Source organism: Benincasa hispida, chromosome 2 (assembly GCF_027475165.1).
Source record: "Benincasa hispida cultivar pf3 chromosome 2, pf3_genome.v1.1, whole genome shotgun sequence".
Lineage (NCBI taxonomy): Eukaryota > Viridiplantae > Streptophyta > Magnoliopsida > Cucurbitales > Cucurbitaceae > Benincasa > Benincasa hispida.
In genome coordinates, this window is record NC_143479.1 from 65,661,163 (window position 1) to 65,733,251 (window position 72,089).

The window sequence follows — 72,089 nt, forward strand, 5'->3', positions numbered from 1 at the left end:
TTAACGATCATTAGTCTTGTAATAGTCAAAAGTGGTTGTCGACGTTAATTATCGAAGATACTTTCATTAGAGTTTGTAGTCGGAGGTGGTTGTCGGAGCCTGAGGTTGGTCACATGAAGGTGGTACTGGAATTGGTTGTCAAAGTTTGTCATCGGAGATGGTTTTCAAATTCCGGAGTTGGTTGGACGAAGGTGTTGTCGAAGTTGATCATCGAAGCTGATTTTTGCTGGAGATTGTAGTCGGAGGTAGCTATCGGAGCCCAAGTGTTATTCCCATAAAGGTGGTTTGGAGTTGGTTTTCGAGGTTTGTCGTCAGAGGTGGTTGTCGAAGCCCCGAGTTGGTCTCCGAAGTTGCTCGCTCAAAGGTGGTCATTGAAGGTGTTTTTCATCGAAGTTTGTAGTCGGAGGTGGTTGTCGGAGCCTACGAAGGTGGTTGTCGAAGTTGGTCATCGAAGTTTGTTGTCGGAACCTAAAATTGGGCATCAGAGTTGGTAGCACAAAGGTGGTCATTAGAGTTGAGTCACCGAAGGTGGTTGCTAGAGCTCGGAATTATTTGTCAGAGTTGGTCGCGCGAAGGTTGTTAAAGCTCGGAGTTGGTCGTTGGAGTTATCATCGGAGGTGGTTGTCGGAGCCCGAATTTCATCGTTGGAGTTTTCATTGGAGGTGGTTGTCGGAGCCTAGATTTGGTCATTGGAGTTGTCATCAAATATGGTTTTCGGAGCCCAGAGTTAATTCCCGGAGTGTGGCAGTGGTCAATGGGTGAAGCCATTAAAAACATTGGAAGAAGTGAGAGTTGTGGTGAGTTAGGGTGAGTTGATAAAATATATCAACTCAACTCCACTAACTTTTAAAGTTGGTAGGCCAAATAATGAGTTGATATATTATATCAACTCAACTTAACTCATATTGGTGAGCTAAACACCCCCTTATATAGAAGAAAGATTGATAAGAAATTGGTTAAAGAAATTGGATTTGAAGTTGTAATTTTCCTCTAAAAAACCATAGCTCTAAACTCTCTCCAACTCCATTTTTCCTTAAATTTAATCACGTTTTTGGACCCCACAATCCATTCTAAGGCCGAATAATAGTGGGCAAGACTCTAGCGGTGGTCCACGAAGTGTTCGTGATCAAAAGCAACCGGTGGATTGCTTCAATTTTGAGCAACATCAAGGTTTCTTCATCAAAACTCTATTTTTTTCAGTTTTGAACAAGCATGTTTAATCCTTAAATTAATGTAATTAGAGTGTTTTAGACCCAAATTGCTTCCATTTGCATATTCTTTACTCTTACAAGTGTTTCTAAACTCAGCTAAATCTGTGTGAATTAGTTCAAGTAAATTAGTGTTACGTGTCGTTGATTTAAAAGGTTTTTTCGTAAGTTTTGCTTCTACACAAATTGGGCATCTATTATTTTTATGTGAATCAGAAACATTAATAAGATTCCAATTTTTAAGCCTTTTAATTGATGCAACATTAACTTGTCCTAATCTACCATGCCACACATCAAATGATTCAACCATATAAGCAAAACGAGAGGCATTTTCATTCATGGAAATAGAAGCTAGAACAACATTCAAAACAAACAGATCATCAGACATATATCTCTTACCAACAAAGTCACCATTTTTTGTGATGACAATCTCGTCAGCTTCAAACATAATCCTAAGCCCCGCTTTGTTCAATAGATTCCTCGACACCAAATTCCTATGCAAAGAAGGAACATACAGTACATCGATAAGGTGTAGACTTTTTTCAGAAGTAAGTTTCAATAAAATCTTTCTTTTTCCAAGAACACCAATAGTTTTTTAATTGCTCATGAAAACACATTCGCCATTGTCAATGTCTTGGAAGTCGTGGAAAATATCCCAGTTTAAGCAAAATTGCCTTGATGCACCAATGTCCAGGATCCATTCAAACTTGTTCTCCACCAAATTTTCCTCCACAACCACTGCAACAATGATATCGTCCTTAACAACATTGGCCTGTGGAACTGGTTTGGCAACAACAGAATTTTGATCTGGCCTGTGGAACTTGTTCTCCACCAAATTTTCAACTGATGGAGTTAGCGTTGATTCCCAAAAGATATAAGTAATAGTTAATTAGGAACGACCCCTGAATGTAACCGAAATACATAATTTTCTGGGTTTAGCAGGTTATTATAGTAGATTCCTTGAGGGTTTTTCTAAGATAGCTCTACCATTGACAAACCTGACTAGAAAAGATGCGAAGTTTGAGTGGTCGCAAGAATGCGAGCATAGTTTTCAAGTATTGAAACAGAGGATAGTGTCAGCACTAGTATTAACTCTACCTACACCAGGTAAGGAGTTTGAGGTTTATTGTGATGCATCCCAACAAGGGTTAGGATGTGTGCTGATGCAAGAGGGAAAAGTAGTAGCTTATGCTCCTCGACAGTTAAAGAAGCATGAATGTAACTACCCTACAAATGATTTGGAGTTAGCGACAGTTTTGTTAGCTCTAAAGTTGTGGAGACATTACCTGTTTGGTAAGCGATGTCATATATTTACAGATCATAAAAGTCTAAAGCATATCTTTGATCAGAAGGAACTGAACTTGAGACAATGAAGATGGCTCGAGTTGATCAAGGATTATGACTGTACCATTGACTATCACCCAGGTAAAGTAAATGTAGTAGTTGATGCTTTAAGTCGAAAAACTAGATCAGCTAGAGCTAGTATCAATTTAGTGAAGGGTGCACTGATTCATGAGTTGTATAATGCTAGGGCAGCATTATCAATCGGTAAAAAAGGAGGGTTATTAGCTTCATTTCAAGTACGTCCTACGCTCGTAAAAGATATTCTTCGTGAACAATTAAAGGATTCTGATCTTCAAAAGTTAGCTGAAGAAGTGGATAAAGGATTAAGGACGGACTACCAATTAAGAGCTGACAAAGTGCTATTGAAAGAAGGTAGGATATGCGTACCTAAGGTCTTATCACTTAAACAAGCTATTCTAGAAGAAGCACATAGTTCGGCCTATGCTATGCATCTGGGCAGTACGAAGATGTATAGAACATTAAAAAGATCGTACTAGCGGCCTGGTATGAAAAGAGAAATAGCAGAGTATGTTGACAGATGCCTAATATGTCAACAAGTTAAACCAAAAAGACAGAGGCCAACAGGATTACTTAATACACTCCCAGTACCAGAGTGGAAATGGGAGCATATTACGATGGATTTCCTGTTTGGATTACCTAAGACACCAGCGAGCTATGATGGTATATGGGTAATTGTGGATAGATTGACAAAAACAGCTAAGTTTTTACCTGTTAAAGTTACTTATACCCTAGGCCAATTAGCTAAGTTGTATGTTGATCGAGTCTGAGTCAATTTGGAGCTCCAGTTTCAATTGTATCAGATCGAGACTCCAGATTTACATCAAAGTTTTGGCTTAGTTTGCAGAAAGCTATGGGGAACCAAGTTATATTTTAGTACCGCTTTTCATCTACAGACGAATGGTCAGTTTGAGCAGACAATCCAGACATTAGAGGACATGCTGAGAGCATGTATATTGCAATTCAAAGGTAGTTGGGATACGCATCTGTCGTTAATCAAATTTGCGTATAGCAACAATTACCATTCGAGTATCGGGATGGCACCGTATGAGGCATTATGCGGAAGACCATGTAGGACTCCAATATGTTGGAATGAAGTCGGTGAGAGGAAATTACTAGGTCCAGAACTCGTACAACAGACATCAGACAACGTTAAGATTATAAGAGATAATCTTAAGACGGCTCGAGATAGGCAAAAGAGTTACGCTGATAAGCAGAGAAGAGAATTAGAGTTTGAAGTTGGTGACAAAGTATTTCTTAAGTTATCTTCATGGAAAGGAATACTCAGGTTTGGTAGGAAATGGAAATTAAGTCCAAGATATATTGGACCTTACGAGATAATAGAAATAGTTGGCTAAATGGCATATCGATTGAATTTACCTTCAGAATTATCTCGTATTCATGATGTGTTTCATGTGGCAATGCTTAGAAAGTATGTGTCCGATCCTACCCATGTATTGCCTGAGCAATCGGTATAGTTGAGAGAAAATTTTTCCTATGAAAAGGTACCAATGGAGATTTTTGACCAAAAGGAACAGATCTTAAGGAATAAGACAATCCCATTGGTAAAGGTACTATGGTGAAACTATAGCATGGAATAAGCAACATGGGAAGCCAAAGAGCAAATCAGAAACAAGTACCCGCAATTGTTTAGTTGACAGACTTGTAGCGAAATTTCGTGGATGAAATTTTTATAAGAGGGCGGTAAATGTGAACCCCGAATCCTAATTTCTCTACTTGAGTATGTTCCCTACTAAGACTAGTGTGATGAGTAGGTTGATGTGGAAACTAGTGTGGAATGGTAGAGGAAAAAGTGGAGATTTGAAGAAAAGTGGAAATTTGGAAGTTTAACTTTTGGGAAAAACTTGGAAATTTGGCCAAGTATAGAATTTTGTGTGTTGATGCGTTGGAAGAGTGGTTAGTGAAGGCATGCGGCTAAAGAAGAAAAATGGAGATGATGCATTGGAAGGCACATAAGTAGGCGAGGCATGCATGGAAAGGCAGCCCATGCGTCGAGCAACCTCGGCCAGCGTCCATGCCATGCGTCGAGCAGCCTTAGCCAAACGCCCTGCCCATGCATCGAGCAGCCTCGGCCAGACGCCCTGCCCATGCATCGAATAGCCTCTGCTGGACGCCCTGTCAATGCATCGAGCGGGCACGCCCATGCGTTGAGCGCCCTGCCGAGCAGCCATGCTGTGCATCGAGGTGCCCTGCCATGCAGCCAAGTACGCAGCCCATGCCCCCGAGCGAGCAAGTGATTGCCAACATACACCGCACGCCCATGCGTCGAAGTAGCATGCCTATGCGCTGAAGCACCCGGCCAAGCATCAAGGCGCCACGCACAGCCCATGTGGCCAAGCGCGCCCATGCGTCGAGCGACCAGCCTATGCAGCGTGCCTATGCGTTGGTGGCCAGCACCATGTACCCATGCCAAGCAAGTCGTTTGATGCTACCTAGTGAGCCATGCGTCGATGATGGACGGTCACCCTATACGTTGGTGATGGTTAGCTTCTTGCGATGGCTAAGTTTAATTCTAATGAGAGTGAATTGGCTTTCTATGCATTGATGATAGGCTATGCATTGAGTATGGATTATATGTTGAACATCCAAGAGTTGGACGCATACAAAGGATGAGATCAGCAAGAGAACATCATCAAAACCATATGTCTTCTTGGAAGGAAAGCCTTACGCCTTAAGAATTTGAGGTGATGGCATCAGATTGGAGGCTCATGCATTGGAAACGTAGGAGGAAGAAACTTAGCTTCCGATGTTCACACCATTGCGTTGATGGAGTGAGAAGGAAACACTTGGCCATGCAGCCAAGTAGGTGGTGTCAACTCTAAGGAAGGTTTGGACACCTATAAATAGGGCCAAAAGACTTAATTTTTAGATCAAAATTCAAAAATACCGTAAAAAGAGTGGGAGAGTTGAGTAAACTTTGCATTAGAGCCAAAATCCATGCGTTGGTCATAGTATTTCAAAGAGGACGCATTGGACAGTGAAGTCTGGAAAGCAGCATCAACTTGGGACGAGGAGTTCTCCCAATTTACTCGTGAATTTGGAGTCATTCTAAAGCCACCTAAAAGCTCCGAAAGTATAGTTTTCAAGGTAGGGCTACCAGAGGAAAAGCTCGAAGGGATCGGGCTGGAAACTGAGAAGAAGACAGAAGGGTCAGGCTGTCAGATAAGCTTGGGCGAGTCTTGAAGATTTTGTGATTCCGGCCAAACTAGGAGAGGTTCTGAGCTCAAATTTTAGGGTTAGCTTCCTGAGACATTTTAGAATATGTTTGTAGAATGAAGTATCTCAAAATAATATTTAAAACTATGAGTAATCTAAGATGTAAGTTCAATCTGGATTCTAGGGGTGAAAAGGGAGCCCGAGGTAGAAAATGGAGCTACTAGAGTGAAAAGCTCCTAAGCAATCAAGGTGAGTAGCTAAAATGTTTTGACTAAAACATTTGCTTAAAATGTTTGATTACAACGTGTTATAGAAAGCATGTTTTAAAGAAGATTATTCTCATGCCAGCTAGTTTTACAAAGTGATTTCCAAGCAAACCATGAGTTATGTTTTAAACGCATGCATGTGTGAGAAATTGTTGAAAAGCGATTTATATGTGTAAAATATACTCAGCATGCGTTAGTACCTTTAAAGCCATGTTTTTATATGTGTTATACTTTACATGCTTTAAAGAGAGAAAGTCCTTTATGACTAGTTTTACTTAAAACGCGATACCGAAGGACATTTGAGCAGGTATCCACCCAACTAGATACCGGAGAACTTTGAGAAGGTATCTATTGGTACTGAAGAACGTTTGAGAAGGCACCAAACCAACTAGATACTGCAGGACGTTTGAGAAGGTATCTAAATAGAAGTACCTAAGGTATGACGGTACTTAGTATGGCCACGTGCACATAGGTAGTTAGAGTCAGAGATTGAGCAAAAGGGTTCTCCCTTGACTAGCAGTTGGTGTTGGGATTGTTTTTACCCACAGTAAGGTTATTCTCAACTAGGAAACAGTTTTACTATTTTATGATTAAAATAGCTTTATATGTTTAATGCTTGGAAAATGTTTATGTTGCAGTACAATTGAGATTTTGCATGAAAATCAATTATCTTTCTTAAGTCATTCACTGGCGTAAGCTCACCCCCTTTTCAAATGTTTTCTCCCCCCCCCCCCCCCTCAGGTAGCGATCAAATCCTCTGAAGATAGCTCTGTATCTGCTCTGCCACTAAAGGACAAAGAGATTTGTAACCCATCTGTTTAGGTGGTTTCTGTTAATATTGTACACATGTTACTGTTGTTCATATAGGGACTAGGGTTTTTTGGGTTTTCGGACTTGTAAATCTAGTGTTGTAATGATTTTTAAATATGTTGTGCTTCTAAACTAATAAATTTTGGCCTAAAGATATTCCGCTGTATATGAGTTATATATTGGTATCAGAGTTATTCCGCAACAGTTAGTAGGTAGTAAGTGTCAGCCACAGGGTTGATAACTGCTGCAGCCACGCCCTTTTCTAGGCATAAGAGAGTGGTCTGGGGTGGGGTGTGATAGCTTGGTATCAGAGCAAAGGTATACGTAAACTTGGGAAAGGTTTGAGCTAGTTTAGTATTAAAGCATAAGGTATTGGGTGAAAGAGAGAGTTCATGCATTAGATTAAGTCCCATAGATAAGTCTCTAACATGTGTACTTAATAATTAGGCAAAAATGCTGAGGAGAAGTGGCAAGCGGAGCAAGCAGACTGAGGAGAGGAATGTTGACCCTACTAGTAGAGGTCCTGAAGTTAGACAGGACCCAGATCCCAAGGGGAAGAGAGTTAAAGACTCGGTAGAGTAGGAAGCAACTTCTGCAAACGAATCCAGTACACCAAGGGTAGATTTAGAACCCTAGATGGAGGATCGAGTATTTGATAGAATCACTCAAAGATTGGCGGCATGTGTAGGATCGATTCAGAACGATCCAGAAAATAAATTCGGTGTCGAGAAGTGAAAGCTTTAGAAGCCACAAAATTCAATGGAGCCACAGATCCAGTAGATGCTAAGATCTGATTGGATTTGATTGAGAAATGTTTTAAGGTTATGAGGTGCCTTGAGGATCGTAAGGTCGAGTTAGCGGCATTCTTGCTGCAGAAAGGGGCTGAGAAATGGTGGAAAGTGATAGAAGCCAGAAGGAATAGTTCGGAAACTATGACTTGGTTTGAATTCAGACAAGTATTTGAGGATAAATACTACCCTAGTTCTTTTAAAGAAGCGAAGAGGGAGGAATTCCTTAGGCTAACTCAGGGAGTGATGACGGTTGCTGAGTATGAACAAAGATTTACTGAGTTATCTCAATATGCCCTTCCGATCATCGCGGAAGAGAAGGTGAGGTGTAGAAGATTTGAGAATGGCTTAAGAAGAAAAATACGTACACCCGTTACCTCTACATCCAATTGGGTGAATTTCACTCAGTTAGTTGAGACCGCTATTCGAGTAGAGCAGAGTGTAGCGAGGGAAGATGTACTCTAGCCAGGTGAAGGACAGTTTAGAATGCCTGGAGAAACGAGAAGTAAGAGATTTAGACCTCCGTTCTCTGAACAATCGGGTATAAGGAGCTTTGGAGGCATGAGTCAACAAAGTTCAAGTCGAAAGAGGTCAAGACCTGCAGCTGGACAGAGTGGTAGATCAGTATCAGGTCGTGTTAGCGATTTAGTAGCTAGTACAAGGAGGAAACCACTTTGTGTAAACTGTGGTAGACCTCATATAGGAATATGTTATGATAATAGGAATGTGTGTTTCCAGTGCAGACAAGCTGGGAATTTCAAGAGAGATTGTCCTCAGCTAGGTCATGGAGCACAGAATGAGCAAAAAAGAGTTGCACAGACTGTAAACTAACCTAGAGCGGCTGGAACTAGAGGTGAGGGATCCGGTGTAGCTAAGCAGAAAGGGGTAGCTGGACGACCCCAACAGCAACAGCAACAACAACAGCAGCAGGGTAGGGTATACGCTATGACACACCAGGAAGCGAAAGAGGCTCCAGATGTCGTAAGTGGTACGATAACTTTATGTAATCAATCCGCTTATGCATTATTTGATCTTGGTGCTACGCACTCATTCATATCTAGCATGTATGCATTACATATAGATAGAGTGCCTGAGCGTATGAATGAGGATTTGTTTATCTCTACGCCTGTAGGAGATACTCTAGTTGTACATGAGTATTACAGGAATTTTAAAGTAATTCTTGGAAATTAGAGCTTTTGGGTTGACTTGATTCCATTAGAATTATTAGAGTTTAATGTTATCTTAGGTATGGATTTCCTAAGTAAACACTATGCCACTATGGATTGTTTTAAGAGAGAAATGGTGTTTAGGAAACCAGATGAAAAAGAAATAACCCTGGTGGGAAGTAAAAGAATACTTCTAGGAAGTTTAATATCAGCAGTGAAGGCTAGGAAATTATTGAGTAAAGGATGCGAAGCCTATTTAGCCTATGTAGCAGTTTCACAGGATAAGAAACTGAAACCTAAGGATGTACCTATGGTACAAGAATTCTTAAAATGTATTCCCTGAAGAGTTACCCGGCTTACCACCTGACAGGGAAATAGAGTTTATTATTGAGTTAGTTCTGAGTACAGCAACTATATCCCAGGCACCATATAGGATGGCACCAATGGAACTAAAGGAGTTAAAGGTTCAGTTACAGGAACTTGTAGATAAGGGGTACATTAGACCCAGTGTGTCGCCTTGGAGAGCGCCAGTCTTGTTTGTTAAGAAGAAAGACAGTACTCTTAGATTATGCATAGACTAAAGTTGGTGGGAAAATCCAAACTTTTGTTGGATAATTTCACTTACAAAATAGTGGGCTAGTGTTGATGAACGCTAGTTAGGATTGATGCTAAAAAGGTATGCTATGTTATGCTCTAAATGATGTGATACTACTTCTAGATATGCGTTAATTATGAATGTTCTTGTAGTATGTTATGCATTGTTACAAGTTTCCTTACGTTGGAACCAAGTGTAATTCCACTGCAAGTTTCTCGGTGTGATCCGAGGTCGAACACAGGGACTGTTTGAGGTTATTGTGGTATGTTTGTGATATATGCGACCAGGTTTTTCAATCTTTAGAGAGTATTTTGTACAAGTATATAAAATTACGGTAAAGTAAAGGAAAGCAGTAAAAAAATGCGATAATAAAATAAGTACAGTAAACCTAAGCTAGACGATACAAGATGCAGGCTTCATGAAACAAGATGCTGAGGTCCAGGCTGGCTGTGAAGGTTATGCGAAGAACAGAGAATGAGGCGGCAAGTCTTATGTACAACACAGAAAGAGAAAGATAACTAATACAAACAGCGCAAGTTTCTTAATTGCGTAGAAGCTATAAGTACGATTCCGTTTTTCTCTTGGTGTACACCTTTCAGTGATCGGCCGCGCTCCCACATGTCTGTGGTGAAACAGAGACGAACGTAATGAACGCAAGGTTGCTTCCATGTCTGGAAGTACTACTCGCTTCAGTTAACTCATTCTTCTAACCTTCTCTAGATAGATCAGAATGGCATCTTCACTTCTGCTCTCACAGATGAAGATGTCGTCTAGCATGCCTTAGCTAAACGCATTTATCCCTTTAACACAAGTTAAGTACTCATTTAACTCATATTAACTACCAGGGGATTAGGAAGACATCATGGAGAAAGTGATTAACGGAGGAACGGAAGTAGACATAAAATGGGATATGAAAGCAATCGAAACATTTAATATTTCTATTAAGCATTTGATATATGGTGTTAATGAAGAGATAAAGAAGGTGAAATACAATGATGAAAAGAGATAGAACATATACAAACCAGCGCCAACATCTTAGCACCGATTTGGGTGGAGATCTACTTGCTAGATTGGATGGATCAAATGGATGGATGAGCTTCCCTCTTAGGCTTGCTCAACCGATAGCAGGGTTCTCAACACAAAGCTTCTCGACGGGTATTTAGTAGAATATAACTGAGACTCACCTTTCAGCCTTGTCTCGTCTTCTTACCAGATTTCTTCAGTTAAGTACTCAGCTCAGCCTCTCCTCTCAACACTTTGGCAACAATTAGCCCCGTATCCAGTAGCATATTTTTTTCTCTGAAATCTATGGGGTATTTATAGGTGAAGATCTTTGACTCCGGCCTTGTAGTCCCCGCTTGTTGTTATGGAAATTTCGAAGATGAAGGGATATTATTCCTTCTGCTATGCAATCAGACCGTCAATTCTGTACAACCATTAGTTGTACACTTGTCTCAATCCTTCGTTTTTGCGTTGCTCAACTGCATCTTTCGATCGTGAGTTCGCATGCGGTGTTGTTTTTATTATCGCATGCGATTGAAAGTCAGTCTGGATCGACTGTCGCATTGCGTCGTCATTGCGTTAATCGTCTCTTCATTGTTGATTGGCTGGCACATTGTGACAGAGATGCGTTGATCAGTTCTTCTTGAGCCTTAAGCGCAAGCGGTGACTCGGTTTCCTGCAAAACAGAGTAAAATCTCCTTTTCTTCCATCTTAAAGATGTTAGTAGGTGTAATTGCGATAATTTATAATTATTGTATTTCGAAGTTAATTTTCATACAATCGGCGCATATTCATTCTCTTTTGGCCGCAATATCTAGATAAGGTAGTATAAATAACTTGTATTTCTACAAGTTATTAGCTAGATGTTGGCTTATAGTGGAGACATTAAGCCCACTTAGATAGTGGATTCTAGGTGTTGGGATTTTATGAAGTTATTTCATGCAATTTTGCATAACCCTTTTCTATAAATATGGGCTTGTGATTTTGGATTAAAAACTTTTGGACTTTTTGCCAAAATAATTTTCTAAAATTGGGCTAAAAGAAAAACTCAAACCCAACCCAAAATCTCTTCTTCTATTTCCATCTCTTTCTCTCTCTCTCTCGGGTTCTTCATCCATCGGGTCCCACAACTCGGTTCTGAGTCCAGAGGATAGTAGGTCAGCTCTAGTAGTTGTCCAGTTCGTGTTCAAGCGGAGATAGATGAGTTTCGGGAGCTTCAAAGGTAATATTTCAAAATAACCCTAATTAGTTTATTTAGGGTTACATGTTTTATTTATGCAATTAGAGTAAAATCGATTCTCTTTTCCGCTGCGCATGCTTATTTTTCCATCAGTGACAAGCTCCATGGGGGCCAGATGAGGTCCCGAGCCGTGATCTTAGAAAATGGGGTTCTGTCATGGGGTTTTATTTATGCAAGCACGTCGAATTTCATGTCAATCGGAGTTCAGATGAGCACTCTACGTTGGTGAGTGAAAATTCGCCACATTTCATATGCATGGGTGGCAAAGAGGAAAACGTTCATAATGCACTATAGGGGGAGGCATGGTGTCAGCTCTCCACCACCCCCAGGCCCTGTGGCCTAAGTGAGCTACTACATGGCACATGCGTGTGTCATGGCGTGGGCGAGCGTTACAAGACAAGTTTCTTGGACGTCTTCCATCGAGAATGGGATTTCATGGACAATGTCGGACGACACGGGTGTGTCGGCATTGCACCCCTTCCCATGGACTAGAGATTCGATGTAGTACTCGATATGCCATTTTGATTCGACAAGGGCTCTGAGGGGCCTAAGTCTCGATTATGTCCAGATGATGGATGTCTGAGAAGTCCCGAGTTGGATAGTTGCCTATGGGTTGGTTGACGAGGATTGAGGATGAAAGAACCTTGCCTAAGGTCCGACGAAGCTCAAATGGCGGAGGCGAAAAGAGAGGGTTGGGACTTGAGTTTCCCTTAAGGATGACCATAATCGCTAGAGAATCATGGTGTCGCACGGTTGGAGAAGTACGACCATGACACAATGCATCTAGCTTTGAAATCATTTTTCTTCTCTAGTAATCTTCATAATGCATAATTTGGCCACCAAAGCAACCTTGTAGTGTTCATTAGAGTTTTGAAATTTATCCATATAGTTTCTAATCCATTCACAACAAATATCCATCAAATTTGATATTTGATCAATATTTTTATAAATTTAGGACCATAACATTTTTATTGATATTGATATTTTAAACCTTAATTTTGAGTTAGATTGTAGCATAGCCTCAATATAGCATATTAGGTAATCACTCTAATTTTTTCTTTCTTTTTATAATTCCTTAATTGAGTTGGAAAAAAAAATAGAATAAATTTCAAAGTAACCTCTTTAATAATTATATATATTGTTTTTTTAAAAAAAAAAATATAGTTTGTTTGATTGTAAACCTCAATACAAGATTTTTTTAAAAAAAATACCAATCCTTCCAATAGACGTTTTCAAGTTTTTTTTTAATAACTCTTCTTGCTACAATGATAAGAAATGTTGTGATTTTTTTTTTATTTGAAAATGAAATTAACATACTTTTAAAGGAAAGTTTGTTATAATTTAAGAAATGTGCAATGTTTTTTTTAATGTATTACAATTTATAAAATACATTAAACTTTAAATATAGCTCGAATTTTAATCTTCTCACATTTCCCCTACTTTCATTTTAGAATACTTTTTTCACACAAATATTTTCCTTCAATAGACTCACTATTAAATAAATTTAATATTTATAATAATATACATTTTTTTTTACCTTTTTAATGGAAATATTAGCTTTCAAATACATAGCTTTTTTATTTTTTTTCACATCCTTTTATCAATAAATACATTATTTATAGAATTAAATGAACATAGTTCAACAATATATAATCGATATATACTTATCTCCATCAACGTTGGAGGTTCAAATTTTCCTAATCTCATTTGTTTTATTAAAAAGAATTATTATTTATATCAATTATGAAAGTTTGAACTTCTAAGAAAAGGATTTTTTTATTTTAAAAATAAATTTTGGTTATCTTGTGAAATTTTATTTTCAAATATTTCAAATTTTCCTCATTTAACAAATTGAAAATGTTACATGCACAGCACATGTTGGAAGACCTAGTATCTGTAAGAAGGCAGTAAGGAAAGAATCTTTATAGGCCTGTTTTACACTTCATTCTTTAATCTATTCTTATTATACCCCCGTTTTAATAATGACTATATTAGGCTCTGTTTGATAACTATTTTTATTTTTCGTTTTTATTTTTAAAAATTAAGTCTATGATTTCATCTCTAAATTTCTTTATTTGTTATCTACTTTTTATCAATTGTTTAAAAAACGAAGTCAAATTTTGAGAACTAAAAAAAGTTAACTTTCCAAAAGTTGTTTTTATTTTTGGAATTTGACTAAGAATTTAACAATTATACTTAAGAAATACAAATCATGGTAAGAAATACGAATGAAAGAGGATTGATTTTCAAAAACAAAAACAAAAAAACCAAATGGTTACTAAACAAGACCTTAGTAATTCATTTTAATTGAAGTGAAATTTTACCCTCTTTTAGGAATAAAAGATCATTTGATTAAATAGAACCAAAGTTGAATGGAAAATAAAAGTTCGCATAACCAAGAAAGCTTATTAGAAGCCCAAAAAGTACAATTCTCATTTGAGACCGAGAGAGAGCTCATCGAGCAAGATTGTAAGTTACTTTATTCAATGATTGGAGATAAAACCAGAACTTTAAGTTTGCACGTGCTAACTTAAATTCTCTATTGTATTCTCTAAGTTGAGAGTTGGATTAAAGAGGGTGAGTATTACAAAAGTTATGAGAGAGTTGGAGATAAGCCCAAAAAGTAAAAAGGGTAAGTATGACATATGCTAACTTACAAAAATCATCGAGCAAGATTGTAAGTTACTTTATTCAACGATTGGAGATAAAAACCAAAACTTTAAGTTTGCATGTGCTAACTTAAATTCTCTATTATATTCTCTAAGTTAAGAGTTGAATTAAAGAGGGTGAGTATTACAAAAGTTATGAGATAGTGTTCTTGTAATCGAGATTGTAATAATTTTCACATACCGAAAATCTTTTAACCCGTAGTCTTTTCTCTGAGTTTTTCAGATTAGATATTGTGTTATTAATTCTATAGCTTTTTTTAACTCCTTTCGCACTGTGGGAGGTTCTTACCAACACGATTAAGTTCTATTTTTGTAGATATGACTTGCTTTGGGGTGATATTAAACCCGACAAAAACTCCTAAATATGCTCTTTTATGCGCCTAGTTTTTGTAGGAATTTGGTTTCTATATCAACATCAGGTTATGGATTTAAATTGATAAGTGAATCAAAGGGTGTTGGTTTTGGTACTGTCCGATGGTCTTTTTACTACATTATATTGCTAAAAGGTACAGTTAATGTGTATAATGAGACTGTAAAAGGGTTTTCGGAGCCGTTTGTTTCGCAAGTATCCTAGATTCTCATATAGTGACAATTGGATTACCTTATTTCCTTTGCAGTATTAACAATTTTCAAGAGTTTTGGATTGGATATCCTTCTAAAATGTAGATTTTTCAAATTCCTAAGTTGAGAACATCTCATTTTACATTTTTGTCATTTCTTTTATTTTACAAATATATAGTAATCTTCATTTGCATTATATAAACAAAATAAATATTGTCAATCATATATACTTTTTTTTTGTTATATCGTAATTCTTATTTCTTTTAGCAAGATGCTCACATTTAAATTTAAATTAATATTTATTTTATAAAAAAAAAAATTAAACCATGATATATTATTTTGTTGAGAAAGATAACATCTAAAAATAAGAAAAAAAAAATTGATATATAGAAAAAATATCAAACTATTGACAGAAATAGCAAAAAAACACGGATAGATACTGATAGACTTCTATCAGCGTCTATGAGTAATAGAAACTGATAGAAGTCTATCGAGAGAGACTGATAAAAATCTATTAGTGTTTATCAATAATAAACACTAATAAAAGTATAAAATAATTAAATTTTACTATTCTGTGTAAACAGTTTCCTTATTTTTCTTATTTTTCTATTTTTGAAAATTTCCTGAAAATAATATAAATTGTATTAATTTAAAAAAAAAACAAAATGATAAAAACAAATATATTATATAAGTTCAATTTAATTATAAATTGATTAAAAAAAGGTCGACATTCTTGGAACATTACGTAAATTTAAGATATTCTAGGTAGAAATCCTACAAAACAAACACAATCATCAAAATATTCTCAAATATCTGTAAAAATATTCTTACAAAACAAACATGATAATCTAGAGATGTTGGACATATATAATTTCGTATATCTATAATCTCGGACATCTAAGATTTCGATTATCTATATTCTAAAAAAACGGATGTGACTCAAGAAGATAGAGCGGGAGAGAGAAAGGAGGGGGACAAGATGAAATGGGCAATTCTTTAACCAGAAAAAACAAACAAAATTTTTGAGTAAAGGTATTGTGTGTTTGATTTCAAGTTTTCTAAGTTTTCTTTTGATTGTGTTTTTTCCCCCATTTATTCCATAAATTTAGGGGGCGAGATTTAGTTTTTTCCATTTTGTCGTTTTGAATTATTTTTAATTATCCTTCAAGAGATTTGTTTATGAGATTTGGCAGGAAGGGTATTTTAGCCCATTTTATGTCTCAATTAATTTCTCAATATATGTTTGACTATTTTTATAGAAAAATTATTTTAAACGACAAAATTGCTAAAAATATTTACAACTAATAGTATGTGATATTTTGTTATTATTTATAAATATTTTTGTTCATTTTCCTATATTTGAAAACATCCCTTTTTATATGAAAATTCTCCCTCTTAAATTGTTTAAATTTCTTCTTCTAAAAAAAGGACTATTTAAATTTAGTCATATACTCCCTCACTCTGAACCGGTTGATGTAATAACGATCAAGAATTTAGAGGAACACCAAGGAAAATGAGTTTGTGAAATTTTGTTGAAGAGAGGGAATTTTAGTTTCTGTTTAAGAAAAGATTTTGTAGTGGTTTGTTTGTTAAGCATAAATTAGTTTATAGAGAAGGAAAGAAGGCCATGGATATGTATTGTAAGTAAAGAAATAAAATGACTGGTAAGATGTAAGGAAATTAGCATCATGGGACCATGGGTAGCTATACCATTTTTTTCAGATTGAATTTTCCTTCACTCTTAAAACAATTTGCTTTAGGTTAAAGGCCTGGAATGTTTGGTGGTTAACATCTACATTGTTAATATTCATTATATAACCACCTTCATTTGCCTCTTCTTTATCACCCATCCCACCAACCAAACAATAATCCATGGCCTCCATGGCTCCCATTTCTCTCCTCACCTTTGCTCTCATTCTCGCAATTTCTACTGCAGACTTTGACTTGCTTCAAGATATTTGTGTTGCGGATCTCGCTTCCGGTATTTCCAACTTTTACTCCCTCTCCATTTCTTCACCTTATGATGTTTAGTCTAAGTGACTGATTTTGGTAGGGATTAAAGTGAACGGATTTGCATGCAAAACAAACATATCTGCCACCGACTTCTTCTTCAATGGACTTGCCAGCCCAGGCCTCACCAACACTACATCAGGTGCAGTGGTCACCGGAGCCAATGTACAAAAAATCCAAGGCCTCAACACTTTAGGAGTGTCCCTCGCACGCATTGACTACGCCCCTGGTGGCCTCAATCCACCCCACACACACCCACGTGCCACCGAGATAGTGTTTGTTCTCGAAGGCAAGCTAGACGTTGGCTTTATAACTACAGCCAATGTGCTGATATCCAAGTCCATCAAGAAGGGAGAAATATTTGTTTTCCCAAAGGGACTGGTGCACTTCCAAAAGAACAATGGGAAGGACGCTGCTGCAGTGATTGCAGCATTCAACAGCCAATTACCAGGAACTCAGTCTATTGCTGCCACTCTATTTGCAGCAACTCCTTCAGTGCCGGATAACGTACTCACCAAAGCTTTCCAAGTTGGAACCAAAGAAGTAGAGAAAATCAAGTCTCGCTTTGCCCCCAAAAAGTAAAACAAATGCTTCTTTTACGCATATAGTTTGACCCAACATCAACATACATACACAAATATCCTACTTCAAATGCATGTTTCTTTCATATTCATCATTGTACTAATCCTAAAAATATCATTGTTTATTTGATATATATTATGTTCTACTCAAAATCCCAAACACCTGAGCTAACTAAGTAAACATTTTCTGAGAAAAAGAGCATGCCGGAATTGCATATCAATCAAGGATATAGGTACACATCTTTCAAAAAAAAATAAAAAGAAAAAGTTATGCATATCAATCAAGTAAGATCGTCCGACAAAAGTACATCCTCATAATTAATTTTAGGCCAGGGGAACTTCAAGATAAACCCTGTTCAATTGCTAAAGAGATTTTACTTCAAACAAGATTGTTGCCTGCCATCTGGGATTGCAATTAGGACTATCGGTTTCGATGGCCTGACATATGGAACATCACATCTGAAATACCCCTTCCTCTCTAACTGCAATATGTCTCCACGCTTTATATTTCGCATGTTTGAATCCCCAACAGCAACAGTCTCCTTTTTTGTGCATGGATTTAACACATCAAGAAAATCCTCTCCTTCTTCGAGCTGTAATAGCAGTTTAAATGAGGCTAAAGTTCATAATTTCTAATAACCACTTTCCTAAGAAGATAAGAATAAGCAACAAAACCGCAACCCACAAGTTACAAGGGACAAACAATACATATGCATATCCATCGTATGAAGAGGTTGTACCAACAACTTTTAACCCATGTAACATAGCTCAAATTAACATCTAATTTCATAAATCTTTAGAACACCCAAACCGCCTTTTGCTTTAGAACTGAACATCATCCAGACATTGACAAACTGGCTTACCCACTTGCATGTAAATATGATTCAACCTACTCACTAAAGAAGCTAAGTGATGCACATTGCAATCTGGCTTTTAAAAATAGAAGACAAAGAGAAACACAAAAATCTCAATGCAAATACACTGATGTTAGTATGCATAGTTTTGAACTTTGATTTTAAGCCACATCTCTCCTTCAGAGCTTCAAAATCAACGGGAAAGAAAATATAATATCACAATCAACCAAAGTAACAGACTAACATCATTTACCATTAAAAAAATCACATATTAAAAGTCCATACCTTCTTTTTTGTGATTAAATAATCATACTCCATAAGTGAGAGGGTGACTAGTTCGTCTATATCAGGCAACCAGGTGGCCTTCAACTTTGTGGTCTTCACAGAACCTTCGGGATGCAAAATTCCTGACAACTGTGTGACAAATCCATCTTGATCCTTCTCGATGCCTTTCACTATCGCATTACCCCAGTCCATTAAGGTGATTTCTTCATCTACCTTGATACATTGTGCATCCACTTGGTCAATCCATATCCTCTTTGTGAAAGTGGAAGATTTTTCACCAGCACCTTCGTATTTTTTATGCTTTGGTATTATTCGAATAAATGGAGTCTCTGGACCATTATCAAGGGTAAATAACACACGTCGTTCTTCTATAACAGCAGTATGTCTAGGACACACAGGATCAATAATCTTTTTATTAATGGTCCATAGTTTATCCCATTCCATAAGGTTGAGATTTTTTGAGGCCCCCTGAAATAAAATAAAATTTAAAAAAAATAATAATAATAATTAAATAAATTTAAATTAAAAAAAAAAAAAAAAAAAAAAAAAAAAAAAAAAACCCATAAAGATGCATGTCATAGTCCTAGTTTCCCAACTAAAAAAGGAAAAGAGCATGAGATATCATTTGAAATATACAAATAACAGATGCAGTACACAAGGATCATCATAAAATACTTTGATATTCTATAGAACTGAAGATCAAATGTTTAATTATAAATTTATAGCATCCACCGCTATGACAAAAGAAAAATCCTTTTGGGAGGACAACTATTGCATGTGCATACCAGCTTTGGTGCTATTAGAGTAAGATTTATCACTGACTTTTGAATAAACACCAACTAAATGATTTTATTTGTAATGTAATCAAAATTGTCGAACCTGTTCAAGGATGAATTGAATTAAAGCTTCAACTTTTAAACCTCTTCGAACAATCCCCTGAACTGTTGGAAAACGAGGATCATCCCACCCATCAACCTTACCATGTTGAACAAACCACAAAAGCTTACGCTTGCTGAGAAGAGTATACACCATGTTCAACCGGCTAAATTCGTATATATGAACCTTTCTTAGACCCATATCTTCCTGGATTCGGTAGTATTGTGCATTGCGGTCATGGTATTCGCTAGACCGAAGTGCATGTGTAATGCCTTCAATAGAATCAACAAATGGACAGGCAAAATCATAAGTTGGGTATATCTTATACTTGGAACCAATCCGATGATGGGGAATTGGATTACAACGATAATACACTGGATCTCGAAGAGATTTATTAGGGTCTTGCATATCAAGTTTTCCGCGAAGACAACAAAGTAAACCCTGCTCAGTTCCCAATATCATCTCCTTCCATAATCTTAGATTCTCTTCAGGACTATTACTTCTACTTTTTGATTCAATCCCTTCCATTCGTTCTTTCTGCATCTGCTCACGTGGAGTATCATCAACATATGCTTTACCCTGATGAATTAAGTTTTCAGCCATTTCCATTAATTGAGGGAAGTAATCTGACGTATATGTGACAGTTTCATACTTTATACCCAACGTCTCAATGTCTTTCAAAAGATTTTCAACAAACTCATTGCTTTCTTTAGCAGGATTTGTATCATCAAACCTGATAATTACTTCACCATTGTACCTTTGGGCAAAATACTGATTCAACAATGCTGCTTTTGAGTGCCCAATGTGAAGATATCCACTAGGCTCAGGTGCAAAACGCAAACGCACTTTCCCAATCTCTACATTTGGAAGATCAACTTCAAAGGTAGATTTGCTTCCCGGTTTTCCCTTATCAGAAGTGTCCTGGTTGACACTATTTGTCTTTTGAATGAGACCCTGTATATCCTTCAATTTAGCTCCTGAAGACTTTCCACCCTTTTTGCCGACATATGTAGTTAAGACATCATCCAAGTCATTAGAATATTCAACTAAGAGTGAATTAAACCATCGTTGAAGATTCAGGTACTTCTTTGACTTTCTCAAGCTTTCCCACCGTTGCCCAGTTCCTGTAAAGAACACAATTTCATAGTATCAATAAGCCAACTCTCTCTAACTCTACATATTAAGCGTTTGTGTGTGGTTGTGTCTGTGTAAGTGGGCATGTGGGCTAAAAACAAGGAACGTTATCATTAACTTAATAAACACAACATGGCATCTCTCTCTCTCAAGATAGGCATGGTGATGCAGACAAAAATTATGAGAGACAATGAACCAATGGTAGCTACCAACGTGGATGGCAAAGCAGAAGAGTTTATTTCCTTTATTAAAAAAATACCTGCCAAACCAGCCCAAACAGCTACATCTGCAAGTGACAAAGAATGGCTAACGAGAAATGTGCGTCTTTCCAAGTACTTATCAACATAACTACATGCATTCTCAAATGCAGAACCAGACGAAAGGATAGGAGCATACTCTAGCCATTCATCAATCTGGGTTAAAATTCATGCATTGACATGAGAGAAGTTCAATGATTAGAAATTAGCCTATGAAAAATCATGAAAATAAATAAATAACAAGCCATACCTCAGAATAAACATTTAGATCGTGTTATTAAATATATTTTTCAGCTTACCTGACTGGACTCATATGCATTCTGTCCATAAAAATTAGGAATGTTGGTGACTCGACCAATATAACGTAGAAGCACAGATGTTCCATGCAACTTCGACCTACAACAGATTGAGTTGACTTAAGCATCGAGAAACAGTCTATTGCATATTCTTTTCGCTGATTCATAACAAAATGGAGAGTAAAATTCCTTTTGAAGTTTAAACAACAAGAGTGTAATGCAAGCCTCCAGAGATAATAGTTTAATGAAAATGATTTACAATTGGATCAAAGGGTTTGCAAGCCAGATTCAAAACAATCACTAATCTTGCCTTAGCAAAAGTCAAATTCCAACTAGAGAGAGAGAGAGAGAGAGTAAACAATGACAACAAATGAAGCATCTCCCCATGGTTTTGATAAGACGTCCAATAAAGCACTGATGGATGTCAAGGCATAACAATGTACTCATCATTAAAGTGATTATCCAAAAATTGTAGTACATTAGTGGCCCATTTATAAATTTAAGTTAGAGAAGATGTAATATTTGTTGGATATCTATAGTGAAAGAAAGTGAAACATTTGAATATTAAAACATATTTTATGTAGATTAAATTCATGGTTAGAAACTTTCAAATTAGATTGAAACTTCAAGTTAGATGGTGTTTCATGTACAAATTTAACATATATGAAAGTTAAATTTGTAGTCTCTTCAATTTGAATGAGTTATGTTTGATTTTGGTCAAGTAACAACTCAATTGAATTAAATTTGACAAATGTTTCAATTTTGAATTTGTTTAATTTGATTTTTTATTTTGGAGAGTTACTAAGTTGCTGGCTTATAAATAGTAATTTGTTTCATCATAAGTAGTATTCAACTTCAAATTGAAGAGTTCTCTCATTTCTTTTTTCTTTTTTTTAATCTTGAGTTGAGTTAAGAGCAAATATCTAAGAGTTCTGTCAGATCCGAGTAGTTCAAGGTTGCAGTCCTACCGGAGTTAGTCATTGTATCCTATTGAGACGATTGTTGTAGTCTGCTTGCAGTCCGTGCAGAGCGAATAATTGTCTTCAGACAACGCTTATCATAAACGTGCATCAACTACCTATTACCTATTAACATCTCCACAATATTTTGAGGTTCTTAGTTATATCAATCCATAAGCCTTGTTATATTATTTGACTTTCTTTTGGGTTTGAACTTTATTATTGTATACAGTGTGTTGTGTATTGTATCTAGTTGATGTGTAATCAGTTTGCTAGTGTATTCAATTTATATATATCATTTCCCCAACAATATTATAAAAGCCCGGAAGATAATTTCATGTTCTAAAAGTTGTTAAATTTGAAAGATGAGAAGATAATAATCAGCAAAGGTAGAGGCTCCCCTCTGATCCCAATGGATTATACGGAGTATATAAAATGAGAATAGTTATAATTGACCTGGATTTGAAGTTAAATGTAGAGAAAGTAATTAATAGAAGACAATGTAAAAATTCACAAATAGGTATAAATATCTGTTAAGAATGTGTCAAAGTCCCACATCAATTAGATAAGAAAAGATCATGGGTATATAAGTGAGAGACAATATCTCCATCAGTATAGGACTTTTTAGATGAATCCAAAAATAAGACCACGAGGGATTATGTCCAGGACATAATCATACTAGTATGGAGATATGTGAGGGTCCGATTGTCCCAAACTTTATCTATATTTTATCCTCTAATAACCAGTATGAAAAACTTTAAGCTTAAACTTGTATGCTGATTCTGACAAAATATAACTAAACCACAGAAGATTAGTTAATGCCGTAGTCAATATCATAAATTTGCTAAATAGACCCTGTACACATATCAATGATTGTAACGTCTTCTTTCCCTTCCTGTTTCTATTTTATGGAACAATCAAGTTCAACTAGCCATTATAAGATTTATGCAGAAATAAACTTTTAATAGCACCATGTCTCTGAAACTAAAAAGTAAAAGGTAACCCATATAGCAGTTAGATCATGATGCAAGGTACCAGATAAATTTTGGATAAAATAAAAGTTCTGCTCTTAACCTATTAGCGCTGAATTTTCATAAAATAGGCGAAGTTAAACAAAATAAAATAAACATAGAGAAGAGAGAGGGGGGGATCTGATTATACCCGTTAGTGAAGAGAAATGTAGGAGCGGATGCAGAAGGAAGAGAAGAATCTACAGGAATTGTGAAGCGAGCAAGTTTGGCGGCCACAATGACGGAGAGTGGAGGGGTATCGGCCGGAAATGACAAAAGCTTAATATCCATGAGTCTCAACACCACAACCAATCAAAACCAGACTGAAACTACAGCAAATATAAGGGGTTTAGTAGAAGAAGCAAAATGGTATACGGGTACAGAGAAAGCTGCTGGCTGAGACGGGAACATAGGAAGTGAAAATAGCAGGTAGTCGCCGAAGATTTTGATCAAAGAAAGTATTTATGCTATGGGCCGAAGTAGACGACCGGACAGCCAAAGTCAATCCCACAGATTATTGTATCCTTGCACAAAACCACGTTTAGGTTAATTCTAGAGATGTCCATCCCGCCTAGGGATGGCTAAATTTTCGGTGGATTAGGTCCTTGACCCGATTGAAATGTAGAATTCTTTATTTGATTAAGTATGGGTTTCCGATCGGAGATGATTTCGCACTCAATCCCCACTTCCGTTCCAAAAATTTTTAATTGTTGATATATACACACGTTAAAAGAGTAGCTTAGCTGCTAACAAGAGCATATCTCAATAGTAGCTAAGTTATTATTTTCTTTTTTCTTTTTTCTTTTTTTAAATTTAACTTTTAATATAATAAATTTAATTTTTTATTAATTTATAATATAAAATAATTAAATATTTTTTTAATTATTGATTTAAACAAATATATATAATAATAATAATACATATTTCTTATATAAAATTTACAATTTTAATATTAAATTTAGTTAAATTTAAATAAATAAAATAAAATAATGGGAATTTTTCTCCGTGGGGACCCAACCCCCCAAAACGAGGAATGGGGCAGGAACAGAGATGGGAGTACAACCCCGCCCCACCCTGACCCCATTGCCATCCTTACCGCCTTCTATTCTTTCGTTTCTGCAAAAAAATTCATTTAATTTTATGGGACCCAAATGGGATTTTTCTTGTTTTGCTTTTCTTTCTATGAAAACAATAACTTAAAATATTTCAAAAGTTTTAATTAAAAAATTAAATTTGTTGTGAATTTGAGGAGCACAACGGCACACAATGAAAACATGAATATGAATAAAAATATAATATAATAATAATATATAATAAAATAAATATTATATTATATAAATATATCAAATAAATAAAATAACAAAAAGTAAATAAAATAACAAAGAATGAATTTCTCCACTTTCTCCAATCTTTTTGGATTGATCACCAATGTGTGTCTTTCAAAACCCACCAAATATCATTACTTATAGACAATTTGACAAATAGAAGGTGGATTACGTAGACACTAATAGTGTAATCTTGAGACATATGGACAATACATGGGGTAATAGATAACTGACACATGGCCAATGGACACTAATATTTGGCACCTATATTATACTTAATTTAACATATTTATAACACTCCCACTTGGATGCCTATTATATATGAAATACGTCTCCTTAAAACCTTACTAGAAAAAAACCCACTGGAAAAAAATCATAATAAAGGAAAAATAATACATATTTCATATAATCTGATCTACCCCCTCTCATGGAACATTACTTGATACCTACGAGTTGCTACATTCCAATGTCGTGCACCAATTTTTCAAAGGTTGCGGTAGATAATGCCTTTGTAAATAAGTCTATCAGGTTATCTTTTGAACAAAATTGTTGTACAGTGACGTCGCCATTTTGTTTAAGATCACGACTCTAGAAAAACTTCGATGAAATATGTTTTGTTCTTTCTTGTTAAATATATCCTCATTTGATTTGGGATATGCATGTTGTGTTGTCTTTGTATAATATCGTTAGAAGATTTTTACTAGAAGACAAACCACGTGTTCCACGAATGTATTGAGTCATTGATCTTAACTATACACATTCTCGACTAGCCTCGTGAATTGCAAGAATTTCAACATGATTTGAGGAAGTGGTTGTTATGGAATATTTCACCGATTGCCATGATATAGCAGTTCCACCACATCTGAACAGTAACTTATTTGAGATATAGTTTTGTGTGGATCAGATAAATATTCATAATATACATAACCAACTATATTAAAAATTGATTTGTTTGAATAAACAAACCCATGTCGATTGTTTTACAGAGATAACAGAGTATATGCTTAATTTCGTTCCAATGTATTTGTGATGGATAAGAATTATATCTTGCTAGTAAATTTACTGAAAATGCAATATCTGGTCATTATTAGCAAGATACATACGTGCACCAATTACACTAAAATATGGTACTTCAGGACCAAGAAGTTCTTCATTATCATCTCGAGTTCAAAATATATATTTCTTCACATCTAGTGAACGAACTTCCATTGGAATGTTCAATTGATGTGTTTTGTCTATATAAAATATTTACAAAACTTTTTCTGTATAAGTTGACAGATGAACAAATATCTCATCTGCTAGATGCTCAATTTGCAAGTCTTGGAAAAAATTTGTTTTTCCGAGATCTTTCATTTCAGATTCTTTCCCAAGATATTCTATTGTCTTTGAAAACTCTTCAGAAGTCTCAGTTATATTTAAGTCATCAATATATACAGCTATAGCAAATTATGACCATGATTTTTTTATAAAAACGCATAGACATAATGGATTGTTTTGATATCATTCTTTCAACAAATATCCACTCAGGATTGTACCACATTTGTCATAATTGTTTCAATTCATATAGTGACCTTTGTAAATTTATTGAATACAATTCCCAGTAATTCGGTTTATATGTTTCAAGTACCTTAAATCATTTTGGGATTCTCATATAAATATCATTATCAAGAGATCCATATAAATATATTGCGACTACATCCATAAGATGTATATCCAGACTTTCATACACAGTCGGATCAATTAAATATCTTGGTGTAATTGCATCCACTACCGGAGAATACGTCTTCTCATAGTCAATACCATATATTTGTGAAAAACCTTGTGCAACTAGTCTTGCTTTATATCTTGTGACCTCGTTCATTTTTTTTCATCATAAATACTTATTTATATCCTACAGGTTTGACACCTTCTGGTGTTTAGACTACTGATAAAAAAACTTGACATTTTGAAAGTAAGTTTAATTCTATCTCGATTGCTTATTTCCACTTAAGCTAATATTTTTTATGTCGATATTTTCAACAAAATTTGGTTCTGAATTATCATTTTCATATACAATATAAGAGCAACATTATATATAAAAATGTTGTCAATAACTACATGAGTTCGATTCCATATTTTTCCTTTTGTGACATAGTTTGTTGAAGTCATTATTATCTTTATGTATTCCACCTTCCTCTAGTCATATCATGAATTTCTTCATGAGTATTTACATCCTCAACCAAGTCTTATTGACTATTAATTGTTTTTCTTTTTCGAGGATTTTTATCCTTGGAACCCACTAGTCTACCACACTTCTACCGTGTTCCAGACTCATTAGCGACAATTTGTTGTAATGGGATATCAATTTTTTATGAAACATTTGCAGCTGGTATATGTGACCTAGTTACTTTATTTGCGTCTATACATTCATTTGGCAACGATTTGCTATATTTTGCAAGTGAATTGTCTTATAAACTTCAAGTTCACATTGATCTTTACGGGAATCTAAACAAGACAATAATGATGCATTCCATACAATTTATTTTTCCAACTTTTTAATTCATTCCCCTGATGTTGAATTTTTTGTCTCATTAAAATGACAGATAGCAAATTGTGCAGTACTATTAGGGGTTCAAGATATTTGATAATTGACGGGGAATCATATCCAATATATATTCCTTACCTTTTTTGCCCATCTTAGACGTTTTAGTGGAGCAATTGGAACATATACTGCACATCCAAAAAATTCCAGGTGGAAAATATTTGGCTAATAAGTTAATTGTAATGGCGAGTACATATGATGAGATACTAGCCTAATGTGTACAAGTGAGACTGCATGCAAAATAGTATGGTCCCATACAAGTGTAAGAAGCTTAGCTCTCATAAGCAATGGTATAACAATTAACTGCAAATGTTTTATGAATGATTCTGTTAAACCATTTTGTGTATGAACATGAGCTACAGGATGTTCAACACTTATCATAATTGACATACAATAAGTATCAAAAGTTTGAGATGTAAATTCATCAGCATTATCAAGATAGATGGTCTTAATTATATAATCATAAAATTGTGCTCTTAACTTAATTATTTGAGCAAGTAATCCTGCAAATGCAATTTTTAACTTGATAATAAGCACACGTGTGACCATCTATTGAAACGTTTAATAATACCATAAAATATCTAAATGGTCCACTTGGTGGGTTAATAGGTCCACATATATCACTATGAATTCATTCTAAAAATGCAGATGATTCAGCCCCCACTTCGACGGATGATGGTCTAATGATTAATTTGCCTTGAGAGCAAGCATCACGTGATAATTCATTAGATTGAAGAATCTCATGGCTCTTTAATAGATGTCCATTTGAATTCTCACTTATCCTAATTGACATACAATAAGTATCAAAAGTTTGATTCATGAACTTCAGGTTCATCGTTACATATGTTTCAATTACTCATATATGAGTATAATACAATCCAGAAGATAAAGCAGACAACTCTTCTAGTATACGTTTTTCATATGAGACAGTAGTTATGATATAAGGATGATCTATAATATTGTTTATATTAGTCTTAATGTGATAACCATTACAACGTATATCTTTAAAACTAAGTAGATTTCTCTTTTATTGACTAGAGAACCATGCATTGTCAATTGTAAATTTTGTTCCTCTAGGTAAAATAATATTTGCTTTCTGAAACCATTCGATTAGGTTTGCATAACCTAATATTGCATTGACTTTTGGTATGCAAAATTTGCTTCCACATTTTTTTTCCTTTAGGGATGCTTGATAGAGATCAACTAAGGGTTTTGACGTACGACAGGTACGTGAACAATGCCCAATCATTCTACATCGAAAGCATTTATTTTCAACACTTTTTAAACTCTTATATTGTAGAGCTTTTTCTTTGTGATCATCACTTTGTGTGGTGGAAATGTGAGTGATTAGAATGACCACCATGAAAATTAATAATTTTTCTTCCTCTGCAACGGTCACGACCTTGAGCATGACCACGATTATTATTAAAATTCACAACATTCACTTATGGGAATTATGTCGTCCTGGTTGGTCGAAATTCACGATTTTTCATTAATAACTTGTTATTTTGTTCGACCACAAGAATACGTAAAATTAATTCAGAAATTCGCAATTTTTCAACAGTCCCCTTCCCCCTCGTCGCTTTAATAAAAAGCTTAACAAGCCCCTTGCTGCTTCGATGGTTCTCCTTTTACCTACAACTTATTCTACATTTGGATTTCGTCATCGGTTCTCTTTTGGGTTGTCAATCATCGAATGCATGATAGGGGGCTGTTTGAAGACATTGAAGCTCAGTGGGGGAGAATATCATCCACCTTAAGTTTGTTTTCTAAATCCCAAGTCGATGATGAGTTATTCCATATGAATATTTCTTCATAAAATCTCAATTTCACGTTGTTATTGAGATTCTATCGTGTTTGAACTCTCTGTTGTTTTTGAACTCTCTGTTGTTTTTGAACCCTTTGTTGAGTATGATCCAACTATCTGTTGTGTTTCATTGTCATTTTTTAAAATTATTTGTTATGTTTTTTTTTCTCTAAAAATTGCAATTTTCTTTTAATTTTAAATTTCATTCATATGAATTTCAATTTGTATCAAATGCTACACTTGCTCGATTACTTGGTCATATTTCGGCCCACTTCAAATGCAAAGTTCAATTCTGTGTGTGCTTTTCACTATTGCAATGACCCACCCACTTTCATTTATTGATTTTGTTTGCCAAACTACACAATGATTTTAGTTATGTTTTCGTCCAATTCCAATGGAATGTTTTAACTTCTGTTTGCAATTGTCATTTGTGCCTCGTAATCTTTTTGTACTTTTCAATATTTTCCACTGCTACTTATTTTGCTTATTTAATGGTCCATCTACTTCTATTTAATACTTTTGTTTGCTTATTGAACTTCACCTACCTTTTTCTTTTTCTTTTTCTTTTTTTCATATACACTAATGACTCAACCACACAATTAATGACTCAATCACTTCATGAAATGGATTGAGTTCATTTATTTGTGATTTATAAAAGTAAAATTTGAGGCCCGTCAAATCTATATTTAATTTATTCAATTTTTTTTTTGGGCTTTCATTAAATGTTGAACTACCCACCTCTTATTCTCTTCCCTATATAACCTCCTCCTCATCTACCTTCAATAATTTGAGAGTCCTCCATGTCCAAGGATTTTTTTCCCAATTTGTGAGTTGTTTCCAAATCAACCATACTTTTCTTGTTTTTTTCTTCTTTTCTATTTTCTAACTTTTGTTTGTTTGATGAGTGGTAGGGTGGCATTATGTTCTTTCACCTATTGAAGATATTAAGGTATGAAAAGTTCTATCCTATTAATTATTATGATTTTTATACTAATGTATCCATCATTTTTTGTTTTAGTTTTAATTTCAAATTTGATTTTGCAACCCTTGGACGCTCTACTCATAGATAACATACAAGTAATAAAGGTATCACAATTATTTCTTAAACAAGTTTCTTTGTTAAGTAATTCATCTTTTTTTACTGACTTGTTTCATTGTCCTCGTTGTGCAACCCAAACTAATCAAATCTTCTGTTAGTTTGAGGTTTGTGTTACATTATATACCAATTTTTACAGTTTATTCCCCCTGTAGTATGTTTTTTTTTTTTTTGGGATCATTTATACATGTTTTTTACATTTGATTTATTGTAACTTTTTTTTGTTGTTTATTTCCTACATTTGTTTGTTTTTTATTTTTATTTTTTTTTGTTGATAAGCATTATATATTGTTGATAATTGTATATTTGGAAATTGATAATTTGTTGGGCATTTTGAATGCATATTGTTTTATTTATGTTGTGTGAATTTCAATAGTTTTATTTTTGTTGTGTGAAGTTTAATAATTTTAATTTCTGTTATATAATGACCATAAAATATCTAAATTGGGCAATGGTTAATTGTAGATAATTGTAGATTTGAAAGCTCATAAAATTAATTGTAGGTTTCCGTTTTTAAAAATAAATAGTTATTTTTGTTTTTAAAAATAAAATAAAATCATAGCATCACACTTAATTGTAAGTTTGAAGACATGTTTTTATATATATTAAAAAAATGGAAATGGAAATTTGGATATTTATAAATTCACCTTCATAAAATCTTATAAGTTTGACAATTTCAAGATTCATAAATTTAATTAATTTTACATTAATTAAACTGTTTTTAGATAAGTTACGATGTTTTCACTCAAATCATAAACAAAAGTAAAATGAACATTTCCATAATAATAAGTACATAATTGACCACTTCAAATCGCAGAACATTTTCAGAATAATAAGTAAAAGAAATTTTTTTTCCTAATATTATTATTTTTTGGGTTAAAGAGTATTTTGATCCATGTACTTCCACAATTGTCCAATTTTAATTTTTGTACTTCAAAAAAATCTTCAATTTTTTTTTGTTCAAATTTAGTTTTGATTAAATTAGTTAAATAATATAATAGGTTAATAAGCTTTTATAAATCGGAATTTCATAAATCAAATTAGCTTTTATAAGCATTTATATAATCAAAATTTCATAAATTTTATAAATTTAATGGGATTTTATTTCATAAATTTAATAAGATTTTATCAATTTAATCACTCGTAATTAGCTTTTATAAATCGAAATTAGCTTTTATTGAAATTCTCAATGTACATGAATCAAAATAGTGTTTTCTTTATTATAAGATTCTACCTATAAATAGTTATAGGGAGATGAGATGGGGGTGACCAATTTGAACATATTTCTTATCTTGGGTCGATATGTATATAGGAATTAGTATTGGCTCTTATGTACCTTCAAAATTTTAATTCATATTAGCTCTCACGGTTCCAGGAACAATTTGAACATATTTCCTATCTTTGATGGAAAATGAATAACTATTTACCATCATACAAATCAATACCACCTCTTAGTGATCCCTTTTCCCAAATGATCATCGTAGAATAGATAACCAAACATTGTTTATTAGAAATCGGTTTAGTCAACTGAACTTCTTCCTCTCATTTATGAGAATGACTTAGGCTGTTACGAGAGCACATGAATGGATAGATGGACGTTTGGCATCCTTTGTAACATGCTTAGGATGACTGGTCGATTGACGCCTACTTAGTGTGTTGATGTCGAAGAGATGTTCCTCTACATATTGGCCCACAACGTCAAGAATTGAGTAGTTCAAAGACAATTTGCGTTGTCTCATGGAATTGTTTTATGACATTTCAAAATTTTCCTTACTGCAGTGCTACAACTTCATGAGATACTGTAAAAAAAAAATCAGAGCCCATCACAAATGACTACAATGATGAGGGATGAAAATGGTTCCAGGTATTATATCAACTTTATCAATTCATGGTCAAATACTAAAGAACTTTCTTCCAAAAAACCACAAACTTTAACTTATTTATGACATATGAACTCAAACAGAATTGTCTAGGTGATTTAGATAGCACATACATCAAGGTCAATGTTAGTGCAATCGATTGACCACGATATTGTACCAAGAAGGGTGAGATAGCCACAAACATGCTTGTTGTATGTTCTCCAAATGGAGAGTTCACATTCGTGTTGCCAGGGTGGGAATGGTCCGTAGCCGATTCTTGGGTGCTTAGCGATGTGATTTCTCAACCTACTGGATTGAAGGTCCCAAAGGGTATATGGAACTTTTCAGGACAACGTTTCTTGTGTGCAAACTCAAATAGCTTGTCAACTAACTATTTATATAACTTGTATAGGTTATTACTACTTATGTGATGTTAGATATCCCAATGATGAGGGTTTCTTGGCATCGTATAAGGGATAATGATATCACATTTTAGAATATCGTGGTGCTGGAAATGGACTGACTAGTCTAAGAAAAAATTTCAATATGAAACACTCGTCTGTTAGGAATTACATAGAGAGAGCCTTTGGCGTACTGAAGGGTCAGTGGGTGATTTTTTGTGGAAAGTCATTTTACCCAGTGAAGGTCCAATGTTGAACAATAATAATGTGTTGCTTGCTTCACAACCTGATCACCAGGGAGATGGAGCTAGCTGCAATGTTGGAAGTACCGAAGGATGAAGACTTTCTACCTAGTGGATTGGGTGAAGATAATATATAATTTATTGAAACGTCTGATGAATAGGCCAACTTTAGGGATGGTTTGGCGAGTATAATGTTTGATGCATGGGAACAAGCATCGTGAAAAAATACTTTATCGTTGAAACTCCCTTGTAATGAATTTAACTTTAATCAACTTTGTTTCATTTTCTTGTAAGCTCGAACAATTTTCTTGTTTTTTTTTATGAAATATGTCTTACGTAATTCGTACTACTAAATGTATTTCTCTATGTATTTTCTTTTTTATTCAACTAGATATACAGATGCATGTGGCTTGATGGTCGATCGTGACAAGATTAAAAAACACACTGGGTTCAAGGTTGAAGATGTAAAGTTAGTTGAATCGTTAATGCATTTGGTTGAGAATGAGTGGTTAGCTAATAATGGAACTTTCAAGTTTAGCTATTTTCAACTACTTGAAACTGTGGCATCGAAGCATCAACTATAGAGTGTAAGGTGAGGTTCTTAAAACGACAATATACAACAATTAATGAGATGTTGAGCAACGCATACAACGACTTTTGTTGGAATGAATATTTCAAGTGCGTGGATGATGTGTTTGACTTATGGGTTCAGGTAAGCTAATACATTACATGGCTTTATCATAGTTAATATGTTTTTCTAACATAATATATAATCATTTGCAGTCACATCCTAACGCGAAGAGTATGAGGCACAAACCATTCCCTCACTTTGACAAACTTTCCCTTATTTTTGGGAATAATAGAGCTACTGGTGAGAACTCTCAAACTCCTATTGACTAGACATAAGAAATGGCAGAAAATATGAATGCTTCCAAATTTGAATCAGAGGATAATGAGTAACCAGAGGACCAACTATTTGAGAACATGTCGACTGTTGACGACATGAACGAGCTTTTCTTAGATACACTTACCAGTAGGCGTGTTAGACCAACCAACAACACCTCGAGAGGAAGCATGAGAAATAGGAGTACATTCAAATCTAAGTTTCTCGACATAGTCCAATTAGCAACGAAGGCCCAAGAAACACAAATGAAAAAGCTTGTATCATGGCAAAAAAAGAAATGTAAGTTGGAGGTTGGGATACGAACGGACGTTGTCAAGTAGATCTACCAGGTTGAGGGTTTGGAGGAAGATGATCGATTGACCCTTATGGATATTGTGGTGACTGATATTCAGAAAGAATACTGTTTTGTAGTCGTTCCCTCCGAGTTGAAACGTAGATATTACATGCATTTGTTGGACAAGACTGATTAATTTGAACGGTATTGTAGATGTCTTGATATATATATATATATATATATATATATATATATATATAAATTGTGTATGTAACTTGGCCATTTGTTAATCCACAGTACATATATATTTTTTGTGCACCTTGTAAACGGGTTGGAAAATATGGCCCCTGTATAAGCTAGTATCTACTTTTTGTGCAATAAGTATAATGACCAGTAAAGACATTGTATTATATATGCAACTAATATAAATCAAACTTGTAAAATAATTGATTTTGTTTAAAAGAATTATTTTTTCTTTATCAAATTATTCCAAATAGTTGTTTAAGCTTCCCAAATCAACTAATAGAAATCAAACTTGTAAAATAATTGTTTTTGTTTAAAGGAATTCTTTTTTCTTTTTCAAGTGATTCCAAATAGTTGTCTAAATTTTCAAAATCAACTAATAGAAATCAAACTTGTAAAATAATTGCTTTTGTTCAAAAAGATTTTTTTTTCCTTTATCAAAATGATTCCAAATAGTTGTCCAAACTTCCCAAATCAATTAATAAAAACTAGACTTATGAGGTAATTGCTTTTGTCTGAAAGGAATTGTTTCTTTATCAAATGACTCCAAATAGTTGTCTAAACTCCCCAAAACAACCAATAGCAATCAAACTTGTAAAATAATTACTTTTGTTTAAAAGGAATTTTGGAAGGAAAGATCCAAAACTAAAACCTAGACCATAATTCATGATTATAAAAAATATGTCTACTTAATAAAAATTCAATCAAAATTTTATTCAAACAAACCATGGATAGAATTATGGTATAAAAAGGTTTCAAAACAAACAATTAGATCGTTTGAATAGATTCTTTTAGAGTTTAGAAAAACTGCACTAGATACCCCGACATTTTATATCAACTATGTATCGACATATGAATATGAAACCCTAGACATCCTATATCAACTTTACACCCCAAACAATCCCTAAATGTACTTCACCCATATTTGTTATCTTCATTAATAATTAAACAATAAAAATATAATATTTATATAAAGACAAAAACATTATCACAGAATTCAATCATTATTTCCCCCCCCCCCCTCTCTACATTAACACATTTACCAAATTCCACGTGGTCAATTCGTAGCTCAAACACAGACTTTTTAACTAAGTACTCACAATGGGAGTTAAACCTCTAGCTCCAAGTTTACGAGATTGAGATTTCACATTTACCCTACACAGTACACACCAACACTACAAAATAGCCTTCACCTGAACCCCTTCCCGCCTTTCTCGTCTCGTCTTGCTAAGCGGTTCCTTCTCCACTACTGCTACTGCAATGGGCATCAAGGTATCTGCCTTCACTCTTTTCATCACTTTCTCCACTCTGATTTTTCCCTTTCCCATTTTCACCTCCCTGCTGTTCTTAGGGTTTAACCAAGCTTTTAGCTGATAATGCCCCCAAGGGCATGAAGGAGCAGAAGTTCGAATCCTATTTCGGCCGAAAAATCGCAATTGATGCCAGCATGAGTATTTATCAATTTCTTGTTAGTACCTCTTTCTCCAATTTCTTTTCTTTTTTTTTTTCCTTCAGATTCAAAATTACTCTGGGTATCTCATATCTCTGCGTGAACTAATGCAGATTGTCGTGGGAAGAACTGGGACTGAGATGCTGACCAACGAAGCTGGTGAAGTCACTAGGTAGGCCGTTACTTCACTAATATTTCTACTTTCTGTTTTGAATTTAAATTTTTTTGAATTATCTATATGTGGGCGATATTTTCGTGTCAATTGTATCACCTTCTTCTTTTTAATGTCAAACTGTAGTCATTTGCAAGGGATGTTTAACCGGACAATAAGGCTTCTCGAAGCTGGAATTAAGCCAGTGTAACTTCCTTCTGTGCCCTGGCATCTCAATTTCAAGTTTTTTCATGAAAATTTTGTCTAATATGGTTTTCTTTTATGGGGACAAATGTACTCAGCTATGTCTTTGATGGAAAGCCTCCTGATTTGAAAAAACAAGAACTTGCAAAACGGTAACTGTGTTATCTCATTGTAACTCGTTTATTATGTTCAAAGGGGCAATCATGATTGTCATGCCTTCCATGCTAATTATGTATGCAGTTATTCAAAAAGAGCAGATGCTACTACGGACCTAGCAGATGCAATCGAGGTATTTTTCGTTCTTGTACTTTTGTGTATTGTACTTTATAAATCATATAAGACAGTGAAGCATCTCCGGCAACTGCTCCTTTTGTTATTCTAGGTTGGCAACAAGGAGGACATTGAGAAATTCAGTAAAAGGACGGTGAAGGTTAGTTATCTGCTTTTAACATTTTTCCTCAAGTAACAGACTTATTACACCGTAAATGGATTCATGTACTCTCACAAATGATGAGTAAAGGGATTGGAGCAGCATGCCGATGTTCCGGAAGTAGTATAATATTAAAAGATAAATCGTATACATATTTTATATTTGTGGTTAAATTTTCAGGTTACAAAGCAGCACAATGATGACTGTAAAAGACTCTTGAGACTCATGGGAGTGCCTGTGATCGAGGTGATAATACACTATACTACAGATGTCAGTTCAAGTAATCCATTGCTTCAGTCGTAACATGTTTGAGTACATTGCCATTATTTTTGGATGTTGCAGGCTCCCTCGGAAGCTGAGGCACAATGTGCTGCGCTTTGCAAGTTAGGAAAGGCAAGTACCCTTCTGCATGATAATGCTTCTTTTGTCTCTTGAATGTGGACCAATGAACTAAGAACCAAGGGGAAAATTTTGACATTCCAGTTTCTGAAACCTAGGGACAGATTCAAGAAATTACACATTTGAAGTTCATTATTAAACTCTACATATTTCAATGCTTTCAAGTTTCAAACACAATGGATTCTACAATGTAAAGATTGAGCTAGCGATACATGTTTGTTCTCTCATTCCAATTTAGATTTAGAATATATTTAAATGTCATAAAGCAAATTGTTCTTTCTCCTCGGATGCAATATCCTCTGACAAAATAAACTGTAGTATCTGACATACTTCTTTTGCCTCGTAGACTATTTTAAATCCCGTTGAAATCCTTTTTGATAGAAACAAGATCTCATACTTTTGCATGGATTGACCTGGATATGATTGAAATTTTGCAATTCAAGATTTGAAATGTTAGGATCTCATACTTTTGTAATCCATTTTCTCTCCCTCTTCACTGAGGAGTTTTATAAGGTTGACTCATTTGAGGAAGCTATGGCCATGGATCTTTAGAGTAGGTAGTGTGGTTGCAATGATGGGGAGGATATTGGCTTGAAAGTGTAGGATTATCAACAATGTTTTCAAAATCGCTTGAGGCGCACCTTGAGGCGAGGTGGCCTTGTAATGCTTCAAGGCTTGCGATTGTGCATGGTAAAAGAAGGCTTACGCCTTTATGGACAGAGGCTTAAGCCTCAGTGCTTCTGCTTGTGAGGCGTGAAAGGCATAAGCCTTAGTGAAAACTGGGTAAAAGAATTAAAACAACAAGTTTGTATAGGGGATGTTGGTGGTGGTGGGATTCCATTTAATGGGATTTTTAATTATGAGGTGAGATGTTGGCGGTGGTGGGATTCCATTCAATTAGGTTTTCAAGGAAAAAAAAAACATTATCTTGTAGGCTTAAACACTTTGACACGTGATTGTCTTCATTTGGGTAAGAAAATAATAGCAGATTGCAAACAAGTTAGCTTTCTGATCCATAAGAAAAAGGCTACCTTTCTTTTTTTCTTTCCTAAAACTTATCCACCGTTTTTCTCCCTCTTTTATTTTTGTAATTTTTCCTAGTTTTTTTTTTGTTCATTATCACAGCGAAGACAAAACTGATTTTCTTCTCCTCCTTAATCTTATCTTTTCTGTGATGCTGCAGCTACTTCAAACTTTGTTTCTACTATTTTATGCTTTACAATTTTTCAACATATATTGTTTTCAATTCTACTTTTAATTACATAAGTGTTTTCTCAAATTTTCCCCCTTATCTTTTTAAAAATATTTTGTTTTGTTTTCTTTCTTTACTTCCTTTGTTCTTGGAAAAAAATAATGATGTAACCTTACGTTATAAGTATACAAAGTTTTACATTTTATGATCATCAATACATTCAAAGTGAGGCTTATGCCTCATAGTGCCTTGAGGCTTATGCCTCGCCTCTCTATGAGAAAACGCCTCAAGGCTACCTTAAGCCTTTTAAGACATTGATTATCAAGTACCTTACATGACCCCGCCCTTCAAAGACACCTTGTCTTCAGGGTGTTCTTACAAACACGATCACAAAATTGGGTCACCTTTTTTTTTTTTTGTTTTTGTTTGTTTTTTTGTGTTTTTTGTGTTTTGTGTTTTGTGTTTTTCCTTTTACATGGAAAACACAAAACCATCATCCTAAATTGCTGATGTAATAGGATAGAGATATTTTGGTAAAATCAAGTTAATCTTGGTTAATCCTCGATTAATTACACTTTAATTACCAATTTAGTTTTAATCTCTTTTAGTTATTCTTTTGGGACTCTTGTAATTCTCTATAAATAGAGAGAGCCTCCTTGTATTAGGTCATATTCTCATTAATAAAAAGACTCTTGATTTGATTCTTGGAGATTACTCTCCTTTTAGCATTTAGGCTACATCAAATTGGTATAAGAGCATCAGCTGAGCTGAAGCAAGGACGTATGGTCTAGAATTCTCAAATTTCTTTCCATGAGTTCTTTATAAAGTTTTTGGACCTTTTCAAAGAAGATTTTTGCCAGATTGTTTAGTGAGTTTAATGACACGTGTCAAATCAACCTACTTAAAAGAGAACTTCATTTGTCGTCGTCTTCTTCTTCTCAAAAAAAAAAAAATAAAATTATCTCAATGGTCAAGGACTATTGCTCTATTAGTCTCACCTCTTTGATATACAAAATTTTAGCCAACGTCCTTGCTGGTTGAATAAAAAGGGTTATGTCTTCAGTTATTTCAAGTTCTCAAAGTGATTTTATTGAAGGAAGATAAATTCTAGATCCCATTTTAATTGCAAATGACATTGTGGAAGATTATAGATCCAAAAGAGGAAGGGTTGGCTTCTCAAGTTAGATATTTCTTTTTTTGAAAAAGGAAACAATCTCTTCATTAAGATAATGAAATGAGACAAAGTTAATATACAAAACGAAACAACGAGCAACAAAAACTAGGGATCAGAAGGTGCACCCGGCATCTCAACTAGGTTGACACCTCCTTAGCACCACCATCATCTCCAAATCATCCTAAATATCAAACCAATACATACAACCAAAAGTCCGACGAAACCAATTACAACTCAGCCAAAAGAAAAACTAATGACAAACAAAACAAGGCCATAACACTTAATCTGCCAGCAGTACACAAAACAACCAAAAATACTACTAAATTCGTGATACAGAGTACTCCTACGAAGCTGTCGAAATGAAAGCCTGCCAATTTAAGCTCAGTTCTCGAATTGAAAAGTTTGCAAAATGTTTGGATAGTGTACACCAGGACAAGGCGTTAAGTTGGGCTGTCTCAAAGCGCTCAAACCAGGTCAACCGCTTGTCATGGAAGACTTGTTGATTCCTTTCAAACCAAAGAACAACCAACAAAGATTTCACCACATTGAACCAGAACAATTTAGCCTCCTTCTTCAAAGGAGGGCCCATCAAGATTTGCAAAATGTTAGAGCGAAAATCATTTCCAAAGACCCATGTCAAATTGAAAATTGAGAACAATTTCAGCCAACATTGTTCCGCGTAGCTGCAACCAAAAAAAAGATGCAGCAGGTCCTCTGTGTCTGCCATACAAAGGAAGACGGTGATTAGGCAACTTCTTCTGCATCAAAGAGGAGCAGTTCAACTCTCCAGAAAACATTATCCACACTAAGATGTTAACTCGCCGAGGGCTTTTAGTTTTCCATAGTGCTTTCTCCTGCTGTTTGTCTAAAGGGGAGGCTAGAGATAGGTACTTCTCAAGGGATTTGACATTGAAGACTCCACTGTTTTCAATGGACGAGATTCTCTTGTCTTGATTATTTGTTAATCTCTTTTCGGTAATGATTTCAAGGAGATTTTGAAAATCTAAAATCTCATCATCCTTCAAATTTCTATGGAAGAAGATGGACTATGATGAGGAGGAATGATCCCAAAATTCTGCTACTGAACCTTCTGGGTTGATAGCAATCTTATATAAGTTAGGAAAACGAACATTCAGCGGGGTATCTTTTCAATCCAAGGATCCAACCAAAAGCCAATTCGGCATCTGTTACCAAGTTGATATTGAATAAACATTTGATTTGGTTGATTGGGACTTTTTTTTAAAATTATTTTTAATTAATTAATTAATTATTATTATTTTAAAATTTTATATGGATAAAATAGATTCTTGGTTTATTCGTGACTCCAAATTTTCTATTTTCATCAATGGCCGGTCTAGAGGTAGAATTATGGCTGCTAGAAGGAGTCAACAAGGGGTTCCTCTTTCTCCTTTCCTGTTTCTTTTAGTAAGTGAAGACCTTTCAGTTTTAGTTGAAAGCGTCCAGTGCTATTGAAGGTTTTTTAGTTGGGGCAGCAAAGATTCATGCTCCTATTTTTCAATTTGCCGATGATACTTGTTTGTAAATATGATGATTCAATGTTGAAAGTTTTCTTGAAGACAGTAAAGGTGTTTGAAAGGTTATCGAGCTTCAAAGTAAATTGGCAGAAATCTTCTCTTTGTGCTATTAATGTAGATGACTCAATCTCCTTGATTTAGTGGCAAAGTTCAAAACGGTGGATTGCAGATTATGCCTTTCATTTACCTTGGCTTACCTTCGGGCGGACACCCGAAGTGTGCTTCTTTTTGACAACCAATCATGGTTAAATTTTATAGAAACTTGAATATTGGAATATGTTCAATTTACCAAGGGGTGGAAGGCTCACTCTTTGCAAATCGATGCTCTCTAATCTTCCTACATATTATTTGTCTACTTTTCTTATACCTTCAAGAATTTGTTTAGAATTGGAATGAATAATACAAGATTTCTTCTGGGAAGGGAACGGTGAAGGAAAAATACCCCAGCTTTTGAGGTGGAAGAAATGTAGATGACTAACCTTCACTGTCCTTGTATTAATGCTCTCTCCAAATCATTTGATGGATATTCTTTTTCAGTGTTTTCAAAGCGCAAGGTGCACCTCAAGGCGACAAGTCCCTTGATCGCCTCAAGGCGAGAGGCGACAAAAAGATGATGCCCGATTGAAGCGGGGCGCAATGATTAAATAAATAAATATATAATATATGTAGAAGAGGAACATAAGTTTATATACAAATGCCAAAAAGATTAATAATAGTAATCTAATAAATGAAGGGGGAAAGAACTGATTTTTATGTGCAGCCAAGATTAAGAAGAATAAATGAAAGGGAAGGAAAAAATGAAAGGGAAGGAAAAAACACTAACCTTTTTCTGGATATTTTCCCCTAGAAGTGCAGCCAATATTAAGAACAGAAAAGTTTTTCCTTAATCTTGGAAGTCCCTCAGAAACTTACGATGAGAAGGAAGATTTAAAATTTCCTCAAAATAGCTAATGTAATTGAGGAGAATTGGAAGAGTCACATGTTTTCCTTCTTTTAATTTTTGCATGATCACAGACGGCTGTATAATAGTAGGTTGCATGGCTACAGTGGGCTTTTTTACGTGAGCTTTAGGTGATAGCTTATAACATTGTATTAGGTTAAAAAAAAAACACACTAAATATCCCCTAGGCACACGCCTTGGCCAAGGCGCTGCAACACGATGCAAGGCGCCACTGGGCGAGCATCTTATTGAAGTTGATCGCCACAGCTACGTATGAGGCACACAGGCCCCTGGGCGCCTCGCCTCTCGCCTCAGGCGCGCGCCCATGGTCGCCTCGAAAACACTCTTCTTTTTCGGATGTAAGTTTAAATTGGTCCGTTTTTATTTCTCCTGCCTAATTGGGTATTTTCTTACTATGTGCAGCCTTCTATCGTTATTTTTATCACTATATTCGTTTCTTTTGTTGTTGTTTCTTTCCTTCGCTCGCTTGTGGGCCTTTGTATCTATTGAGCATTAGTTTCTTTCCATTGCATCACTGAAAATTCTCTTGTTAGAAAAAGAGTGTTTCTCAAAATTCATATATTCCAGGTTTACGCCGTGGCGTCAGAAGACATGGATTCGCTAACATTTGGATCTCCCAGATTTCTTCGTCATTTAATGGATCCGAGCTCAAGGAAGATCCCAGTTATGGAATTTGAAGTGGCAAAGGTGATTTGTCTCCATCTTGATTTGGCTATTTACTTTTGTTATCATTCACTAAATAATTTGTTTCATTTTAGATTTTGGAGGAGCTGAACCTCACCATGGACCAATTTATCGATTTGTGCATTCTTTCTGGATGTGATTATTGTGATAATATCCGAGGTATATGGATCCTATATATGTTTTATTGACCTCTTATTGATATTGATATTCAAATTTTGTTGTGCTGTTCTAGTTTTATATATTCTGAATGTAGAACCCTGCTTTTCCCCACAGGTATAGGGGGGCAGACTGCTTTAAAGCTTATCCGTCAACATGGGTCTATAGAAACTATATTAGAGAACATAAATAAAGAGAGGTGACCTTTTTCTAGATTTAAATACATATCATAAAGTGAAAATTTATCTTGAATATGCTTAAACTTGTTTACTCAATTTGATGTATGCATGGGTATCATATTCTTGCACATATATTCCATAACACTTAGAAGGAAAAATGGCTTCATTCCCAACCCACAACCGAATTGGACCACCAACTACAAAACAAAAATTGATCTACCAAGCTTCAATGGTAATCTTGATGTGGAGGATTTTCATGATTGGATCAAGAATGTAGAAAACTTCTTCGATTACCTGAACGCATGGGATGAAAAGGTTGCAGTGAACTTCAAAGGTGGAGATGTTCATGGGATGAAAACGTCAAATTGGTTGCATTAAAGCTCAAAGGTGGAGCATCTATGTGGTGGGACCCACACAAAATAACCAGCGTGCTTGTGGGAAAAGAACCATCAAGACTTGGCCAAGCATGCTAAACCTCCTCAAAGAAAGCTTTCTGCCTATCAACTAAGAACACATTCTTTTCACTCAACATCACAATTGTTGACAAGGATCACCAATGGTGGGGAAATAAACGGAAGAATTCAACCACCTTGGAGCTAGACTTGATTCAGCCAAAGGAAAGAGGTACAAAATTGCTTGATATGTCTCGAGTTAAAGCAAGGCATTCTAGAAAGAAAAATACTTAGATGCATCTCGGGTAATACCTATATTTGTGCATCCCACCAAATTGTCTAATCATAATTTGACATGTGGTAAATTCTTATTTATTTTTGGTAATATTTTAATTCTTTTTTGATGTGAGTGATGAGAGTGTGATGCATTGAGATGGGTGCATCCCAAGTAATACCCTTCTAGAAAAGCTAGAATTACAACCTTTTGGCCGGTTAACTGAATTAGCTACTTGGGCAAAGCAAAGATGGAATTCAACGCACAATAGAAGTGTATAAGAAATTTCTTGGATTACCCCATCCCGGGCTTGCTATGTACCAAATGTATTTTCAACTGGAATCCGACCTTGCATCTGCAGGGAATAAAAGATGGTCTTGCAAATGCTCGAAAGCTATTTGAATATGCACTTACAATTTATGGTCAAGATGTTAGTTTGTGGCAAGAGTACTACATAATGGAATCTAGGATAGGATCATAAAAACTAAAGTTGCAATTTGTTGGCATGCAAGGAAACATTAAAAGATGCTACACCCCAAATATGCACTTACAATTTATGGCCAAGATGTTAGTTTGTGGCAAGAGTACTACATAATGGAATCTAGGATAGGATCATCAAAAACTAAAGTTGCAATTTGTTGGCATGCAAGGAAACATTAAAAGATGCTACACCCCTTGTTACTTCCTCTGATTTATGATTTTTAATAATTATTTTATTTGTATAATTATCGAATCGCAACTCGTCTGGTTCGTGGATAACATCTCAGATTTGATCAAGAACCCAATCATGAGCTTCTTTGTAAGGAATGGAAGAGATGCCTCCAACGCAACAAAATTATCCAAGATCAGCAACTCATCGGGGTGGTTAATGAGATGTGTAGTTTGGCCATCCTTAGGGGGCAGATTTTTTATTCACATCCCATCGGGTGATTCAATTTAGGGTTGACAATCTTTTGTTGATATGCTTAGAGACTTCTTGAAGCTGAAAACCGATCATCACTTGTTTCTTACTCAAAAAAGGGCGTCATTTTTTTGTAGAAATTTAGTAGAAGCATCCAACTTCATTGATATTGTTAAAAACAAGAGAAACTCGAGTTGCTCTGTCTTACCACTGGAAAAACATAGCATGATAAAGAGTGGTAAAATTAATCGATTACCTTCCCTTGTTTCAGAATTCGATAAATAGAGTAAGAAACATTATTGGGTCTAAAAGAGTTTGAAGTTTTTAAAGAAGATTTTAACAATCTATGGGTTGTTTCAAGACTTTGAATTTAATAATTGTCTTGAGATAACCACCACGTTAAAGTTTTACTTCAATTCCGACATCATTATCAATCTCCTATCTACGAAAAATGCCTTAATAAAATTGGATTAAGGAAATTTGGAAGATATAATAAAGCATATTGGGAAATGGCAAGAATATGGTAAGTTCCATTTGAAGCTAGAAAAGTGGAATAAATTTGAGCATAGCCGTTCGAAAGTGTTGAAAGGTTATGGAGGGTGGTTCTCGATTAAAAATCTTCCTCTAGACTACTGGTGCAGGCATACGTTTGAAGCTATAAGAGCATACTTTGGAGGCCTAGAATCTATTTCAAATGAAACTTTGAATATGCTAAATGTAGCTGAAGCCAAAATCCAAGTCAAGAAGAATCTTTGTGGTTTTATGCCCGCTACAATAGAAATTTCAGATGAGAATCGCGGATACATTTTTCTGAATTATGGAGATATAGAGCTATTGGATCCTCTGACTAAAGTTAAAGGTGATTTGTTTGTCTAATCCAATTGATTTAACTTGTTTTAACCAGGTTATGAAAGATGAAGATGTGGAACTTTTAATACTGAATCCGGACTGGGCATTCCTTGAAGTAGTCGAAAACACAACCAACTTCTCAAGAAATCCTTTTGTGTCTAGTCCAAAGAAGGACCAGGGAAAAGACCCGTAACAGAGCTCGTTGGAGGAAAATATCCCAAAGCTACGGACGACGGAGTAGCACACCGGAGTTCCAAACCAGTTTGATGTGAACACAGGTCTTAATTTAATGAGGAGAGATATTTTGGCCGAAGTGAATTCACAAGAAGATAGTCGAAAAAACCTCCCTTCCAGAAGGCGCGAAAACAAAATTTCAAAAAAAGTCTCTTGGTCTTCCCCCGATGGAATACCAAAAGTCTAAGATGGATGATTTTAAAGTTGTATCTAACGTCACATTCTCCTAATAGAAATGCCAAGATCAAAGCCGCCCTGATTCCAAAGCTTCCCTCCTCAATCCCCAACCACTCACCTAATAAATTAAATGTAGCCGAATTTAACATAAATGATAAAATGGAAGTTGATGATAGCAAGTCTCTCTCTCATGGGAAGATTTTAGAAGAAAAGAGTTAATAATTGTCGGATGTCTCTCTTGTGCTCTAGGATTCAAATAAAAGCAAAGAACACAAAAATCCCTTTAGTTTCCAAAAGACGTGCACATTTGTTCAAGCCATTCCCCAAACATTTTGCTAGAAAGAAGACCTCCTTTCTCAACTCATGGTCTATAATTGCAAATTCAAATCTTCTCGAGGAATGTTGTGTGAAGAACAAATTACCCGACATCATACAAGACAGGTCAGTGAGCTTAAACTCTCATAAAAATTCATTTGTTATTCAGATTATAAAGTACCAGATTCAAATACTTCTTTTGTGCAAGGTACTCCAAGCAAATATCTAATCATTATATATCATCATTCACAAGAAGCTGATGAAGAATCAATTGCTAGTGTAAGTAGTGAAGAGATCGAAAAAGATGAAGCAGATGAAATTGATGAGGATGATGAAGTTATAAAAGACCTTGACAAGGCCTTGGGTCATCTGTTCCAAGCTGAAGAAGTTCAAGAGACAACTAAGTGTTAAGGTTTTTCTTTTACCCCCCTTAAAAAGAATGATATTCCTCCGAATCTATACTCCATCCTTGAAGAATGTGATATCACCCTTGGTTGAGTAGGAGTGTATTTGAGCTCAGCCTTGCATTGATTAGTAGTTTGATATTTTGACTTGGACCAATGAAAGATCATTTCATGGAATACAAGAGGTCTAGGAGATCAGTCAAAGAGATTGGCGATAAAAAGATTCTTAAAAAGGATTAATCTAGATATAGTTTTATTTCAAGAAACAAAGAGAGATAGCTTTGATAGAGCTTTCATCAAAAGTATATGGAGCTCGAAGGACATTGGATGGGCTTTTGTGGAAGCAAACAGTCTATCTGGTGGATTATTAACTAATCATGTTGGATGAAGGAAAAATATCCGTTATAAATGTACTTAAAGCTGAATTTTCCTTGTCAGTCAAATGCTTGATTATTTGCAAGAAAGTATGTTAGATAATGAATGTCTATGGTCCTGCTGACTATAGAGAAAGAAGTAGACTATGAACAGAGTATTGGAGGAGACTTTAATAGTACTCGCTGCAGACATGTGCGTTATCCTGTGGGAAGAGCTACAAGAGATATGAGAAAATTCAATAAGTTCATCGAAGAAACTAAATTGCTAGAAATTTCTCTTTCCAATGGTTGTTTCATGTGGTCTAGAGAAGGAGAAGTGGTTTCAAGATCTCTTATTGATAGATTCTTTGTTTCTAATAATTGGGAAGAGGTTTTTGAAAACTCAAAGAGTGGTAAGGCAAACATGTATCTTATCCTATCACTTCCCTCTTTTGTTTGAAGTCAAGGCCTTTGAATGGGGACCAACCCCTTTTAGATTTTGTAATAGTTGGATGAACATTAAGGAGTGTTGTCGGCTGATTGAAAGGTCATTGGAAAACTGATGGGCAGCAAGGTTGGGTGAGTTTCATAATTTCCTCCAAGTTACGAAGCTTAAAACGAACTTAAAAAGATGGCTTGCAGCATATGAGAACAATAAGAAAAACAAGGAAGAATATTTGTTGAAAGGAATTAAACGAAGAGACCAACTTGTTGAAAATTTAGAAGATTACTCCTTGGAAGAGGACATAAGAATATCATTGAAGGTAGATTTGATGGACCTCTATCGTGTGGATGAAAGGAATCTCATGCAAAGAAGTAAGCTAAATTAGTTAAATTTAGGGGATGAAAAAACAACATTTTTCCATTGTTTCCTAGCCGCTAAGAAGAGGAAAAACTTGATTTCAGAATTGGTCAATGACCAAGGCTTACCAATCAAATCCTTTCGGGAAATCGAAGAGATTATTTTGGGGTTCTATTCAATACTTTACTCCAATTGTGACGGGGCTCGGTATATTCCATTCAATCTAGACTGGCCGATAGTGACAAGAGAGCAAAACAACCAGTTGGTGGTAAGATTCAGCCAAACAGAGATCAGAAGGGCAGTAAAAGAATTGGGAAAGAATAAAACTCCTAGACCGGATGGCTATACCTCAGAATTTATCCTTAAAACCTAGGATTTGTTAAAAGTCAACTTTATGAATTTGCTTGAGGAATTTTATATCAAAGAAAACTTCATTTGCTTGATACAAAAGAAGGAAGATGCAGTGTTGGTAAAGGATTTTCGGCCTATCAACTTAACCACTATTGTATATAAAATAGTAGCCGAAGTGCTTGCTGAAAGACTCAAAGTAATTATGCCAAGCATAATTGCTCCTACATAAAGTGCATTTATTGACGGAAGACAAATCCTTGACCCTATCCTCATTGCCAATGGAGTTGTGGAGGATTACAGATCCAAGGAGAAAAAAGGATGACTTTTAAAGCTTGATCCAGAAAAAACCTTTGATAGAGTGGATTAGAAGTTTATTGAGAAAGTTCTATATGGGAAAAATTTTGACGCTCGTTGGATCTCATGGATTATGGGCTATATATCTAATCCAAAGTTCTCAATTTTTGTCAATGCTAGTCTAAGAGGCATAATCTCGCTACTAGAGGTATTAGGCAAGAGGATCCTCTTTCCTCTTTTCTATTCCTCTTAGTTAGTGAAGTTCAAAGTGCACTAATTGCTAGAATTCATGAAAAAGGGAAATATGAAGGCTTTGTTGTGTTGAAAAAAAGTCGTGCGCCAGACAGTTTTGCGAACGGAGCTCATTTGATGCCCCAAACGGCTCCCAGGCCTGACGGGGCTGCCCCGGGGCCCAATTTTTGTGCGCGAACTTTCCGCGGGCGAAAACGGACCCAAGGGTTAAGAACGATGAAAAAAGCCGTGCGCCTAACGGTTTTGTGAACGGAGCTCATTTGGTGCCCCAAACGGCTCCTGGGCCCGATGGGGTTGCCCTAGGACCCAATCAAGAAGGGAGGATCAACCTAATGACCCCCTTTAATAAACTCGTTGAATTTTCTCATGGATCTATTTCCCCTCCCCTGAGGGGCCTTTTCAGCAAGAGAATGAACCATGTTAAAATCTCCCATTTCAACAAGAGAATGAACCATGTTAAAATCTCCCACGAGACACCATTTCAACCCACCAAGGCCAAAAGGGGCACCCAACTCATTCAAGAATTGAATCCTTCCTCTAGGTCAAGGAGGGTCGTACACACCCGTCATCCAAAACCTCTCACCATTTCTCCAGACAAACTGTAATGAAAGCGAGAAAAAACCTTTAGTCACTTCCAAAGCTAACGGACTTCTACTGTTCCACATAACCAATATCCCTCCGGCCTTCCCTAAGGGGTCAATATTCTCCCATGCCACCCTTCTAAACTTCTAGATACTTCCGATAAACTGAAGCTCAAAATCACCATGCTTAGTCTTTGATAAAATCACAATATCTGGGTTTTCTTGTCTAAGAACCTCTATTAATCTCCTCTTTTCCCTTCCCTTCACCCCTCTAACATTCCAAGAAACAATTTTCAACATTGAGACGGAATACTACCCGTTTCCACAGAGGCCTTCCTCCTTTCGCAATTCACTGAACTTTCAAGTTTCCTTAGCTCACGCTCCATCCTATTAATCCTTTCGCCGACCACCTTCATTCCTCCCTTTTCCTTTTAGAACTCAACTCACTAGGAATCTCTGCTTCCACCCTCTTAATGCCCATTGACCCCAAAACACCCTAGTCGTATGGCCAACCACTTAAAGGCTCCCCACTCGACATTGAACACGGAACCAAGAGAGGATTAGCTTGGAATAAGGATCACCTAACAAAACCCCGTTAGACAAAAGCACAAAACCTCCCACTGTCCCAACACCCACCACATTTGACCAAACAACAATCTCAGAACCCCCGTAACCTAAAGAATAGACCGGAAAAAGGGTAAGGCCCCACCGGTATTGTGGATGGCATTTGTAGAAGAATCTGGAAAAAGACAAGACTCACTACACAAAACGTCTGACACAACAGACTTACCCTTAGCTGAAGGCGTCGAGTCTGACCTTGTTAGGGACTAAAGAAGACACCCCCTTCTCTCTCAACTCCCAAACTTCCTCTGAAGGATTAAGAGACGAAGGAACGAAAGGAATACTAACCTGCCTTGGCGGCCCAACCATCATCATGTGCTAAACTGGCTAGGGAACCTGCACCTGGATGGTATCCTTGCCGGAAGGAGAGGTTGGCAAAATTCCCCCCCCCCCCAAGGTTCTCCCCTTTCTCTGTAGCATTGGAGCCAGCAACACTTTCACCTCCCGACTGCATATCTTTTGACTCGTCTTCCTTAAAAGTAGTGAGAAGGCCCACCGAAAAAGGACTACGATCAGCATCATAGAGGAAGTGAGAAAAGAATCATCGTCTAAATAACTCATAACAGAAGGATCAGATGGGTTGGACTCCTCTCACAAATCCTCCCCGCCACTCCTTCCCAGCCCAAAACTTCATTGGATTCAATCGGTTGCTTGGATTGGGTATTGCTAGAAGAGTGGTTTGGGTCCACCTTTCCCAATCTCTTTTGGCTTCTCATCGTCAGGCTTTTTGTCTGTCTTTGGGTGAAATGGATAAAGGACTCTTAGCGGGAGGCCAAACAGACTCAAAATTCGAAAACTGAGGCCCTCCCACACTAGCCACTATGTCTTTAGCTCCCCAGATAACCTTGTTGAGGCGGAGACAGAGAGAAGCGAACCGTACCTGACACCACAGGAGCTCTCTCCGACAACCTTTGCTCCTCAGTCGTCTTTCGCCAGCCGACAGAAAATCTGACTGGAAAAGAGAATTTTCCATGGTTAACCGAGCACATCGTAGGGATGAAGCCATTCACATTGCCTTTTGAATGAAAATAAATCTCCGACTGCCATTCCTTCGGCAAATCAATCTTCTTAGCCTCCAACACACCCCCACACAGGTTTGCCAATTTGAGGAGGAACTTCCTTCAGCTACCAACCAAAAGTTCCAATCAGAAAACGCAAAATCCTCAGAGAGGGCACCCAACTCCTTGCTCGGTAACAAACTTGCAATCTCATCACTTTCACAAAGACAAATTGCGAGATTAGAGCAAAACGGTTGTAGAGAAGCTCTTTGGATCCCTTCCTTTTCCAGAAACTCCCTTACCACAGACCAACTAGGCTTAGCTCTCAGCCTTTCCACCAACACCGTTGCTGATAAATCAAAGGCAAGATCGCACTCCCAATCAGAAAAGATCTCCTCCTCCACTAAAACACACTCCCTCTGCTTTTCTCTAACTTCTTCTCCCTTTTTACCTTCCTGTCGCACAACCACTACAAAGTTTAATGGATCTAGTGGCGCCTCCGAAATCCTTTTAGACACCACTGAGGACGGAGAGGGCCGGAACCTGGTGATCTCCTCTGCTACCGAACACCAACTCTTTTTAAGGGGACCTTTCGAAATGAAGATATGAGCCTTTATCCCTTTAAAGAATTCCAATGAACCCAACGCAAACCGCTCTTGGAGTTAGACAATTTGGAAGAAAATGACCGCTGAATCTAGTCTCCTTCTTTGCCAAAACCCATCTGTGGTCTTCAATGCCACTGCTCCCTTCAGACAATCTCGCACCCACGCTGCCGTTCCGGCTTCCAGCTCTAAAAAATTCACCTCGGACCCTCTCTTTTCTTCAATTGAAATCTGTTTTCCATTGCCTAACTTGTGAAGAGAAAAAGATTTTCTTTCCACTAAATCCTCCCCACGAGACTCACATTGTAGAGAGAACGTAGTGGGAGAACATTAGGTTGATAAAAATAACAAAAAACCATTTATCGAATCAATTTTGACCTTAATGTAGAATGGTTAACTGTAGAGGAAGAGGCAACCAGACAAGAACTCTTTGGGGCAGATCAATAATACATTTCGGCGCAACTTCAATGACTTCCAAATAGGCAGCTCCTCCAATACCTCGGTTCCTGTGGGAAAAGATGACAAAACACAGAATTAATTTGCAATACCCAACTTAGGCAAGTGTTTTTGTTGTGGACAAACAACGCACTTGTTCAACGACTGTCACCTTCGAAGGGCAGTGGCTGTAGTTGATGAAGAGAATCAAGAAATTGATAACGAGGAAGAACAACCGGACTGAATGCAAATTTTCTGGAGCCCCGATGATGGAGAACAACTCTAATGTGTTATGAAAAAAGTTCTGCTCACACCCAAATCAAAACTAACCACAATGACATTCTTTGTTTCTACGCAATGTACAAGTAATGGGAAGCTGTGCAACAGTCTTATAGACAGCTGAAGTAGCGAAAACATTATCTTAAAAACTTGTCATGGCCTTAAATCTCAAAGTGGATCCAGATACACATTCAAATTCTTACAAGTGGATCCACATCCAATTCGTTACAAGGTTAGTCAGACTAAAAAGTGGGAGAAGCAACAGTGAATTCAATTTGCATAGTACTACTATCAATTGGAAATCAGTACAACAGGATAAAATATTATGCGATGTCTTGGGTGCAGATGTTTGTCACTTGTTATTAGGATGACCTTGGCAATATGACCTTCAAGCACTCTATAAAGGAAGAGAAAAAATTTATGAATTTCTATGGACAGGATGAAAAATTGTGCTACTGCCTTGCAAAATTCAGTTTATTCACTATTTTAAAAAAAATTTAAGGTGGATTTTGGAGTCATTCATTTATCTAAATTCAAATAATCTTGTGATTGGCATTTTAAATGTTCTGTTTGGTGTTCCTCGGGAGGAAGGAAGATTGTGCGAGTCCCTGCTGGCATTGATAAAAAAGGTGGATGGTTGTCTTGGATATGGTAAGTGATTTCTTTTCAACTCTTGAGAACAAGATGCAGTTGGAGCATGAAATTTCCCATCAATTGAAGGTAGCAGCCAAATATCAAGATGAGTCGATTACTAACAAGCAAATTCCAAGAAGTTATGTGGGAGCGATCAAGCAAAACACAAGTTATTTTCAGAATTGCAACTCATCAGACCTAACGATTAAAGTTCACTCCCTTGAGGTTTCTAAATTCTGGGTAAGAAAAGAAAAGGAACTAGTGATACTGATTTGAACTTCATTTTGGTGGTATCTAGGTTGCTTGCCCACTACTCTGAGAAGGAAATTTAGAATTCCTAGGAAGATTCTTCTCAGTCCAAAATTTTTAAATCCTTTTATGGATGATAAGACCTTCGTGAAGATTGACGATAATCTTTTAGAATTAAATTTTGATGGTAAATGGAGGATTTTTGGTGATCTTCACTTGAAAATTGAGCATTGGTCTACCAAGAATCACTCTCCTATGGAGTCTATTAAAGGTTTTGGAGGTTGGATATCAATAGAAAACTATCCTTTGGAATATTGGAAATGATCATTCTTTGGAACTATAGGGCAAAATTTAGGTGTTTTTGTGAGCACTGCCTCCAAAAACCTTAATTTCATAGATTATTCAGTGCCTTGGTTGAAGTTAAAATGAACATATGTGCTTTTGGGGAAAAAAATATGGCTTCATTCTAGCAGAATTGATTTTAAGGATGGTAATGGTTGAAATTTCTCTCATTTGGTGATATAGCTTCTGTTGATTATCCAAGTTTGAGTAATTTAATTTAGGGTGATTTATCCTTCAAAAACTTTTCAAATTCAGTGGATTTGATGAGAATAAAAAAGATGATGGAAGATGGAGAATTTATTTTGTTGCATAAGATAAGTGGAAAGAAGTAGCTGTTGGTTCAAAGGCACCCTTAGATCATATATACTTTTCAACTTGAAAGATCTGGATGGCTTAGAAGTCATTAAGTCCCCTGATCTTGATGGAATTACTGCTGTCGGTCCTAATGTGGTTGATCCTCTCTTTTCTATTGATGATATTTTACCACAAAAAGAGCCGCGAGAAGAAGCTAAGCATTCAAAGGGGATTCTTCTGAATTTTTCATCTTCTTTATTGTGACTAATAATGAGGTGAATCCAAGATTTCTAAAAGCCTTCTCTCTTCACTATTCTTGTAAGAAAGAGACCCTTGTTATTCCCAAATGCTCAGTGGTTAATTTTGATACTTTAGGAGGCTGTTTCGAGAGCTGAAATGTAGTCAATATTACTAGGAATGGAGTGTTGAAAAGCGTGAGTAATCGAAGACAGAACGAAAATGAGATCGTGAAGCGTGAAAACAATACAAAAGAGGGTTGGATTGAGAACGGTCGGAACATAATGAGTTTTATATTACAAATCAAGCCCCAAAACGATCAATCCCATCCCATCCCATGTTGAACCCCATCCCATTACGGGCCACCAAACACCCACTAGAGGAATCTTGTACTTGTCTATTGATTTTCTCTTCACATTCCATAAAGCCTCATCGTCGTTTTGAAGCAGCATCAGTCTTGGGTTCCTGCCAAGTCTTTTAAGCAATTGGTTTATCTCTCTCCCTAGTTTAGATATTCAGGCATCTTCTTAAATTCGATTGATGAATCATGTTTTTTGCAGATACGCAATGATTTCATGTTATTGTTGCGGCAAGGAAATAAAAACAGAATGCTTTCTTGTTTCTCTTACTATTATTATTATGTTGTAAACAGGTACCAAATTCCAGATGATTGGCCTTATCAAGAGGCCCGGCAGCTTTTTAAAGAACCACTAGTATGTACTGATGAAGAGCAACTTGACATCAAGTGGACTACTCCAGATGAAGAAGTAATTTATCTTTTCTGGTTTAAAAGGCTTCTCGCAGCAGTTTTTTTCCCCCCTTCATTTTATATACTTGTGCTCACACGCACACAAACATATTATGATATTAAAGTTTTAATCTCTCCTGGGGCGCACATACATATTATGATATTAAAGTTCTAATCTCACATCTATTACAGGGCTTATTAGCATTTTTGGTGAATGAGAATGGGTTCAACAGTGAGAGAGTCACGAAGGTTTATCCTCCTAATAATCTCGATTGTTATGTCAGTTTTTGTTTGAAAGTCGGAGAATAAATTTTTTTTCTCATTCATCATTTTTGTTCTGTCATCAGGCAGTAGAAAAAATTAAGGCAGCCAAGAACAAATCATCACAGGGCCGGTAAGTATTAACTATGCAATTTCATTTACTCCTGAAAGAATAAACATTCTCCATCTCTTTGGCCAATCGCGCTGTTTATCCTTCCTGTGGAGTTGAGTTATTCTTTTTTACATTTAAGTTTCAGTTTATTTTTTTAAAGTTAGATCTAACATTTCAGTTTCTTTGTCCTTTTAAGTTTGTAGTATTGGTTATTGTTTCCACAATATTTTTCATCGTTTTTTTCCCCTTCTGAACACTTCCTTTTCAGGATGGAGTCATTTTTCAAGCCCGTCACTAATCCTTCAGTATCCATTAAGCGAAAGGTATGTTGTCACCCTTCAGTATCCATCTTATCTGTATCTGATGTTTTGGATTTATAAAATTTAACTTCCGTTCTACTTCAACATCCATATTCAAACAAACTTATCAAAATTAAAAATTTAAAGTTACAATAATATTTTAATGGCATTGTGACAGTAACACTTGCACCTCTGTAGATTTTCCTTCTTGGATTAGTTAATCTATCATTTTTTTTAAAAGAAAAACTGATATAATTATGTTGTTCTACAATATCAACATTGATTGGACTGAAATTGATTTAAGCTTCAAGGTTCCTTGGTGTTGACTGCAATATTATGTACCACTGTAATATTTCCAAGAGTGCTTCCTTGTCTCTTTCTGTCTAATTTACTTCAGACTCTTCACTTCTCTCTTATCTCAAATTACCTTCAAAATTCATTAAACGAGAAGTATTAAAGAAGTTCTATTTTGATCAAGTTCTATAAAGATTAGAACTGTTGGGATATAGAGACCTAACCGTCTCTACCTTACTACACTGAATGACAGGTAAACAAATGTGTACTTAGATCTCCCAAACCAGGAGCCCAACATAAATTCTCCCCTCAAGCATTTTATTCGTCAAGGACAAAGGCCATTGGCAGCCTAGGCATGTCAATGTTAGACCATTCCTCCAAGTACTCGGGGTCAGGGCCATTAGTTATGGCTGTATGCTTCGGCACATGAAGCTGAAACCCCTTGTGAAATTTTAGGGTGACTAACTAATCTATGTAATGAAGCCTATGTAATTGCTTTGGCTTTCAGAAATGTACTTGAAAATCTTCATCCTTAATTCCTTGAACTTATTGTACCTCTACAAATAAAGAGTGGAAACGATAATTAAGGAGCTCAGGCTCTGGATTTGTAGGAGTCCTGGTTAATTAAAACCCACCCTGTGGTTCTTTAATATTATAAAAGTTGGTGCGCAGTGTAGAAGCAGTTTCTGACGCAGTCCTGAAGTGTGGGATAAAAAATTAGTGCAAGAAACGATGTAAGACGCATGATATGCAACATGCTAATCAATCATTTTGCCGCACATTTGTCATATCCACTTCCAATTTAATTTTAGAGGTAGTTGTAGTGGGATTACTTGTGATTGCATTGTCATCACTTCTATTTATGTAAATTTGCCGTTTTACTTTGTCTTTTGCATCGTGGCACCACATTATTCTCGCAACTAGTCCAGGAATTAAGATTTCGATTATTGACTGCAGCGTTCTTTACTTTTACTTTTACTTTTACTTTCTTTCTTTCTTTCTTTCTTTCTTTCTTTCCCTTTTAATGATCAATATTATTTCTGTTGCACATTTTATTTTAATCCAACAGGAGACATCAGAAAAGCCTACCAAACAAGCAATAACTAAGAAATCGAAGTCCAGTGGTGGTAAAAGAAAGTAGATGAGTTGGTTGCATCACCAGTGTCAAATTAATGTAACCAACTTGATGTTGTTAGTAAGATTTGTTTATAAGTCTTCGTTGCCTGCAATTTTAGGTGATAGTTGCACATTATGGGACTATAATTTTCTTGTATTGAATCGACGTTGTGCAATTTTAGGAGGTACATGTTTGATGAGTATTTGCAGACAAGCCTTAGGTAACTACAATCTATCATTACATCCTCCCGTAGGAATCAAGATTCTGTTCTCCAGCATATATGTTTTCCAAGTTTATGTGATTAGAAAGTGTCAATGATTTTATATAATGGATAGTGAAGGTGTTAGAGACATGTTTTTTCAATTCTTAATACGATCCAGATCATAGTTGATTAACTGGTTCGTTTAATTGAGTAACACGACTTCCATTAGTTCTTTGGTAGAAGTATTATTTGCATTGCAAAGATCTGTAATAGTTAAACCAGGGGGTTGATGATACGAATTAGTTTGGAGCATTGATGAAATAGAGTAACCACTAGGGGATGGTTTATGGCTAGTAGGGGTGAACACAGACCAAAAACCAACTTGATTGTTAGAAGCTAATTGAACTAATGATGGTTGGTTGGTTTTCTGATTTGTTCAATCATGTTAGTATAGTTAGTTGGCTGATTTTTTTATAGGCAAAATTTCGTAAAATTTGAGATTTTTTTTTCTTTTTTCTGGAAGGCACATTTTCTTTATTTGTTGGAAATTCCTAGAAGCAACCTTATATATTCTTCTCAACGAATATATATTTATGAGCTTGGTGTCTTGTAGGAGTAATCTGTTTGGGAGTTACTGTTTTGATCATTTAAAGCCAATTCCCTTCTCCTTTTAACTTCCGTACATTTTTAATGGAGATATTTATTAAGTTAAAAATACAAAAGATTTATACATGTAATCCCTTAAAAAGGACATGTAGCACTCCAAAAGAAATGAGAAAAGTCCCCGATTAATTGATGGCATGAGATGAAAAAAAAAAGGGGCTAAGCTACCCTTTTCCAATTGGCTAAAAAGTGATCATAGCAACAAATTATAAGATGTGTTTTTAACTGAAAGCAAGTCATTTTTATCAAATTTGAACATGACAAACAATGATTAAGACGGTTAACCATTGTGGGTTTTCTTGTTTCTTTTTGGGTGCTATAGGATTTTATTTAGGGTTTATGGGTTAAAATATTTTGGGTATTATTATTACAACAATCACTGAATAATTTACACGAAAATTAAAATTATGAGGGACAATCTCTTGTGTTGAAATGGTGTTTTAGTCTTAAGGGCGTTTTAGTTTTTTTCTTAGTGTCTACTGTTTAGGGTTTTTTTCAGTTTGGTTATTTATACCTGTCCTATGTTGAGTACCGTGTATCAGAAAATTAAAAAGAATAAAGATTCTCTTATCGTGGTTTTTCTCCCTGATGTAGGGTTTCCACGTAAATATGTATTTGTTCTTCTCTTCTCTTTTCAATATGGTATCAGAGCATGGTGACGAAGTCTTGACCGTCATTGATGAGAACAAACTAGAGACTCCAACAGCAACCTCCGTTAGAATGAGGGGGATTCATGAACGCTGGCGTTGCTGCAACCATAAGAGAAGCCGTTGAGCATTATTTTCACGCCGCATTGCCTCAACTCAGATCCGAACTCCAGCCAGTGGACTTCCTCAGCAGATTCGACCAACAGAGCTCACAGACCCGATCGGCGCACGAATCCAGGCTCCTCCACGATGCACGGACCAACGAAACTCACAGATTCGACCCGGCCAGCGATCGATCGAAGCCTCACTATCCGCGACCCAGCCGATCCCTTTCGCACGATTTCTCCTCCGATTCAACGAGACCCATCTGATTTCCACCATGAAGTTCTTGCACAGTCGAACTTCACCGCTCGTGATTTTCGATCAGTCGAACTTCAGCCTCTGTTTGCGAGTCAGCCACCGCCCCTAGCACACATACTAGATCGTTCGTCTACTGCATGGATGACCCACTCTTCTCAATCGGTCCAATCGGTCCAACCAAACCAACTGGTTCAACTAAACCCGGTTCAACTGAATTGGGTCCAACCGAACCCGGTCCAGCCGAACTAGTATGGTCAGCCAATTCCCAGGCCTTCTTTTGGTCCTTCCTTTAACCAAAATGAAGCTACTTTTTCAGGGATTTATGGGCAAAACCAACCTATGTCAAATTCTGGTGGAACCGTTGGCTTTGAACAACAGTTGGCAAACTTATAGCAGCAAATATCGGCTCTTAGATCCACGACAAGTCCTGCAACTGGTTTTCATCCACATTCAGACTTCTCTTTATGCTCAGAAACACCGGTAAATGCTTACTCTACTTTACCTGTAGCAAGTATTATGTCTGGTTCTGTGGGAAACTCTGCAGGGATTTCTATTGGTGAGAAACTTAACGACCAAAATTACTTTCTTGGTCCCAATCGGTAAGAATAGTCCTTGAGGGACGTCACAAGTTTGGGTATCTAACCGGAGAAATACCAAGACCAAACCCCGGTGATTCCCAGGAACGTATATGGAAAGGAGATGACTCTCTTCTTCGCTCAATTCTGATAAATAGCATTGAACCTCATATTGGGAAGTCACTTCTATACTTAGCCTCCGCTCGGGATATTTGGGAAGCTGTCCAGAAGTTCTATTCGAAGAGGCAAAATGCCTCACGTCTTTATACCTTGAGAAAACATGTTCATGAGTGCAAACAAGGGACTCTTGACGTTATGTCTTATTTCAATAAATTGTCCCTGCTGTGGCAAGAAATGGATTTGTGCCGCGAAGTCGTATGGAATTGTCTTGTTGACGGAGTTTAGTACTTAAAGATTGATGAGGTGGATCGGATGTATGATTTTTTGGCTGACTTAAACCCTAAATTTGATGGTGTCCAAAGTTAGATTTTGGGACTGAGACCAATACCATCTCTGATGGAAGTATGCTCAGAGGTCAGGTTAGAAGAGGACAGAACCAGTGCTATAAGTGGCACTAGCATCAACCATTTAGATTCTGCTGCATTTGGGGCCAAGTCTTCGGGACCAGAAAGCGACAAACAGAATGGAAAGTCCCCACCAATCTGTGAACACTGTAAGAAACTGTGGCACACCAAAGATCAATGCTGGAAGTTACACGATCGCCCATCGAATGGCAAACGACGACCTACAAATGATAAATCTAAAACCAGTCGGGCCTTTGTCAGTGAAACAGAGGATGGTATGTCATCGGCCACCAGTCAGGTAGAGTCAAGCATGGTTAAAACCGGCAATGTCATGCAATCAGATACTTCTCAGTCCTTTAGCTTCTTGGTTGAAGGGGATGAATCGTGGATTCTTGACTCAGGAGCAACAAACTACCTAGCTGGATCATCCGATCAATTCCTATCTTATTATCCAAGTGCGGGAAGTGAGAGAATATGAATTGCAGATGAGTCCTTTGCTTTCGTTGCTGGGAAAGGTCACTTATCTCCTATTCAAGGGTTAATTTTACAAAATGTCTTGCATGTGCCAAAGATATCTTATAATCTGCTATTTGTCAGTAAAATAACCAGAGATCTGAATTGCAATGTCGTTTTCTTACCAGATAATGTTTTGTTTTAGTACCTGAGCTCGGGGAAGACGATTGGTACTGCCCGACACAGTAGGGGGCTCTACTTCCTCTCGAAGGATGTTTCCTCTAGGAGTTTATCTAGCGCTTGTTTACTGTCTTCCCTTACTATTTCTGAAACTGATTTTTTGTTATGGCATTTTCGTCTTGGACATCTAAATTTTCATTATATGAAGTATTTATTTCCACATTTGTTTCGTAATGTTAATATTTCATCTTTATCTTGCGATGTGTGTATTCGTGCAAAACAACCTCGGGTGTCTTTTACTTCCCAGCCTTACAAACCTTCCCAACCTTTCCACTCGATACATAGTGATGTGTGGGGCCCATCTAATATCACAACCGTGTTGGGTAAATGGTGGTTTGTCACCTTCATAGATGATCACACTCGTCTTACATAGGTGTTCCTTCTTACGGATAAGTCTGAAGTGACTACAATCTTTCAACAATTTTACACCACGGTCGAAACCCAGTTCAATGCCAAGATTGCTATCCTTCGGAGTGACAATGGCCGTGAGTTCGTTAATCAATCCCTCCGTGAGTTTTTAAACTTTAAAGGTATCATCCACCAGAACTCCTGTGTCTATACCCTACAACAAAATAGGGTGGTCGAACGAAAAAACCGTCAACTTATTGAGTTGCTTGGGCACTCATGATTCCTGAATCCTTACCCTCATACCTATGGGGAGATGTGTACTCACTGCAGCCCATCTCATTAATCGAATGCCTTCCCGAGTTCTCAAGTTCCAGACTCCCTTAGCTCATTTCAAAGAGTTCTTCTCTTCTACTCGTCTTTTTCCAGATGTTCCTTTTCAGGTGTTTGGGTGTACGGTGTTTGTCCATGATCATGGTACCTACAGTAAATTCACTCCTAGAGCTAAAAAATGTGTCTTTGTTGGGTATCCGCTCCATCAACGGGCTATAAATGTTATCAGCCATCTTCTCGAAAGTACTTTATCACTATGGATGCCACCTTTCAAGAAGATAAACCTTTCTTTCCTGTTAGTCCTCTTCAGGGGGAAACTTCGAGTGAAGAGGCTAACACGTCATCCACTTATTCCATTCCTATAGACTTGTTTCTTGAACCAATTCCTGACACTAATCCTGGCAGACCTATTCCTGACAATCCTATCCTTCCTACAAAACAAGTTCCTTGGATAACCTACTATCGGAAGAATCTACGAAAGGAAATAGTTCCCCCTGCTGCTCCACTGGAAAGTGTTCAAGAGTCAGAACTAGAGCCAACTCAAGGTAACCATACTCTTGATAATAATAACTCTATTAAAAGTAATGCAGTGAACCCTGACGATGCAACGAATCTTGGAAAAATTAGGGGGGATGAGAGTAATGAATTTCTCCCTGATGATGTTCAGGAGACTAAAAATGTGCAGTAGATGAATACAGAGGAAAAGGGTAACAAGACCAGTGAAATTGATGCTACCCTAGACTTACCAATTGCTCTACGAAAGGGAACAAAGTCCTGCACCAAGTACTCTATGAAAAGCATCTTATCTTACAGTAGCTTGTCAACAAGATTCAAGGCCTTCACCACTAGTTTGGACCGTGACAATTCCGGGAAATGTGTATAAGGCTCCGAAAATTCCTGAATGGCGAACTACAATTATGGAAGAAATGCGGGCCCTCAAGACCAACAAAACATGAGATGTAGTTGCTCTTTCTAGAGGTTACAAAGCAGTCGGGTGCAAATGGGTGTTCACAGTCAAGTACAAGTCTGATGGGACTCTCGACAGATATAAGGCCAAATTGGTTGTGAAAGGATTTACTCAAACATGTGGGGTGGATTACTCAGAAACTTTCCCGCCGGTGGCAAAACTCAACACTATTCGGGTTCTTCTCTCTGTTGCTGTGAACCTAGACTGGCCTCTATATCAGTTGGATGTAAAAAATGCGTTTCTAAATGGTGAGTTGGAAGAAGATGTTTATATGACCCCTCCTACAGGGTTTGAAGCATAGTTTGGGAGTCGGTGTGCAAGTTAAAGAAGTCTTTGTATGGTCTGAAACAATCCCCTAGAGTCTGGTTCAATCGTTTCACTACCTTTGTCAAAACCCAGGGGTACATTCAGGGTCACTCTGATCATACCTTGTTCACTAAGAAATCAGCACCAGGAAAAGTAGCAGTGTTAATCGTATATGTTGACGATATTATTCTGTCAGGGAATGATTCTGTAGAAATTGACAAGTTGAAACAGAAGATGGAATAAGAGTTTGAGATTAAAGATCTTGGTTCTTTGAGGTATTTCCTAGGCATGGAGGTAGCAAGATCAAAGGAAGGGATCTCAGTGTCTTAGAGAAAATATATGTTAGACCTTTTACAAGAGACTAGGATGACTAGATGTAAACCTGCAGATACTCTGGTTGAGGTTAACAGTAATCTGGTAAACTCAGTAGACGACGTCCCAGTGAACAAGGAGAGATATCAACGACTTATAGGGAAGCTGATATATCTCTCACACACCAAACTTGATATTTCATATGCTGTGAGTTTGGTAAGCCAATTTATGCAAGCCCTGTGTGAGAGACACATGGAAGCTGTTACCCGGATTCTGAGATATCTAAAGTCAACACCTGAGAAGGGCTTGATGTTCAGGAAAAATGATAGAAGATGCATCAAAGCCTCTGTAAACTAGGTCTAATGTACCCTCTATCCACAAGTTCCAACTCCTTTAGTTCCATTGGTGCCATCCTATATGGTGCCTGGGATATAGGTGCTGTACCCGGGACTAACTCAATAGTAAACTCTATTTCCCTGTCAGGTGGTAAACCTGGTAACTCTTCAGGGAACACATCTAAGAATTCTTGTACCACAGGTACATCCTCAGGTCGCAGTTTCTGATTCTGTGAAACTGAAACATAGGCTAAATAGGCTTCACATCCTTTACTCAGCAGTTTCCTAGTTTTTTTGCTGATATTAAACTTCTGGGAAGTATTCTTTTACTTCTTACCAGGGTTATCTCTTTTTCACCTAGTTTTCTAAACACTATTTCTCTCCTAAAACAATAATAGTGGCATAGTGTTTACTTAGGAAATCTATACCTAAGATAACATCAAACTCTAGTAATTCTAATGGAATCAAGTCAACCCATAAACTCCGATTTTCAAGAATTATTTCACAATCCCTGTAATAATCATGTACAACTAGAGTATCTCCTACAGGCGTAGAGATAAACAAATCATCATTCATATGCTCAGACACTCTATCTATATATAATGCACACATGCTAGATATGAATGAGTGTGTAGCACCAGGATCAAATAATGCATAAGCGAATTGTTTACATAAAGCTATCGTACCAGTTACGACACCTGGAGCCTCTTCCGCTTCCTGGTTTGTCATAGCATATACTCTACTTTGCTGCTGCTGCTGTTGCTATTGCTGTTGGGGTCGTTCAGCTACCCTTTTCTACTTAGCTGCACCAGATCCCTCACCTCTAGTTCCGGTCGCTCTGGGTTGTCTACAGTCTAGGTAACTCCTCTTTGCCCACTCTGTGCTCCATGACCTAGTTGAGGACAATCTCTCTTGAAATGCCCCGCTTGTCCGCACTGGAAGTACATATTCCTATTGCCATAACATACTCCTGTATGGGGCTTACCACAGTTTACACAAAGTGGTCTCCTTCCTGTACTAGCTACTGACTCGCTAGCACGACCCGATACTGATCTACTACTTGGTCCAACTGTAGGTCTTGACCTCTTTCGACCTGAGCTTTGTTGGCTCATGCCTCCAAAACTCCTCATACCCGACTGTCCAGAGAACGAGGGTCTAAAACTCCTACTTCTCATTTCTCTAGGTGTCCTAAACTGTCCCGCATCTGGCTAGAGTATATCTTCCCTCGCTACATTCCGTTCAACTCAGATAGCGGTCTCAATTAACTGAGTGAAATTCACCCAATTAGATGTAGAGGTAATGGGTGTACGTATCTTTCTTCTTAGGCCATTCTCAAATGTTCTACACCTCTCTTTCTCTTCCGCAATGATCGGAAGGGCATACTGAGATAACTCAGTAAATCTTTGCTCATACTCAGCAACCATCATCACTCCCTGAGTTAGCCTAAGAAACTCCTCCCTCTTCACTTCTTTAAAAGCACTAGGGTAGTATTTATCCTTAAATACTTGCCTAAACTCAGGCCAAGTCATAGTTTTCGAACTACTCCTTCTGGCCTCTATCACGTTCCACCACTTCTCAGCCCCTTTCTGCAGCAAGAATATCGCTAACTCGACCTTACGGGCCTCAGGGCATCTCATAACCTTAAAAAATTTCTCAATCAAGTCCAATCAGACCTCAGTATCTACTGGATCTGTGGCTCCATCGAACGTTGTGGCACCTAAAGCTTTCAACCTCTAGACGTCGAATTTCTTTTCTGGATCAGTCTAAATCGATCCTACACTCGCCGCCAATCTCTGAGCGATTCTATCAAACACTCAATCCTCCATCTAGGGATCTACATCTACCCGTGGAGTACTCGACTCATTTGCCGAAGTCGCTTCCTGCTCTTCTGAGTCCTAACTCTTTTCCCCTTTGGATCTGGGTCCCGTCTAGCTTCAGAACCTCTGCTGGTAGGGTCAACATTCCTCTCCTCAGTCTGCTTGCTCAGCCTGCCACTTCTCCTCAGCATCTTTGCCTAATTATTAAGTACACATGTTAGGGACTTACTTATGGGACTTAATCTAATGCATGAACTCTCTCTTTCACCCAAAGTCTTATGCTTTAATACTAAGCTAGTATAAACTAATTCCTTAACCTTCCTAGAAACTTATGCTCTGATACCAAGCTGTCACACCCCGCCCCAGACCACGCTCTGAGCCTAGGAAAGGGCGTGACTGTAGCAGTTATCAACCCTTTGGTTGACACTTACTGCCTAATAACTCTTGCGGAATAACTCTGATACCAAGATATAACTCATATACAGTGGAATGTCTTTAGGCTAAAATTTATTAATTTAGAAACATAACATGTTTAGAGTCATTACAACACTAGATTCATAAGTCCCAAAGCCCAAAAATCCTAGTCCCTATATGAACAACGGAATCATGTGTACAATATTTACAGTAACCACCTAAACCGACGGGTTACAATATCTTTATCCTTTAGTGGCAGAGCAGATGCAGAGCTATCTCCTGAGGATTTAGCGCTACCTGGGGGAAAGGAAAACATTTGAAAATGGGGTGAGCTTGCTAGCCCAGTGAGTGATTTAAGAAAGATAACTGATTCTCATGCAAAATCTCAATAAAGAGTTTAAACTGAAATATAAGCTTCTACAGTACCTTGTAATGCAGTATAAACCTTTTCCAAGCATAAAGCATATAAAGCTGTTTTAATCATAAAACATTAAAACTGTTTCTTAGTTGAGGATAACCCTGCTGTGGTTAAAAATAATCCCAACACCAACTGCTAGTCAAGAGAGAACCCTTTTGCTCAATCTTTGATTTTAAATACCTATGTGCACGTGGCCATACTAAGTACCGTCATACCTTAGGTACTTCTGCTCAGATACCTTCTCAAATGTCCTTCAGTATCGAGCTGCTTGGATACTTTCTCAAATATCCTTCGATATCAAGTTGGTCTGGTACCTTCTCAAATGTCCTTCAGTACCAAGTTGGTTAGATACCTTCTCAAATGTCCTTCGGTATCTAGTTGGGCGGATACCTTCTCAAATGTCATTCGGTATCGCGTTTTAAGTAAAACTAGTCATAAATGACTTTCTCTTTAAAGCATGTAAAGTATAACATATATAAAAACATGGCTTTAAAGATACTAACGCATGTTGGGTATATTTAACACATATAAATATGTTTTCAACAAACTTCCCACACATGCATGCGTTTAAAACATAACTCATGGTTTGCTTGGAAATTACTTTGTAAAACTAGCTGGCATGAGAATAATCTTCTTTAAAACATGCTTTCTTTAAAACATTGTAAATATTTAGTCAAATATTTTAGTCAAATGTTTTAGTCACTCACCTCGATCGCTTAGGAACTTTTCACTCTAGAAATTCGTTGTTTACCTCGGGCTCCCTTTTACACCCCTAGAATCCAGATTCAGATTACAACTTAGATTACTCATAGTTATTTCGAGATACTTCCTTCTACAAACATGTTCTAAAATGTCTCAAGAAACTTACCTAAAATATGAGCTCAGAACTCCTCGTGGTTTGGCCGGAATCTCAAAATCTCCAAGATTGGCCCAAGCTTATCTGACAGCCTGACCCTTCTGTCTTCTTCTCAGTTTCCAGCCCAATCCTTTAGAGCTTTTTCTTCGGCCGCCCTACCATGAAAACTAGACTTTTAGAGCTTTCAGGTGGCTTTGGAATCACTCCAAATGTACGAGTATTTTGGGAGAACTTCTCGTCCCAAGTTTGTACTTTTTTCCAGACTTCACTGTCCATTACATCCTCTTTGAAGCTCTATGATCAACACATGGATTTTGCTCTCAACGCAATGTTTAGTCAACTTTCCCACTCTTTTTAGTGTCTTTTTGAATTGTGATATAAAAAAAGAGTCTTTGTCCTTATTTATAGGCGTCCAAACACTCTCCAAGATCGACACCTCCTACTTGGCTGCATGTCCAAGTGTTTCTTCCTCACACTACCAACACAACTTTTGATCAACGAAATCTAAGTGTCCTTCTCCTACATAGCCAACACAAGGGGGCTCAATTTGCATGTCCTCTTATGCAACCACCTCAAATGCTTAAGGCTTAAGGTTTCCTCCCAAGAAGACACATGTTTGATGACATCCTCTATGTGAGCTCATCTTTCATATGCGTCCACAACCCTTGGATGTTCAATGCATAGCAAGCCAACTCACTTAGTTACTGCAAGTCCTAACCATCGCAAGAGCCAGCCACCACCAACGCAACCTAACTTAGCCATCGCAAGAGCCAGCCACCACCAACGCATAGGATGGCCGCTCGTCCTCGACGCATTTCTCACTCATCATCACCGCAAGGCTCGTTTGGCATCGACACATGGCGTTTGGCATAGGCGCTGGGCATCGCTCGCAGGGCTCGCTCGGCTGCATGGGCGCTCAACGCATGGCCGCTCGGCAGGGCTCTCGACGCATAGGCTGGCCATTTGGCATGGGCGCTTGGCTAGGTGCTGTGCATCGATGCATGCCATCCTTCCAATGCATGCCTTGCCGGCGTACTCGCTTACCCTGGTGCCATCCAACCTTCCAACACATAACTTCAACTTTCCTTCCTTCAGTCGCATGGACGCATTCCGCCCTTCCAACGCATCCAACGCATCCATCATCCAACGCATCCAACGCATATAGGTTTATACTTAGCCAAATTTTCCAAGTTTTTTCCCCAAAAGTCAAGCTTCCAAATTTCCTCTTTTCTTCTAATTTCCACCATTTTCTCTACCATTACACACTAGTGTCTACATCAACCTACTCACCATGTTGGTCTCAGTAGGGAACATACTCAAGAGAAATTAGGATTCAGGGTTCACATTTTGAAATGGTTATTGTACTGAAAAGTAGTTTAAAAGTGCTTTTTTAGGTTTAGATTTTGGTTAGTTTTATTGCTAAAATGTGTTCTTTGATGCTTTATTTACTTATTTTGTAGAAATCAATTGTTTGGATCAAAATAGGATAAATGAAGAGTAAAATAACGAAAATATCCCTTAGGATGGTCAAAGTTCGTATTAGTGCAAGAAAATATGTGAAAAGGGGTAAATAAAAAATGGCAGAACAGGCCATGCACAGTGTCACAATCTAACTTTGAGATAGTAGATTGTGAACCCACTTGTGTAGATAGTGCAGTGGCGACACGTGAGTGTCAACACATCTAGCAAAGATAGAGGGCCAAGAGAAGGGCCTTGATACGATCGAGGAGGACTTAGATCATCCAACACACCAACATAAGTGGGCAAGCATGCCATGTTGAACATTAAGCAAAAAGACAAGCAACCATGTCATCACTAGTGTTAGTGACAAGCTTAATGAGGGCGAGATGGGCCCCGGGCCGTGACCTCGGAAGGTGGGGTTCTATCGCGAGTTTGGACGAGCGGGTCTAGAGTTAGATGCATATTGATGAGATATTCAAGCACGTTGAATTTCATGTCAATCAGAGTTCAGATGGATGTTCTATGTTGGTGAATGACTGTTCGCCACATTTCATATGCATGGGTAGCAAAGAGGTGTTCAGAATGCACTATAGGGGGAGGAATGGTGTCAGCTCTCCACCACCCCTAGGCCTTGTGGCCTAAGTGAGCTACCCCATGGCACATGCATGTGTCATGGCGTGGACGAGCGTTACAAGACAAGTGTCTTGGACGTCTTCCATCGAGAATGGGATTCATGGACAGTGTCAGACGACATGGATGTGTCGGCATTGCGCCCCTTCCCATGGGTCAGAGGTTCGATGTAGCACCTGGTATACCGTTTTGATTCGACAAGGACTCAGAAGGGTCTAAGCCTCGATTATGTCTGGATGGATGGGTGTCGGGAAAGTCTCGAGTTGGATTGTTATCCATGGGTCGATTGATGATAGTTCTCGATAAGCATGCCCGAATAGGAGAGGGAAAGCTGATGACATCCCGACACTCGGGATGGCATCCTAAAGCATCAGTGGGACTCAATAGTTCCCTGTTGGCTCACTTGTCCGAGTTGTCCCGATAAGCATTGTAATGGCCCGGTAAAGTTCGATAAAGCCTGGTAGGAGTCTGATAGATGCCGAAGTAGGTCGATAGAGTCCGGTCAGCATTGTTATGTCCCAGAAAGCCCTGATAAGTGTCTGAATCACCCGGTGAGTCCCAATAAAGGGTTATAAGCCTGTTTTGGCCCAACGAAGGGTTGGAACTCATCCCAATGAAGTTTCGAAGCCATGTAGGAGTATGAGGGACGTGTTATTGGGAACCAAGATGACGAAAGAAGATGCGACGTTGCATTGTGATGACCTTAGCCTCATATATGGGTAAGGTCAAGTCTCAGGACTTGGCCTAGAGTAGAGGCAAGTCGGCTAGAGTTGTGTATGAGGGAAAATACATGTATGAGTGATGTGTATGGCCGAATGAAGTTAAGTTCTGCATGAGTTCAATTCGGTCGAGGATGGAATAACCTCGCCTAAAGTCCGATGAAGTTTTAAATATTCGAGCGACAAGTGAATTGGGACTTGGCATCCCTTAAGGTTGACCATGATCACGGGTGAATCATGGTGCCGCACGATTGGAGAAGTACGACCATGACACCCAGTGTGCTGTGATGCTATGATCGGTGCCACAACTTGAGAGGGTGCAGTAGGGTGGCGTCGTGGCGTTACAAAATTTTTTTGCCTGTATTTTTCAAATGGTATCGCGATGCTACGAAAAAATGGTCCTTATTTTGTATTATGCCGTCATTTGAAGGGAGATTGATTGGAGTTCACCTAGTGCATTCCAAAGAGGCCGAGAGGCTACTATTCTAAAGATTTTTTAGTGCTTAATCACCAGAATTAAGTGGAGGAGATCAAGCAGACAAGAGGAGTACGGTGCTAGCTATGGGTCGTAATCAACAGATAATATCTCGTTCCTTTACTTATTCTCTTTATGTGTTATGTACAACATGTTTATGTTAGATATTCTGAACATTAGTGGCTAGTTTATTCATAGATTTAGGGTTAGATTGAGTTGAACAATGTTTGTAGATGGTTCTTAATTAGCTTGATTAATTGAATGCTTTTACTTTTTCATCATGTTTGCTACTTTCAATTGAATGCTGATCACCAATCACCATTTAGTTGACCTTGGGTTTTAAATGCTATTTGAGAGAGAAGACTTAAAATTGAATCTAGCATGATAAACTAGTGTTGGACTATGAACGAGAGTAATAGAAAAGCATTGGAGGCTAATAATGAAGAGTTCTAGTGTTGTGTTTAGTAGTTCAATTGCATGGAAATAAGGTTGGCTTTTAGACATTATAAAAGGTTAAGCTCGAAGGAGGGAACCTGGATAATAGATTTCTAGGCCTAAGTAAATAATTAAATAGATTGAATGAAAATTCTTTGAATCCAAAGCTTTGTTGAATGAAATAGACACCCAATACATTTTTAGCTTAGTGAATTTTCAAATAGATTGTTTATTGCTTTCCCTTACTTTTATGATTACAAAACCCTCATTGTCTTTCAAATCCTTAAATAAAATTGAGACAACTTGTTGATAGCTGGTTGAATTGAATATCTAATTCTTAGAGGACAATACTCAGCCTCTTGACGTTTTACTGTACTAAACTCGATGTGTACACTTACATGTACCAAGTACCCTCTTAAAACTAATGGAAAAATGACCAATGCTAACCCTTTCAAAAATGACCAAAAAAAAATTAATGTTTTTTATTTCCTTCTTGAAACATAGATTCATTTTAATCAAATTTGAACATTATCTACCATTGAGAAATGATAATCCTAACACTTTTTTTTAATAACATCCTTACAATGGAGTTTCTCTCTTTCAATTTATTTATTTTTTTGTGCTATAGGATTCTTCTTCTTTTTTTTTTTTTTTGGTTTATGGGTGCAAATATTTTGGAAGTTATCATTGGGACAATCTCAGACGAATTTATACGAAAATTCAAATAAGTCGAAACATCTTTTGAAATGACCAATCCTACCCTTTTTAAAAATTCGAAAATGACCGAAAAGTGGTCATTACAATTTTTTTTTTGAAATGTGTGCTCTTTTAGTGAAAGCATGGATTCATATTAATCCCTTTGTAAGCATGAGGTCAAAACACTGAGTTAGGATCATCGTGAATCAATTTAACTATGGGTGAAGTTCAAGTTTGAATAAAACAAACCCATGTTTTCACTTAAAAAAACACATTTCAAAGTTTTTTCTATTATTATTTTTTTTTAATTTTGCAATGGCCACTTTTTGGTCATTTTTGAAAGGGCAATATTTGCCATTATTTCCTTGATTTTAAAGGAATACCATTCATCACTTCAAAAGAGGTCTTTTCTCATTTTAGTTTTCTTAAATTAGCCCAAGATTATTTTAATAATAATATCAAAATATTTAAACCAATAAATCCTAAATAAAAAACTAATAACTCTAAAAAAGAGATTAAATTCCACAATGGTTAATTGTAAGCCTGCGATAAAAAAAAAGAGTTAGAATCATCGTTTGCTAATTTAACTAGGGATGAAGTTCAAATTTATTTAAAATGATCCCCTTTTCCCAATAAAAAAACACTTTTTTTTTTTTTTTTTTTTTTTTTTTTTTTTGCAATTACCACTTTTTGGTTATTTTCAAAAGAAATAGCACGAACCATTTTATTGATTTTATAGAGGTACCATTAACTATTTCAAAAGAGGTTTATTCTCGCTTTAATTTTTGCGAGATTATTCTAATGATAATAACCAAAATATATATGTAACGATCCAACTTCTGAGATCTCTAATTGGAATCGTTATTACATGAATGCAGTATTAAAAAAAAAAGAATAGTTGATTACTTAAACTTGAAATAAAAAACTTTTGAATAAATAAAAGGGGGATTTTTATATATAAAAAAATGGGCCAAACAATTTACAATTTACTGCAAAAGTCCAAAAATTTGTTAGTAGCCCAAAAAATCAGGTCAAATACCAAAAAAAATCCATCCCACACAAAGAAAACGTGAAATCCATGTAGTGACTTGATCCAACTCGATGACCCGACCTGATCCACGGTTAATAAAAAGTCATGCGATTTTCTCCACGCTTTTCCAAGAATTTTTTTCCCTCCAACGCAGGTCGACGCTTCGTCTCCATTTCTTGTTCCTCTGCATTTCTATCATTCAAAATCGAATTCCTCTCTATCGTTCTTTTTCTTCCACGACTGAAACTTCTTATTTTTCTACTTCCATCATCACTGCATCTTGCACTTCTTCTTCTTCTTAATTCTTCTTCCACCGTCGCTCTTACTCCTTCTTCATCTTTCTACTACGCTGTCACATCTTTCTTCTTTCACTACATCAATAATTAAACAACTCTTCAAGGTATAACTCTTTTCTTTTCTCCTTATCAATTTATCAGTGATTATAGTTATTAAGCCTAATTTTTGTTCAGTGGTAATACATATCAACCTTAAATTTTGTGTACAGATGGTAAGCAACATCAAAAGGAAGACAGTTAAAGGAGAATCATCAAACAAACCAAAAAAGATAAAAACTCAAAAGAAAGAAGAAGGGAAAGTAAAACTGAAGGTATAAAGAAACTTGTGATAGATGGTGATAGTACTCTATCACTATCTATCACTAGTAGATAGTGATAAACTACTGCTAATGTTTATCACAGATAGACACTGATAGACTACTATTAATGTCTATCTGTCTATCAGTATCTTATCTGTGATAGACATTAAAAGTGTTCTATCACTATCTATCACTGATAAACAGTGATATAACACTATCAGTGTCTAT

General features: G+C 36.7%; 3 protein-coding genes and 1 long non-coding RNA gene across 8 annotated transcripts; 3 read left to right on the plus strand and 1 right to left on the minus strand.

The window, feature by feature from the left end:
* The first annotated feature begins 16,639 nt into the window (after window positions 1–16,639).
* LOC120071021 (RmlC-like cupins superfamily protein) lies at window positions 16,640–17,588 on the plus strand. 2 transcript variants are annotated; one of them, XM_039023006.2, is made up of 2 exons: window positions 16,640–16,825; window positions 16,898–17,588. In XM_039023006.2, exons 1-2 carry the CDS (start codon window positions 16,717–16,719, stop codon window positions 17,434–17,436), a joined length of 648 nt encoding a protein of 215 aa, XP_038878934.1. In that variant the 5' UTR covers window positions 16,640–16,716; the 3' UTR covers window positions 17,437–17,588. The 2 variants fall into 2 exon arrangements, with proteins under 2 accessions (XP_038878934.1, XP_038878935.1); XM_039023007.2 differs by having other exon boundaries at window positions 16,907–17,588.
* A 30-nt stretch (window positions 17,589–17,618) lies between these two features.
* Window positions 17,619–23,801, minus strand: LOC120071020 (Glutamyl/glutaminyl-tRNA synthetase, class Ic). Its single transcript, XM_039023005.2, has 6 exons — window positions 23,258–23,801; window positions 21,141–21,237; window positions 20,844–20,997; window positions 19,454–20,574; window positions 18,575–19,042; window positions 17,619–18,028 (listed from the first exon to the last, which is right to left on the minus strand). The coding sequence occupies exons 1-6, from the start codon at window positions 23,395–23,397 to the stop codon at window positions 17,810–17,812; spliced, it is 2,199 nt and encodes a 732-aa protein (XP_038878933.1). The 5' UTR covers window positions 23,398–23,801; the 3' UTR covers window positions 17,619–17,809.
* Window positions 23,802–29,772: 5,971 nt separating this feature from the next.
* On the plus strand, window positions 29,773–33,845 carry LOC120070898 (uncharacterized). 3 transcript variants are annotated; one of them, XR_016527891.1, is made up of 4 exons: window positions 29,773–29,905; window positions 31,479–31,779; window positions 32,809–33,129; window positions 33,201–33,845. It is a non-coding gene; the product is annotated as an uncharacterized LOC120070898 (long non-coding RNA). The 3 variants fall into 3 exon arrangements; XR_016527892.1 differs by lacking the exons at window positions 29,773–29,905; window positions 32,809–33,129; window positions 33,201–33,845 and adding exons at window positions 31,879–32,104; window positions 32,187–32,775 and having other exon boundaries at window positions 30,946–31,779; XR_005480062.2 differs by lacking the exon at window positions 29,773–29,905 and having other exon boundaries at window positions 30,947–31,779; window positions 33,201–33,844.
* Window positions 33,846–34,837: 992 nt separating this feature from the next.
* LOC120071327 (5'-3' exonuclease family protein) lies at window positions 34,838–56,448 on the plus strand. Of its 2 annotated transcripts, none has more exons than XM_039023534.2 (17): window positions 34,838–35,110; window positions 35,190–35,306; window positions 35,402–35,460; window positions 35,587–35,646; window positions 35,742–35,795; window positions 35,884–35,932; window positions 36,026–36,073; window positions 36,254–36,319; window positions 36,416–36,466; window positions 41,902–42,021; window positions 42,093–42,177; window positions 42,292–42,373; window positions 53,875–53,989; window positions 54,163–54,219; window positions 54,318–54,364; window positions 54,612–54,666; window positions 56,006–56,448. In XM_039023534.2, the coding sequence occupies exons 1-17, from the start codon at window positions 35,099–35,101 to the stop codon at window positions 56,075–56,077; spliced, it is 1,149 nt and encodes a 382-aa protein (XP_038879462.1). In that variant the 5' UTR covers window positions 34,838–35,098; the 3' UTR covers window positions 56,078–56,448. The 2 variants fall into 2 exon arrangements, with proteins under 2 accessions (XP_038879462.1, XP_038879461.1); XM_039023533.2 differs by lacking the exon at window positions 56,006–56,448 and adding an exon at window positions 55,190–55,724 and having other exon boundaries at window positions 34,898–35,110.
* Window positions 56,449–72,089: the final 15,641 nt, after the last annotated feature.

Coding starts and splice junctions, on each gene's coding strand:
- LOC120071021 (XM_039023006.2), top strand. CDS start 16,717: ATGGCCTCCATGGCTCCCATTTCTCTCCTCACCTTTGCTCTCATTCTC. Junction 16,826..16,897: donor TGTTGCGGATCTCGCTTCCG/GTATTTCCAACT, acceptor TGATTTTGGTAG/GGATTAAAGTGAACGGATTT.
- LOC120071020 (XM_039023005.2), bottom strand. CDS start 23,397: ATGGATATTAAGCTTTTGTCATTTCCGGCCGATACCCCTCCACTCTCC. Junction 21,238..23,257: donor ACATTTCTCTTCACTAACGG/GTATAATCAGAT, acceptor AATCTGTTGTAG/GTCGAAGTTGCATGGAACAT. Junction 18,029..18,574: donor ATTTAATCACAAAAAAGAAG/GTATGGACTTTT, acceptor CTGCTATTACAG/CTCGAAGAAGGAGAGGATTT.
- LOC120071327 (XM_039023533.2), top strand. Junction 35,461..35,586: donor GAAGCTGGTGAAGTCACTAG/GTAGGCCGTTAC, acceptor GTCAAACTGTAG/TCATTTGCAAGGGATGTTTA. Junction 35,647..35,741: donor GAAGCTGGAATTAAGCCAGT/GTAACTTCCTTC, acceptor AAATGTACTCAG/CTATGTCTTTGATGGAAAGC.